The 72,089-nt window shown below is 44.9% G+C and overlaps 1 long non-coding RNA gene across 1 annotated transcript; it reads left to right on the forward strand.

Moving 5' to 3' along the window:
- The first annotated feature begins 17,723 nt into the window (after nucleotides 1-17,723).
- On the forward strand, nucleotides 17,724-51,281 carry LOC116639127. Its single transcript, XR_004300770.1, has 3 exons — nucleotides 17,724-18,203; nucleotides 44,958-45,285; nucleotides 46,326-51,281. It is a non-coding gene; the product is annotated as an uncharacterized LOC116639127 (long non-coding RNA).
- Nucleotides 51,282-72,089: the final 20,808 nt, after the last annotated feature.

Genomic DNA, 72,089 nt, shown 5'->3' on the forward strand with positions numbered 1-72,089 from the left:
GCTTGAATGCTGATGATCCAAATTAGCTTCACATTCCTATTTAAGCTAATGAAACAGACTGCCTGGACCTTCCTGGGTTTGGTGAAGAAAGCAAAACACATCCTGCGAAACTAAAATAAATGATATATTTGGCAGCAAAAATTGCTAAACATCAATCATAATTTACAAAGTAAATTTCAGAAATGTCAGCAGCTTTGGAACAATTTTTAAAATATGAATATTTTCCAACCAAAAAAAAAAATTTAAGTTGTGATTGCATAGCAAAGAGTGACTTTTTTTTTTAAAGAACAATTTTTGAAACCTTTATCACATTGTATGGATGAAATCTAATCAAAACACAGTAACTGCCAACGTCCATTAAGGAAAAAAGTTTTGAAATTAAGAATCAAGTTTTAGAGTATTCTTTGAGATGGATGCTCATCTCTTGGTCTAAATAATTTTTTTATCCTTTCAAAACAGAGGTCAAAATAGTCACTGATTGAACCTGAGTTTGATGTGAAATTCAAAACGAACTGCAGACACTTCAATACAATCCCATTATTTGTGAGTATTAATGATCTTGGTGAGTTTGGAATATCTTACATGACACCACCAATTACCGGCTTTGATATCAAAAAGAAAATCTGAGTACTTTGATCCATTTCTCTCTGTTCTTCCCAGCTGCAGATTTTCACAGCGATGTGGGGTCTTCAGACTGACGGCTTGTATTTATGGCTCCTTTGACGTATCATACTTCTAGAACTATTGACATATGTCAGCGCTCTCCAAAAGGGAACAAATTGCCTCCATTCAAGTGTCTTCTTGAATTCAGGCTCGAATGTACTTTTAAGTAGCAGATGCTTTGTGGGGTCACCTGCACAACGACCAGCAATAACATGATTTCTCGGCACCTCAAACACTTGCTTAGGGAAGACTTAGACTCTGATATGTCTTGGCAGCAGTGGGACACTCCAGAGAACATCACTGAGGTCATGGGAACATTGACTTTCTTGGGCCACAATTATTTTATCTGCTTCTCTTTGTCTTTGTCAAGAAAGTTAATTCCAGAATAATCTCGAATCACCAGATGGGCACTTAGGATTTATGTTAACTATTTGTCATTCCCAACTATTTAGGAATGTGGGATCCTTGCATCCTTCATAGAATTGGCTATGGACCCCAATTGTTTTAATTGGGAATAGAATTGGAACAATAATTTCTTTGAGATTGAAGTGACTGACATTAGATGAAGATTATAAGCACACAATCTGCTTGCCTTACTGAGTATATAGTGAAGGGAGGAAGGAAGAGTTACTCAAACTTACTAATGAAATGTGACGATTTACATAACTAAATGAAGTGGAATTTTAAAAATGGTAGCTATTTGGTTTGTGCTGGGGAGGTTTTTCGGGTGTGAACATACAGATCCACCCTTTCTCAGATTTAGAGAAGATGCAAAAGTGCTGTTTTACAAACTCAGTTACTGAAAACTGAATATCTAGATTAAAAATGAAATGTTTACATTCCACCCCTCCCTGAAGGAAATACAGGTTTCTAAACAGACAGGTGGAGTGCAGAGTAGGAGCTTCGTGTGAGAAAGGAACAGTTGTGGCTTCAAGCTCATTACCATCATTAGAGTTGCCAAGTGCCTAACCACCCTCGCCTTTGCAGTTGAGGTGACACACAAGAGCCTGGGGCTTTCTAGCTCCTGGGCAGGGGAGCAGAGGACCCCACACCCACCCCTTCCCGACTGCAGGATGGGCTCCTGGCCAACTCAGAGCAGATGTGTGGGCAAGGGAGAGATCCATGCCATTCACTTCCCTCAGCTCATCTTCTCCTTTGAACCAGCCCCTCTCTTGCCCTTTCCAGCATACACACGTGTGTGCGTGTGCACACACAAACACACACACGCATGCATACACCAGAAAACACTGTTGTCCACAGAGGGGCTTTATTTTTGGTTATAGAGCAACAGATTTGGACATGGCATCCCTTTTACTTAGACTGGCTTCAAGACTCGCTTCAAAGTCTCAGACTCTTCACTGGAGAACACTTACCTGTGGCAGGTGTCCCTCACTTGCACGGTGGTTACATGTCACCATGATGAAATTGTGTTCTATACCAACTGGATGAGCTCACTGTTCAAACCAATTGATTAATGGGTACTCTTGCAAAGGGGGAAGTCCCTGTTTCCAATGTGCATTTTTTCTTTATCATGTTTGCACATGTCGGAAAACATTCAGAGTCTACTGGATTCGGAGTCTGAAAATTCAGAACGCTAGAAAATTTTACATTCCATTAAACCTTAACTTTCTCTTCCCCAACTCATTTTTGGCACTCAGATTTCTATTTATTTATGTATTTATAATTGAAGTATAATTGACCGACAATATCCTATTAGTATCAGGTGCACATCATAGCAATTGAATACTTTTATACATTACAGAATGATCCCCATGTTGACTCTAGGTACCATCAGTCACTATGCAAAGTTATTACACTATTATTAACTATATTCTGTATGCTGTGCATTATATCCCCCTGACTTACTTATTTTACAACTGGAAGTTTGTACCTTTTAATCCCAGCAATAGTATTTTTAAACTTGAAAATGAGACTTTCCTTTTATTCTCTTCATAACTTCTCTTGCGGATTTCCACTCCACTGATGTGGTTAGTTTTGACACAACTCTCAAACGTCAAACCTTTGTTCTACCTCTGAATTTGCATTCCTGTTTCTCCTTCATCAAACAGCACTATCCTCCACTCCCTGATCTCCAGCAAAGCCTTCCAGGTCCTCCTGCCCTCTGGCAACCCCAACAGGCCTGCAGGGGAACTGCAGGGAGTGGTGATTTCTTTCTTTTTTTTTTTTTTATTATGTTATGTTAATCACCATACATTACATCATTAGTTTTTGATGTACTGTTCCATGATTCATTATTTGCTATTAACACCCAGTGCTCCATGCAGAATGTGCCCTCTTTAATACCCATCACCAGGCTAACCCATCCTCCCACCCTCCTCCCCTCTAGAACCCTCAGTTTGTTTCTCGGAGTCCATAGTCTCTCATGGTTCCTCTCCCCCTCTGATTCCCCCCCTTCGTCCTTCCCCAGGGAGTGGTGATTTCTGAAAACAGCTCTACCTTTGCCTTTCTGATTTCCACTCAAAATTCGGCTGCCCTGCCCTTCACTGCACTTCTACCACCAGAGGGCGCCCTCTGGGACACCCTCTACCTGGCTGGGGCCCCTGGGACTGGTGGGCTCTGTGGAAGGGGAGTTGTCCTCAGGATCCAGAAGAGGGACCTTCATGGAGATGCAGGGGAACACGCAGCGTGGGGATGCAGGGCCCACATGTAATGACCTGGTTATTTTGCCGACCAATGGATTTTGGGAAAACATATACTAAACTATTATCCCCTTGAGCATTTACAGAGAAATAGAAGGAAATGTAAGTCAGAAAAATAAAAGAAAATTTCTATTTGAAAGTTTATAGATAAAAGGACTGTTGGCTTGAAATTAGGTGTTTTAATTTATTGTGACGTAAATACTGGTTAAAACCTGCACTTAAAAATTTCCAACCTGAGGCTTAGCTGGGTTTGGGAGAGGGGAGTGATGGGGTCAGGTGTCACCTTTCCTCAGAAAAGACTCAGACACAGCCCAGAAAGCAGAACAAACAGGTCACGGGAGGGGTGGCAGGAGGATATATGGGAGAGGAGCTGAGTCCCGTCCAGAGCGGTCCAGGTGTGGTTGTAGCAGGTGAGGGCGATATTTTGCAGAACGTAATTGGAGGGCTTGAAAAAGCTCACGTCACCAGAAATGCCAGCAACATCCACATCTGGAGCCACGGTCCCCGATTCGTCCTCAATCCTGAACTCTGAGGCCACCGTGGTTCTCCATTGCTCCCGTGGCTCCCTGGACGTACCTGTCGCTGCACAGTTTCCCCGGCTTCCTGAGGCCCTTCCAAGTCTTCGTCCCATCTCACGGCCCGCTCCTCCTTTCTCAAAGCCGACAACGGGGCTGAGGGCCCCGCATGTTGCATCTCTCTGGCTTCTCTGCTTTTGAGAGTTTTGTGATCAGATTTCATCCACTCAACTAATCCAAGATAATCTCCCCATCTCAAGACCCATAATCTTAATCTCATCTGCAAAATTTCTTTTGCCAAGTAAGGTAACATATTCTCAGGTTCCTGGGAATAGCCTGTGGACATCTTTGGGGGGGCCATTATTCTCCCTACTATACTAAGAAATTAATAACATAAATAAGATTGTACGGCTGATATTTATCCCTCATACCAGAAGCAAGTGAATTTATGCTAATTGAAAATATTCTTACATATTAACATAACTTCTAAAGACTTTACCCAGAAGGGTCATTGAATTTTGGTTAAATTATTAAAATTAAGTTTTTAAAACATACTTTGGATAATCCACTCTTTTTCCTAATTTTGATTGACCTCTAATATTTGCTGGCAATAGATATTAGTTCACCCACGGTCAGGGCATTAGCCTGCGGTGTCCCTAGGCTCTGTTCAGCTATGATTCTCAATATTTTCCACTTATGGGTGCTGCCTTCATTCCCAATCTCATCTTTTTCTTCAAAGTGCTTATTTACTGTCTTCCTCACCACAAATGATAAGGGCAGAGATCATGCAAGTTTTATCACTAAGCACCCAAACCTAATGCACCGTGTCTAGAGAAAAGTAGATTCTTAATAAACATTTGGACATATGAATATATTATTTAATGGATGAATGGGTGGATGGATGGATGGATGGATGGACGAATGGATAGATCAGTGGCTCTATACAAGAGTTTCTTTTTTTTCTTTTCTTTCTTTCTTTTATTTTTTATTTTTTTATTATTATGTTATGTTAATCACCATACATTACATCATTAGTTTTTGATGTAGTCTTCCATGATTCACTATTTATGTCTATACAATAGTTTCTTGAACTGAGAGGAATTTTCAACCAGACAACTTTGCCTTTCACTCAGTACTTAGATTCTACAATTCTCTAAGTCTGATCATATTAGGGGAAAAATTCCTTCCCACTTTATAGTTCTGTATGACTGTTTAGCACATCCACATCTACTATCTCTTTAATTTATGCAATACCACTGAGACAATCAGAATAGATATCATTTTCATTTTCATTATTTGGAAATAAAGACTCAAAAGCTAGTTTGAAAGGAAAGATAGAACTCTGGGCTTTTAATTCCCAATTAAATACGTTTGTTCTATATTAAGTCTTATGCACAATCCACCAGGCCATCGAAACTCCATATACAATTGTCGATAGCATATGTGGGTCTAAATCCAAAATTCTGGTTTTAAAAACTGGAGATGAATTCTGAAGGCTAGATCCAAGCCCACACAGGCCTGCACGTGCAGTGGGAACATCAGGGTCCTTAGTGACCTAGTCCCAGGCCTTCTTCTTCTTGGGTGAGGTCTTTTTCCATAATCTAGGGACACTAATGCTACGTGTTTGGGATGGGAGGGAGATAATGTGTATAAACTACCTGGGTCAGGGAACTGTAGCTCACTTAACAGTTCCAAGTCTAAAATTGGTTTCTACCTAGTGAGCACCAGGCTCACGGTTCTCGGCAGGTGCGCCGGCATCCCTAGGGCTGCCATGGAGAGAAGTGCTGAACAGTTCATCACCACGAGGGGCACTGTGAGGACTGGGACGGGCAGACCTTGTCTACACCAGCAGGCAGCCTTACAGAGGCTACATTCATCACATCCTTTCCTTCCTTTGAAAACCCTCATGGTGTGTCTACATCTGTCAGCATTAGACTCCATTATACTACATTTGTTTTGTTTTCTCTTTCTCTATATCTTAAGAGGGTTAAAAAATAAATTCATCTAAAAGTCCTTTTTTTACTAGGAAACACAACCACTAAATTCTATTTGCAGCAAGATGCTTTTTATTGTATCTTTGAAGGGAAACAGTCCTCAAATCCTGTCTTTCCAATGGGATGCGGATGAGCCCCCCTTCACACTGGATCACAGAGGTGCCCCTTCTCCCATCACACCCCTTTTCTCCAGGGAATACCAACTTATTTTCTGACACCCGATTATATTCAGCTTTGTTTCTCATGAGACTGGTGTTTGTATTCCACATGTCTGCACCTTAATTATTTTACAAGACTGCAACCCCTTTCGGAGGTTTGTTCTGTGTCATCAGATTTAAGTGTCCGCGAGCTGCTTCCAGAGGAGCTGAGCAGCCTTGTCATTCTCCTTTCATGGAAAATGCACCACAGATCAGGAGCCAGCCCCATAGAGGAACAATAGTGACAAAAATCTCTGCCGTTGGACTCAAGGGTGTCGAAATGTGTTTATTTTCTTGTTATTACGTAGGTGTTTGCTTTCCAGAGCAAACCTGGCTGCTAGGGATTATTAACTAGGATAAAGTGTTCCCATTAAAACCTCCTGGTGAAACATATTGGCCAAATCTTCATTTTGAATCTTGTTTGTAAATAATCATTAAGGATTTGTTTCATTATATTTAAAGAAGGACTAGAGGAAGAAGGAAGATGAGGAGGAAGAAGAGGAGGAGGAGGAGGGGAAAAGAACATGCCTTAAATTTCTGCTTAGCCAGCAAGCTAAACTGGCTTATTTCAAGCTCCTCTCAGATCTTCTTCAAAGAAACATTATGATATTGACTGTCTGCCTGTAAGTCTCCAGAAACATGTTCCTAAGAAGGTCTTGCCTTTAATGGCTCATAAAACACTTAATTTGGATGAAAGCTGCTCCGTGGGCCACCCAAGCACATGCCAGAGAGCACGGGTGCTTCCACCCCAGGGTGGGCCTTCTCTGTGTCAGTGATGACTTGCCCCCAGCAAACACCAGCCATGTCTTATTTACGTGGAAAATGAGCACCTGGCATTTGGCTGAGATGATTGAGCACACTGTGGTTTTCAACATCATCTGGATATGTCACTGAGCACCACGGGTTCTTCATAGAGTAAGATGTATAAACACGTGCGGGGGTCAGACAAGCAGAACTGCTAAGCCCACAGCTCCGTGGGAGGCACATGAGAAGGACCTACCGCAAGGATCATCATCTTGCTGCGGTCAGAACGGGCCGCACCTTGTCTACTTCTTTGCCTTGGATCAGGTTCCCAGAACACACTCGCTTGTGTTTGCTTCTCTGGGCCTGACGGATGGAACCATTGACGATACAAGAGCAGGAGAGACTTTCTAAAGGGCGGCAACTCACAACAACAGCAGAGAAGCTTCCCCATGCGTATTTGAGATGATTACGTCCACAGCAACACTCACTTAACAGGCACCGGCCGGCCTCGGAGCCAGATGCCCCAGGGCCTTGGAGAGGAAGAGATGGCCCAGCCCAAGATAAGATGCTGGATTCCACGCGCTGAATGTGATAGTAAAACAAGCTCAATAGCAACCATCCTCGTTAATTAAAAGAAACAACTCTTATTCTACCACCACTAAGTAGAAAAAAAAAATTAATTGCTTAGACCAAAAAATAGTCCTTTGGCAGGATACCAATTATCTCTGTTGGTATGTTTAAGTCTTGCCTAGAGGCAGGTAAACAAACTAAATTGCCTTTTTAAACTCTTCAAGTTTTCATAATTTTTTAATAATTAATAGACAATTGGACAGTTTATTAAATTTGAGAAACAACCTATTTACTTTGAAGTTGTGTGAGAAACAATCTTCTCTTTTTACAAAGAAAATGTGGCTCTGACAGGGAAAACCTCAGAGTGGAAATTCGTCTCTAAAAACACAACATTCTTCCCCTCACCTCCGATGCCCCAGGATGCAAGTATATGGCCTACACGTACACTCACGCACCACTTTCGTATTGATGAACACTACTAACCAAATGGCAGATTCAGCCAAACCCTGTCCTTCCATCTTTGGGCTCCTTAAGATAGGGACCAGTTTGCATTACCCCCACCACATCTAAATTCTACCCATCTGCTTGACCCTCTATTCGTCTGTCTTTCTTTCTACACATCCACCCCTCTATCTAGCTAAGTATCCATCTAGTTGTAATTAAAAATAATGAATAGATGAACACAATGAACAGATATCCTCCATAATACAATAGAAAGGCTTTTTCCCAGCGTTTTTTTTTTTTTTTTTTTTTTTAATTTCAAGAAATTTGTTTACCCTTTAACATTCAGAGAATCATAGATTCATAGAGTCAGGAGGCCCTCTGTGATCACGGAGAAGGGAAAGAGCTTCTCAGAGAAAAGAAAGAGCTTGCCCAAACTCACACGGATACTTCATGGCTTTCTGGAACTGGGAACGTATTTTAACTTGACTGTCTTGCTTATATTATTTCCGTGGTGGGTCACTCACCAGAAGTTAAAATTAAACACTGCTTTTCTGTCGTAGGAGAAAAATTTCCTGTTTTCCACCTGGTTTGCATGGCATGAAGTCGCACGGGTTATCTGAGAAAAGTTTCACGTTGTTTCTCGTGAACACAGTCCCGACCCAGGTAGACAGAGGAAACAGAGAACCAACAGCACATCTGACCCCAGGAGACCACAGCGGGGTGGGGGTGGGGGCAGGCAGAGTCATTGCTGATGGACACTGCGGCTCATCTCGTCCACTTTACTGCTGCCCATTTCCTGCTCCATCCTCTGTTCCTGGCGACTAGAGAAACCCGAACTCTCTTCTGTTTCCTTAGCCAGAATGGTCTTTCTTTAACAATTGAAAGGTGTTTCTTGGATAATGAGGCCCCTCGCTCATCGTTATTTTATTCCTGCTTCTGTTTTTCTTTCATAGTATTCAAAGATCATGAGTGATATCCTCTCATTAATTGTGGCTAGCGGGAGCAAATACTCAGAGATGGATAATCATGATCGCTTTGGCACAGATCTCTGGCAGAATCTGGGAGCTTTTGTCTGTAATTCAAAAGTTCCTGTGCCTGTGGAGACCCTGCAGAGAGCAGGGCATATAGTAACACAAAGGATGCAGAACGGCTGTGGCTGACGCTTGTCCAGATGTCTTTCCAGGGTTCTGGATGGTATTCTCCTACAGAACATAGGAGAGAGGCATTTAACAGCCCCAGAGTGTTCCTGACATGGGCAGGGCTCCCCAGTTGGGAGAGATGGCTCAGTGAAGACGCTTCCAAATACTGATGGCTTCACTCCCACGTGGAGACTCTGTCACCGGCTCCTCAGCAATGATGACTGCTAGCGGGGGAGACGGGTGCATCAACCACACAGTCCGGGCAGCTCTCTGCACCACAGTTATTAAAATGCAAAAGGATGCTCTGATAAGTGACAGTTCTAGAAATAATTTTTACTCAACCAACAGGAACAATCTGCAAATAGATAGCTAAGATTAAACAACCTCATCCCCCACTGTGTGTGTCGTCAGGCAAACAATTAGCGATGACATCCCAGGGATTTGTCATGGCTGAGCTGACTGCGAGATGAGCCCAGCTAGCGGTCCTAAAACTCTCATCACGCATGAATGCAGTAAGACACCTATAACCATAAATAAGAACAAAGTGTCTCTGAGCTTCATACGAAATTACGTAATGTGTTCCCCAGAATTAAAACCCCAGATACTTTTTTCCTTCCAACTTCACCCAAACTCCGTAAAATTCATCTGAAATAGTTTCACCAGCTATTGTGAGGATGGGTGCAGATGCAAAGTCATCTTTAGGTGTTTATGCTCCAAGCCGGTTGTTGAATTAACGGAAGATGCAGAAGCAAAGATGCTCCAGAACCAAGATCTCCACATGATTTACTCCTTTCTCCCATTTCAGAGGCCACAATAAAGTCTGTGTGTAGTGCTGATAGTGATATTTGGATTAATAGATCACCTTTCTTCTAAGAAGCGCTTTCACATTGTGTGTGATTCTTTGTGTCTTGTCCGTAGAGAGAGCTTTTTTCCTTTTTCCCATCTAGAGGCATTTTGTCACCTGGTCTGTCACCATCATAAGAGTTCCTGGCAAGTGCTGTGGCAAGGTGTGCCGTTGTAATTGGCCTTTCCACATGGGCAGTTCATTCACTTAGCCCGTAAGCGATCCCAATTTCCCTTTCTTGTGGCCTTCCAGAGACACGGGGTCGGGCGGGGGGGGACCAAGGGCACGTATGACACACGCTGCCCGGAAGAGGCTCCAAGCCTGATTGAGAAGATACTGCAAGAAAAAGGCAGAGAAACAGTGAACCAATTATACAACAATCATGCAGAGAAATAAACAGAGCCGTGATGGATGGCCCCCGGCTTTCTCTCTCTGCTGGGACACTTACCTCCATTCCCATGGCAGCAGTGTCCCCATGGACCTACTGGCACCCCTTCGGCTTCCACCCAGGCCCTCCTATCATCACATTTGTCATTAGAGAAGAACACTTTACAATATCACTGTGCGATGTGATTTAAATCCCTGGAGGGAATTGAAACCTCAAAGGGCTCTCACCCAGATAAGTGGTCTCGGGTCACTGGTCTCATAAAACGATTTTTCTCTCTTCTCCATTTTGGAAAGAGTGGCCCACATCCTTGCCAATTTGTACATTGTGGGGAATTCCTCTGGCATTTAACAATACTTCTAACTCCTCCAGGGAGACTTCAGAAAAATTTTTCATTGCATTCTTGACTTCTGGAAAAAGTGGATACGTGCTATTTTAAATCCATTTCTAAATTGTCTCCCGGTCTCTTCCACCAGCTTTCTGTCCATCGGAATGCTTTCTAGGCGTGAAATGAGAGCAAATGAGCAAAAATGCCTTGAGTTCTACCACTCCTGACGATGCTAACAGGTTCTGAGCCCATTTTCCATCCCTCTTGTCTCCCCCAGTTGGAAAGACTTCAAAACCAGAGGATCCAAGTTCTAAAGCCTCCTTGAACACACCCTAAACCCTATGTTTCTGGCCTGGTTTCACTGGCTTAATTTAAAAAAAAAATCTGTCATTGTGGCTTCTGTAAGTTTTAAAGCTTGTCAATGTTTACATTTAGTCTTGAAACATGGAGAGCTGAAGCAACACATTGCTGCATACTTTATACCGCAGAGCCTGGGAGGTAAGCCTTTTCCATGGGGGGCCTGACGTGTAACAGTGACGAAATGTTCCTCTTTCATGGAGTGAATGATTTATTGCTAAGAGGAAAGCGATTCACAGTCTACAAGGACAGGGAGGGCTCTTTTATTTTGCCATGCAGATTCCACAACGACCCTTCTCATCGTGGTTAATTTGGGTACAGTTTTACGAGTTACGCAGCGTCTTCAGGTCTGTTCTCTCTGTCCAGCAGCTGTGAGACCTGGAACGGAACGTCTCCCAGCACCAGGTGGGAAGAGGAGACTCTGGCCCTCAGCTACGTGCCCAGTGCCGGGGCCCTGGGATCATCAAAAGAGCCCAAACCCAGCTCTCTCTAGGGCTCCAGCTCCTACAACCATGTCCATCCGAACTCCAAATAGTAACTGAGTGTCTTGAACTTTCACAAAGACTCCGAAGTGGGGAAAAGCTGAACAAAGGAACACTTACAAGAGGCTGCACCAATGCCTTAAGAATATTCATTATGCTGAAACAAAAACAGGTTTAAAAAACTCTTTAATATAATAATGTTTGATCCAAAGAGAATGCAGTCCCTCGTTCCTACCCACTTTCATGTATAATCTCTTCCACTGCCCTCAGCTTTTTTTTTTCCCCATGAATAATTTTGGTTTTGAAATTTGTGCTCATCTATGTTCTTTCCACCCTGAATTTTCATCATGCTTATTATTTCTCCTCTAATCCCAAACCCCAGATGATACGACACAATTTTGAAAACACTTGAGGTAGAGAGGTCCAGCTTCCACAGCAAGAAGGCAAGCACCCCGAGGGAGGAGCCTGTCCCACTGCCGAGAATAGAGAAAAGCCCATGGTAAACCGCTTCGAGAAGCTCATCAACTTCCCTGGGATTTCTGAAATAACAGGTCCTTCACTGTCAGTTCACATCTGTTCCATAAACTCTCTCTGGAACATTCTGCCCTTAAAGCTTTCTCTGGACACACCTGCACACACTGGTGTGGCTTTTCTCCTCTGCACTTGAAAACTGATATTTTAAAACTCCAGCATCTTGTAATGACAGGAAATTAGAAGCCTATAACCAACAGTTTTTGTGAAACTATTTTCTTTACTGACTTGAGCAGAATTAAGTAGAGCTGAAATTATGTAGGAGCTTGTCTAAGTGCCACGTTAAAAACGATGGGGTATGATTCTTGGAGCACAATCCATGGTCCAGGGACTGGCAGGCAAAATGCCCCAGGCTGAGGACATTAGGATGATGTGGTCTTCTGTGACAGGGTGACAGGCCCTCCTCAGGCACACATTAAGGAAATGAGTGGGAGATCGCTGCAAACCAGACCAAAGGGAGAACACACGGATGCATTCCAATTAAAGCCGTGAGTGCGCACAGAAACCCGAGGCCTCTTTTTCCATCTTGGTCCTCCCCAAGGTTCTCTGACACTTTCCACCCCTGCTTTGGGGTCTGGTGCAGAAGGGGACCAATTACCGCCCCATGAATGTTATCACATCAAAGGTCTCAAAGGCTGACGAACCCAAGGGAACAACCTAAATGTCAATGTGCCCAGACATGATGCTATCCTCCTGCATCTACGCTGACCTGTCTGCCAATCAGAAATGTCTGCTGGCTTAAGAGAAGGCATTCAAGCATGTGACTGGTGTCTCTAGGCACTACCACACCTGGGCCACTTTTTCCGCAAAATCCTTATTAGCTGGCAGGAGGCGCTCATCGTGGGCACCTAGAGGATGGCTGCAGTGTTAGTCACTCCTCCTTGTGACTAACACAAGTCAGTCCTCCTTGTTCAGTGCAAGTGGAAGGGCTGCCTGGTGGATTCTTACAGCATGGCGGGGGCTGGGGGAAGGGGGGCTGTTTTGCAGGTTGTCAATATTTAGAAGGCCCACAATGCATGGCTACTTGCCTATGTAGCAACCTCAGTAGTCTTGATGATTGGCATCCTTCCTTTCCTAAATGCTAACATCCTTTGAGATGCAGAATCGCCCGCTATCTTTTGAATATCAGCCGATTATTTTTAAAGCTATGTATCTCTTGGTATCTCTTGATTTGTTTTAGAGTTCATCTTGATGAATAGTTCCTTAGGGAAGGAAAGCAGAGAAATAGAACAATATTTGCAGTGTTAAAATCTGTAAAATGCCTCGTCGTGCTCAGGAGAGATCTGCAGGTCTAAATTGTGCAAATGAGTTTAATTCCTGTTTAAAGGGCTTCCATTTAAATCTTCCCCTTATCCCTAAAGCAAGCTAAAATTACCAAAGACATTTGGGGAATTTGAAATGTAAAACCCTTCTTAAAGAGCATTCCTGTTTGCAATAATAGAATTACAGAGAAACACAGAGAAAGGGAGAGGAAAGAGCGAGAATCAAGACATGAATCCTGTACGTTTGAATGCGTATATACAATTGTCCTGGTTTTTGTGTCTTCACCTCAAATGAGATGCCTTGGATTTCGAGACATCCCTCTGAGGAAATTCGTTTAGATCCAAGAGGACAAGCTAGACAAGCATCTAGAGAGCGCCGCCAGAATCTCACTTTTAATGATGTAACTGCAAATGAGTGTAGGTTTGTAATTAGGAAAGAAAACAGATGGTGAAGACTTACTTGAAAGTGTTCATTAAAATAACCCACACTGCCAAGTCACCACTCTGCACTCCGAGGCTGCAGCTCGGCTGAAACGTGCTGCATTAGGATGAGATGGAGGAAAAGATCACTGCAGTAGGGAATAGAGCATAATTGTTTCCCCATCGTCTTCCAACTTGCCGATGGGTGCTGTTCGGGGCCTAAAAATGGTTATTGACCCTCTGAAACACTTCACATCCCAGATCACATGATCTTTGAGCACTGCGTCCAGACGTGCTGCTTCCTGGCTCCCTGCCGACCCCCCACTCTCCCCTCTGCTGCCCCCCGCACCAGAGTGTGGGCAAGACTCAATGATGGGCTCCTAACCAAAACAGAAGGCTGCCTGAGCCCTGGCTTCCACGGTGGGTGCGCTGCCGGTTGCCGTCTGGAGAAGCCCGGGGACAAAGAGCCGAGGCCACCAAGGGCCATGGGAGAGAGCGTGGAAGTGGGTCTGCCCCCAGCCACACTTTGGCTGCAGACTTTGGAAGCCTTGAGCCAGAGGGACCCAATGAAGGCCCCTCCAGACCCCCGGCCCGCAGCAACAGTGGGGTAATAAAAGCTGTGTGAGGCGCTGTGCTATTTCTTTAGCAGAGAGAGAGAACCGACTCTATCCAAAGGTGCAAGAGCTCCGATTCCCAAGGCTTCCTTACTTCCAGTTATTCCGTAGGCAAGTGACCCACTTACTCCTTTTTCTTTTCTTCTCATCTTATGTAATTACTGTGGAGCAGTGGGTTCCTGGAATCTCAACATATGATGAAAAGACCTTGTCAAAATATTCAATAGTAATATATTTGGTTGAACTTTTACACATAATTAAAATGTCAAATTGATCTTCCAGAAAAGTAAAACAGACTGGTTATCTTTAGACTAGATTGCCAGGAATCATGTGTTCCCATATCTCCATGGCGGTGGGTATCTAGACGTGCACGGAGATGTTGAACGTCGCAGCTGTGAAGACGGGCCTGAGCGTGTGTGTGGGTAGATGCATGCACACACAGATAAACACGGAGCTATTCCTAGAGAGAATGTACCGGATCTCTTTGCTGGACTTGCTTCATAGAATTTGTATGAGTCACAGGTGGGTTTCATAATCCCCTGTTCTGGAGACATTCAGTACCCATTTTTAGAGTAAAAGAAAAATGAAACTCACACAGGTTCCTCCCCATCTTCCTGGAGGCTGCTTCTGAGGCCATTTTGCTCTCTTGTCCTTGTTTTCCAGCTCTAAATTATGGGATCCTTCAGGGCTCTTTCCCTAGAACTGTTCTCTGCCGTGTGTATATTTTGTTCCTCAGGTGACCTTATCTAGTTCCACTACCTAAATACTGCACAAGCCGAGGACTCTGGGATGCCCATCTTCTGTCCCGAGCTCCAGACTCAGACATCCTGATGTCACCACCTGGATCCCTAAATGGAAGATTACATTTAAAATGTTTGGAACAGGGACACCTGGGTGGCTCAGTTGGTTAAGCGTCTGACTCTTGATTTTGGCTCAGGTCATGATCTCAGGGTCGTGGGATCGAGCCCCACATCGGGCTCTGTGCTCAGTGCAGAGTCAGCTTGTCATTCTTCCTCTGCTCCTACCCCTGCTTGCTCTCTCTGTCTGTCTCTCTCTCTCTCTATTTCTATTTATTTCTACAATAAATAAATAAAATCTTTAAAAATAAAATAAAATAATATAAAATTTCCAGAACAAAACTCTTGATTTTTCCTGCCAGAGTCTCTTCATTTCCCACCTTAGCAAATGACATGCTCATTCCTCAAGTTGTTCAGGCAAATTACTGCAGGATATCGTTAACTGCGGAGGTCCTACATCCAATCCAAGAGCACATTTGCTGGCTCTATCTTGAAAGCATATACCAAATATGCTCCTATTTATCACCTCCACTGCTACCAAACAAGGCAGCCCACTAATACCTTACATCTGTCCCGCTACAATGGCCTCCAACCAGCCTTGTCTATTTGCGGCATAGTAACCAGAGCGATACTTAAAACCAAAACTTAGATCATGTTCTCTCTTTGCTTAAAACCCTCCACTATTTTCCTAGTGCATCTAGAATAAAAAGCAAACACCCTTTGATAGCTTTATCAGTCTCACCTTGACCAGTAAAGGCTGATTCAAACAATAGGACAGGATAATTGAGGAGATGTAGTGAGGACACGAGCGAGTAGGCAGGGTTGAGGGAAATAACTCGGTGCAGTGAGCCGTCCTTTCGTTAATCAGGAAAGGGTGAGAGGGAGAAGAGGCAGACGGATCTTCATCCCAGGCAAAATTTATTCATCCTCTTTTCAACTGTAAGCCAGGAAGCAAGGATAAGGTTATGATTAGAACCTAGTGCACATGTGCATTTCTTAAGGGTCAATCTTTTCAGGGTCCCTTTTATAATAAAGCACAAAAGGCTTTGCATTAGGAAGTTCAAGAATTTACCAATTCTGAACCCTAATGATAAACCTTGCTACTACCCTGGTCTAATCGCAGTCTGGGTCTCTGGGGAGAGGAGTGGTCTCTTATGCACCCACCTCAGAATCTTTATTCAGCTCGACATCTACAACTTCTTAAGTTTGGGGTTTTACATGATCCATATATTCTCTGTGAGGTGGGAAGGGCGTGCAGGGTGGATGGAGTAGCTGATAGTCCAAGGGCTGAGTCTTAGAACATTGTTTCTAAAATCTTCAGTTAACTGTTGATCTGCCAGGACAACTGCTATATTTTTGCCACACAGACCTGCTCATGTTACTCCCAGGTAACCTGGCTTCAATTTCTTGTAGACTGGGAAATTAAATGACAGCCAGAAATTTAACCAGAACACTGCTGAGTTTGGACACTGAATTTAAAACACTGGCAACACTCAGCATTTTCCAGCTGGGTTATTAAGCTCAAATAATACCGGTAACAGTCGGTGAAGGAAGAAGGATGGATCACATTCAAGTGGCAGACGACTTGAGGTAACTGTGTCCAGAGAGAAATGCAGACAAGTAGCTGGTAGGGAAGACGCGGAGCCCGGGGTGATGCTGATTCTCCGCTGGCTTCCCAGTCTGCTCTCCAGTGGGCTCTCCTGCACCTGTTCTGTCCTGCGCTTTCGCCCCAGGGGCCTCACCTGTGCAGACAACCAATTCTCGGGCTCCCAGACTAGGACCCCAGTCGGCTTCAGCCGAGGGGAAGCAGAGCCATGGTGAGAAGAGAGCTGGTCTGTTTGTTCGCTGCTCCTCCAACATTCAGAGCTGCATCTCAGGCAGACATCTGTCCTCTGTGACTACAGCTCGCGCTGGCTGGTACTTCCCCCGGGGCTTCAGATCTTTCTGGAGGCACCATTGCTTATTTGCTCCCTTAACCCTCTCCCTGCTTTCTAGAGTCCCTTCATTATCGATTCTTCATTTAAACCACTGGTATACATTCTGTGTCCTCACTAATACGCGCTGTTAGTTCACACGTGTACTTACTTTTGTCGAATTAAATATTCTGAAGAAGGAAATTTCCCAAGAAACATAATAATGAATTTGAACTTATGCTGTATTAAAAAGGATGAGATTTGAATTCTGTTCTCCGGATGCTTCATTTTCCCTATCCCTGCAGTATTTGAGTGCTAGAAATGAATTATAATCTGAATTACCTTTGTCAAAAATATATCTTTTCATTCCTTTTCAAAACGAGGCTTTTTGTTTGCTGACTGTTTTGGATTGAAGTATAGGATTTGGAAGTACTTTTTGCCCCTCTATTATCTGGGGATAAACAGGTAAATTGTATTTTATTTTATTTTTTCTTTTTTTTTTAATTTATTTTATTTTATTTTATTTATTTATTTGACAGAGAGAGACACAGCGAGAGAGGGAACACAAGCAGGGGGAGAGGGAGAGGGAGAAGCAGGCTTCCCGCTGAGGAGGGAGCCTGATGTGGGGCTCGATCCCAGGACCCTGGGACCATGACCTGAGCCGAAGGCAGACGCTTAATGACTGAGCCACCCAGGCGCCCCAGGTAAACGTATTTTAAATAATGGTTTTTCCTGTACTCATGCTTTGGCAACTGACAGTTTTAATATTCCATCAATGCCTGGCTTGCTGGGGTCTGTTTACAACAGAATAATCTGTGTGCATGGGGGAGCTCTTTGTGAACCTGTGTGTGTATGTGTGTACATGAGGGAGAGAGCGAGCCAGGGAGACACATGTCCCTACTCCTACATCGGCCGATCCTGTGCTTTTGCATGTTCATTTTCTGTCACTTCAAACTCAGCAGACCTAAAGAGACAGGCCTTGTGCTTGCAGTGGAAACAGAGTCAATGTTTCTGGAGGTCTGATTACTAAGAGGTGGAGCAATGTGTGAATGAAGAGGGACCCGGCATGGAGCTAGCTAGGGAGAAAGAACTGTATTCCAGACAAAACACAGTGAGAAGGAAATAGGGAAGCAGACCTGCTCTCCCGGGAGGCAGTGGGGAGACGAGAACAGGGGGGAGGGATGAGGAGAGAGACTTCTGTCGATAGCATCACGGACTTGAGAATATGTGCGAGGGTGCAATCCAAGCTCTTACTTCAATGTGGGGGCAGACATATTTGAGACTCGGGGGGCATTGAAAGCACCTTATCAGAGGCTCCTATGTTCACCCTGAACTCAGAGGGAGGTAAGACTTTCAACTCAGATTGAAGGGGGGCAGGGGATGGTTGAAATGTTTCCTAAATCTCTTTTAATTTATAAACTCTCTCTTCATCTCTTGTGTGTGTGTTTACTCTTAATTTATTAGTTAAAGGAATCAGGACATTTGTACTATAGAGTTTCCCAGACTCTGGATTTTGTTGATTGAAACCTGTGGTATCATTTAGCATGGTCCTCTGTATTTCCTACCACGCGATAAATGGAGCTAGAGGTTTGATCGAAATTCAGGTTTAATTTTTTCCCCCATAAGACTACTTCAAAGGTGGCTCTCCATTCTTCAATCGGAAGGCACGCAATGTCTGAATGTCTTTCATTTTGCTAGGTGAGCAGCCATTGATGATCAATAATTTGATCTATTCATTTTTTAGGGATGACAAGTAGTATAATTATAATTCTATCTGTCTGTCTTCGTGTATTAGCTAGAGTGTTTCTATACAGTGAATATTCTCTTCCACTATTTGGAAGTCCAATGATATACTTTACATGGAAAGTCAGGATGGATCTTGGAGTTTCCCTGTGTTTATCAGTTTTCAAAAGAATGAGTTAGTTCCTTAGCATCCCTTAACTGTGATCAGTTAATATTATTCTTTTTTAGAACCTTTAGGAACACAAGGATGTAAGCATCTTTTTTTTTTTTAAAGATTTTTTTCTTTATTTGATAGAGAGAGACACAGCGAGAGAGGGAACACAAGCAGGGGGAGAGGGAGAGGGAGAAACAGGCTTCCTGCGGAGCAGCAAGCCCGACGCGGGGCTGGATCCCAGGACCCTGGGATCATGACCTGAGCCGAAGGCAGACGCTTAACGACTGAGCCACCCAGGCGCCCCATAAGCATCTTTTATATGCTTCGATCTATCGCAGTTATTACCCTGCTGACACTCCAAATGTCCCCTCTTTGGCTAATGAGAGCCTCAAAGTTCAAATTTGCCACTGAGTTCTTTGAGTGTGGTGCTGGTGGTCTTCTCCAGCTCCCTTACTCAATGGTGTGACATGATGATTCAGTATCATTTCATGTGTCCCACACCGAGGACCTGAAACTGCTATTTCTCCATGGAGCCTTGGCTTGTTTTGTGGGAAATGGTATTTTAAGACCACGATGCAGTCATATTTTTAAACAGCAGACATATAGTTATTTCTTGATTCTTTTCCATTTGAGCTATGATTTATTGATATACTACCAAAGATGAGCTTTTAACTTTCCCTTACACACTCTTATCCTGCTCCCAACAAAGCACTTAGTATTTGAAATACTAAATTTACTTGTAAAGGATTGATTATTTGTGAAATTATACATTTATTGTCTCCCTTCTCTCAAAGTTTTGGAGATACCCCAAGAAATAAAAGACTTTAAGTCCAAAAAAAAAAAAAATACTAAGATGAGGTCAAAATTCCACATGTGGCTGTCCAGTTTTCCCAACACCATTTGTTGAAGAGACTCTTTTTTCCATTGGATATTCTTTCCTGCTTTGTTGAAGATTAGTCGACCATAGAGTTGAGGGTCCATTTCTGGGTTCTCTCTTCTGTTCCATTGATCTATGTGTCTGTTTTTGTGCCAGTAACATACTCTCTTGATAATTACAGCTTTGTAATAGAGCTTGAAGTCCAGAATTGCAATGCCACCAGTTTTGGTTTTCTTTTTCAACATTCCTTTGGCTCTTTTGGGTCTTTCCTTGCTCCATACAAATTTTAGGATTATTTGTTCCCATTCTGTGAAAAAAGTTGATGGTATTTTGATAGGGATTGCACTGAATGTGTAGACTGCTCTGGGTAGCATAGACATTTTAACAATATCTGTTCTTCCAATCCATGAGCAGGGAACGTTTTTCCATTTCTTTGTGTCTTCCTCAATTTCTTTCGTGAGTATTCTATAGTTTCCTGAGTACAGATCATTTACCTCTTTGGTTAGGTTTATCCCCAGGTATCTTATGATTTGGGGTGCAATTTTAAATGGGATCGACTCCTTAATTTCTCTTTCTTCTGCGTCATTGTTGGTGTATAGAAATGAAACTGATTCCTGTGCACTGATTTTATATCCTGAGATGAGATCAAAATTCACTGAGACTTTGTTTTGTGATTGCATCCTGTTTCTTAAACAACTGCTTGTTTTCTCTTGAGTTCATAACTACCTTCCATTTTTTTCTATTTCTTGATTTTCTGAGTTTCTGTAATTGATCCTTAAGCTGTCTTCCCTGTGTAGAACGTCTTCTCATCACACTCAAACACATCGAGTCATCTGTCAATTTCCCTTCTCATTTTCTTTTTTCTTTCTTAGACAGCTCTTCTCTGGAAACATCAATCCAGGCTGCTTTCTACCCCAGTGTAATATGGTCATCCTGCGATTTGCCTTCACATGGCCTTTGCTTTTCTTTTTTGGAAAATTCTGCTATCCATATTCAACATTTTATACTTAAAAAAAAATTAGTCCCTATTTTTGATGGAGCTTCCTCTCAACTGTATTCTAAGAAAAATCCTTCAAGGTAATTTCTTTCCAAGTGTGAATACTTCATCATTCAGCTGAATGTAACATCTTAATTTGGAAATAATTTGAAGAAATTTGAAGATATTTTTTCATTATGTTGTGAGACCAGTGTTGCAGTTGATGATATTCTGATTATCCATCCTTTATTTGATTTTTTTCCTTTTTGCATACTTTGATGTCTTTATCATCAATGTCTTGAAACTTCCTAAGGGTGTGCATTCCTTTTCATATTGGGAACTCCGTGGGACCATTCTATATGGCGACTTCCTGGAAACGGCCTTTCTCTGGTCATTCCTTCCCTTGCAGTTCCCTTCTTCCTTTATGCGGCTCCTATCAACAGGATGTCATATATTCTGAAACAATCTTGTGATTTTCTGTCCCTTTCTCTTTGGTTATTCATTTCTTTGCCTTTGTATTCTATTTTTTGGGCAATTTCCTCAACTTTTATTTTTCTTCAAGGAGCCAACTGAATTTCTTTTTTATGTCTACCATAACGTTTTTAATATCCAAGAGATTGTTTTTGATCTCCAAATACCCCCTTTTTACGGGATCCCATGCTTGATTCATGTTTGCAACCTCTTATCCCTCGAACCCACTAAGTAAAATGGGCTTTATTATAAGGTTCTTTTCCCTTCCTTTCGGCATTGTCTGTTTCCTCCAAGTTCTTTTTTTCCTGTTTGCTCATTCTGAGCTCTGTGTTTCACGATAGGCCCTTCCACACCTGTCCCAATCAGTGGCTGCCTGCCCGTGTTTCAGAGTGAGACATTATGCAAGGGCCTGGGACTCTGCGTGTTACTGCTTATAGAGTGGTGGCCTCCACTCCAGGGCAACCTAGCTGACGAGCCCTTGACTGGAGGGCAGTAGCCAACTGCCCTAGAAAGAAATCTTCCCATCTGCTGCCTGGGAACAGGAGGAGGGCCACTGACGTGCCAACAGGCGAACGCAGGAGGGCGTGGTTTCCCCACTCAGGGGATGGCATTCACCTGATTCTGTGTTTTCGGTAGGGCTCCCTGCCAAGTAAAGCCTGGCGCCCTTTAGTTCAGAGGGGAATTCTCCAGTCTTCTGCTGAGGTAGAGGAGGAGAGACCCGAAGAGACTAACTGGCTCTAATGCAAATTTTCCACCATCCCCATCTGGGTCTTCAGAAGTTCCAGTGCCTGCCTCCAGTTCCTCAGTTCTTCCGGATTTCTATGGCACAAACCAGCTTGCTTCTTAGTGTACTCTCTCTCTGACCTGGGGTTTCTGATTTCTTGCTTGTTCTTCTTTAGGGCAAGGACCTGAGCTCCTTTTTCTACATTCATGCTGAGCAATATTGTCTCTTTTTATGGCCTCAAGTACATCTGAATGTCTATAATTTTTGTTAATCTGGGTCTACCGAGAGGCAGATGCCAACATGGTTTTAGACATGCAAGAGAACATTAGACAATTTAACCCACATACTAACTAGCACTTATCATATTCCATGACGATACGTGTGATTCCTGGTGAAAAAGTCCTCACTGGCCTGTAAGTGTCCTGAGAGGGACAAGGTGGGCTGCCCATCCCCGGCCCAGAGCACATCGACTGCATGGAGCAGGCTCTCGATTTATGTCCATGGGCTGAATGAATAAAACGCAACTGGCTAGAAGCTGAAAATACGAGTTAGATCCTAGGAAAACTGGGCATGTAGTTTTTTGCATTGTGAATTCAGGGAGGAGTCTTCTAAAATGGCCCAAGAAGGCAAGGGGCCGCAGCAGGAAAGGTATCACCCTTGGTTTCCTGCACGGGCTGGCCTTACTCCCTGTTCTGCGGTTGCCAACATCAACAGTGACTCTTACCCTTAGGAGAGGGGAGATTTGTCAGAATTAGCAGAAATGAAACACCGCACTGGGAAAATGCACTCGCTGTGGCCACAGGACTCGAGGCGGCCGTCCGGTGCCTGCTCGCTTTGCTAGGTAGCTGCTCCAGAGTCTCCTGTCTTCACTGAGCCAACCCAGAAGCAGAAACACCATCCCAAAGTGGGAGGTTATGTGGGGTTAGGGAGGGTACGATGGATGGTCTGGCCGATGTCCGCCTCAGGCACAAACCAAGAGTTTCCATAACTGTTTAACAAGAATCATTATGTAGCTTCTGCTGAGCTAAGTGGGGAGGGCGTTCAAAGTGACCGCTGTCTTGTCTCTGTTAGGGATCAGATGTGTGTGCGCCTCCAAAATTCACGTTAAAGCCTCAACTCCCAACACGATAGTGTTCGAAGGTAGGGCCTCTGGGAGGTAATGAGGTTTACACGAGGCCATGAAGGCGGGACCCCCACAACAGGCCCCAGAAAGCTCCCTCACCCCTGGTGCCCCGTGAGAGCACAGCCAAGGAAAGGTTCATCTGTGAACCACGCAGGGGGCTCTCATCAGACCCCAGATCCGCTGGTTCCCTGACCATGGCATTCCCAGCCTCCGGAACAGTGAGAAATAAATCTCTGTCTTTTATAAGCCAACCAGGCTATAGTGTTTGTTTTTTAGTATTTTTGTGATAGCTGCTCGGATGGAGTGAAACAAGGGAAATTGGCCTAATGAGAGAAACCGAGGAGAGTTTTATGACAGTCGAGCTGAGCACAGTTGGTCGGTCTGCAGTGAAGGCGGGGTTCTGTGGAGGGTGGCAAGGGTGATGCCCCTGTGGTAAGAAAAGCAACAGAATGGAGTGACACAGTGCAGGGGACCTGTGTGCAATTCGATGGCACCACGATGGGCAGGTGCCGGCAGGTGGCAGAGGCCGCGCCCAGAGCTCTGGTCGTTTGGGGCTCTGCTTCATAAGAGGGCCTTTGTCAAACCAGGGCTATTCTAGAAGAGTGTCCAGGATGGTGAAGCTCCCCGTACAGGTGGTTAATTTAAACATTTATCAGAGGCTGATTGACCTTTGAAAGGAGACTGTCCATGTGCAGAAAGGTCACCTAACGCAGGAAGGTTTGTTTATGATGGAATGGCACATTTAAAATGAGACTCCTGGTTCAAATCCAAATCTAAGAGCTGCATATATATTTTTCATATGATGATATATAATGTCCAACAATGAAAATCAGTTGTCCTGTAATGTGGCAGGTGAGCTTGGGAATTTGCAACCTCTTTGGCCTCTAAGAACACAGCTATACACACACTGATGAAAGATATGGTGAAGTATCTACTACCCCCTCCAAAATTTGCTTTGCAGTTGGCAGAATCTACAGGATTTTGTTCTTCAATTGTAACTGAGCAGTTCGTTCCCTGGCAGCCTTGGCGGGCCCCTTCCCCTCCGAGGTGGCGTATTATCTCTGAAAAAGCCCCAGAGTGTCTACCCCGGGTCAGCTGAAAATTGAGCTTGGAGAGGCAGTTCCTTTATGTGCAAATGTATGAGAGGCAGGTGCACCATCTGAGCCTTCCACTTTGATCCAGTCCTTTCCTTGCCAATCCTCCCAAGTCCAAAGGGACACCAAAGACACAGCCTAGACAAGCATGAAGCCTGACAGTGACTTAATTGGAGCAGGTACAATCTACCAGCCCATGACCTCACAAAGAACTAATTTAGAATGAACAGCCTGGATGCATCTCGTGCCCTCCGAAGAGACCCTCTCTGTTCCCTAAGTGGGAGAGGAAGTGATGGATCACAATTTTTCCTCTGATTGTAGGATTCAAAGGCCAATTAATGTAACTTTTGTGTAATGCTGCACCTTTTTCTCAGTGGGGCAGTTGTTTTACAAAATACAAAATAAAATATTTTAAGCTGGAATTTAAAAAAATGAAGACTGCTGTAGGTCTGTCAGAGACTAAATGTTCTGTGAAAGAATGCTCTCCCCTGTCTGATGTACTATTCTAATGAAAAAATTAGGCATTTCCTGTGCTTGGCCTCTTCCTTCTCTCCAATCCCAACTGAAAATATGGCTCTCTTAACAGAACCTATGTACTTGAAGATCATCCTGAGGTAGATGAGCGTGACTGAAGAAATTATACTTTAAGCTTGATCATTCAATGTGTTACTGTCAAAGAAGCAAATCTCTAATGGTGGACTTTTTTGAAAATACATCTCCTGGATGGGGAAGGTGTTTGGGGGAGGAGTTTGATTTGGGACCCTTCCATTTACCTCATCTAGTTGCATCTCCCTGAGAGTGTCACTGAAGAGAGAAGAAATCTCTCCACTATCCCCTAACCACCTGGCTTTGAGTAACCAGAGACATTCAGATTTTCTTCAAGAGCACTGTAAGCATGAGTTCTTAAGAAGCTTGACATTTTCCACCGTGCCAGTGGTCAGGGGCGTGAATGCAGACTCAGAAGACGTGGACTCGACTTCTGTTTATGTTCTACCCACACCATCACATGTCCTGGATCATGCACTTGCTCCTGAGCTATAAAGCTGCATCGTTCTCAGGAGACACTGGACCCCAGGAGCTCGGGGCATTGACTGTGTGGCCTCAGCAGCCAATCCCAGGCTGGCCACAGGGCCTCTGCATCGGAGGGGTCCTACAAACATCAACAACACACTGCATAACCTGTCTCCACTCTTTCCTGTTCTGCTTGCACTTTGGGGGTGAAAGTCACTGCTAAGAACACCTTTGAGAGGTGAAGGACAGAGCACGATTTCCATTTTTGAGAGACTCCTACTTAAACGAGAAGCACGTTGGAGAGATGGTTGAGGAAGACCGTCCTAATGACGGAGTTTTAGGAAGTGCAAGTTCAAGTGCAGTCTTTTCATCCTAATGACAGAGTTTTAGGAAGTGCAAGTTCAAGTGCAGTCCTTTCCGACAGAGGGCAGGGCATGGGAGGTAGACGTCTGAGGGGCAGAAGCGTGGCGGGAGAGAGAGAAGGGAGTTCTCGGTGAGGACAGCACGGCCACCCTGTAACAGTCCATCAGTTCTGGAGCCCGTAATTCTGCAAGACCTTGTGTAGCCTCCTCCGAGGGAAAGCAGCCATGCACAATGTTCCAACCAGACGGGTTTCCTCAGACCATCCTCTGAGATGCGTGCCTGGCTTCATCCGGCTCTGGACCTGCCTCCACTCTTTGGGATGTAAATGCAGCACTCTGTTCTGCTAAATGCACCGCCCAGCCTGTTCTCCTGTTCCGGGTGGGTCTCAGAGGAAAGGAGGGTTTGTATGGAATCATGATGCCACTGCTCTGAAGGCACAAATCTCTTGAGAACATTAGGGCGCCTTTGCTTTAGGGATAAGCTAAAACTACTAGGAGATACACTTCTTGCATGTACTGGTTTGAATATTATATAGAGCACTCTGCAAGTTTTCTTTTTTCCTTTGTGCTGTTATGGATCATTTTTAATCAGGTATTAGCAGAGATGGAAAATCCAGTGTGAACACTAAGGAGTAGTATAGAAAATCCAATTTTCCACTTGGCAATAACAATGATATCATGTGAGCATTCAGAAATAGAGCTGTAAAGGGTGCAAACAGGAGTAAAGATGAACTTGGCTTTCTGTTTTAATTCCAGCCTTTGTTTATTCCTTGAGGTCCCCTCAGGCTGTTTATGGGTCCAAGGCCACACAGCACACTGTCCACCCGAAGGACCTTCCTTTAGATAAATGGAACCCCCACTTACGGGGAGTAGAGGCGAGGGTGTGCTATGCACTGAAGGTCCTTTTCCCCCCAGATTCATATGTTGAAGCCTAATCCCCCATGGGATGGAGGCAGGGCCTTTGGAAATGATTGGGTCACGAGGGCGGAGTCCTCAGAAATGGGACCAGTGCCCTGAGGAGAGAGACCCCAGAGAGCTCTCTCCCTGCTTCTTCTGAGGACAGAGCAAGGGGACAGCCGTGAGCCAGGGAAGGAGTCCTCGCCAGACACTCCAGCCTCCGGAACTGTGGGAAGTAAATGGCGCTCGTCCAAGACGGGGGCGTTTGAGAGGGTGCCCCACGTGAAGGCCTGCGTTTGAGAGGGTGCCCCACGTGAAGGAAGGCCTGCGTGCAGTTCAGCACAGTGACTGTGAGAGAGACACAAGCGTAAATCAGATGTCTATTTTCTGCACAGGAAAAAATGAGGAGACAGTGCCCGTTTTAGCAGGCCTAATGCTCTCAAAACTCTCCTCCGTAAAGCTGTGTTTGCACGTTCTTCTGCTACACGTAGTCTATAAAAATAAAATCTTGCTCTGCCAAGCAAATGGCTCACAAGCCACATCCTCCATCATCACGAAGGCAGAAAACAAGATTCTTCAAACAAGGCTGATGCCTCGGCATCCGGCCGTAACTGGCCTTAAGCGGGGTGGCTGGAGTGCATTTCTCAGCTCTATTTGCAATACCTATGTTGCCACCTGGGGAAGCTTCTAGCTGCTAAGCCGTCATAAACATCTCAACATTCAGTGTCATGTTTCATTTTAGTTTCCTCTGCAAGAAGCCCCAGCTGTCCTGCCTCAGGGAGAGTAGTCAGCAAAGACTAGCACATTCAGACAGGATGGAAAGACCTCCCTTCCCGAAGTCCCAGGCCTTTGGGAAGAGACCTGACCTTTCCCTAACCGCATGTGGGAGCAAAACACCGGGCTGCAGTTCTTTGTTGCTTTTTTAAAAATGAACGAACTCTTCTCTGAGGACTCCACTCCTGAGGCATCAAGGAAATGTGCATCTTTGTTGCTTTGCTCTGCCTGGGGGGATGAGAAAGGCTTCTGCCATCACTATGTTTCCTTCTTCTTCGTCTTCCCCCATCCCAGCCTCAGCCAGGGCCCAGAAGATGATGACCCCTGTGAAGTGCCACAGCCCCTGGTTCCTCAGCTTTCTAGAACCGGTGCAAAGAGCACCCATGGGGAGCAAAAGATGGACGGCCATAACAAGTCAAGTAAATGAATGAGGTTGCAAACACACAGAGACCTGTGTTCAGAGATTGTTCCAGCATTTGTTTTTTTTAAGCATTCAAATATATAGAAGCAAACACGAATGCAAAATTTTTGTTTCTTTTCCTTTCATTTAGGACCTCAGGCTGTTCCACAAGTCTTTTCAAATCCAGAGAAGCCTGTAGGAGACATGCTGCATTCCCAGATACCCGGATTACGTCTGGATTTAAACCCAGGCCCTAGGGCCATTCTGCTCCCAGATGAGCAGATGTGGGCCTTGTCTCTCTGAAACACTAGGACCAGGCAGAAACGACTGGAACAAACCAAAGTCTTATTGCAGACCTCAAGCCAGCCAAACTCAAGAGGGGATGACTTCACAGATGCTGTAGGTACCATGGAAGCCAGCTGGTGTCCTAGGAACCCACTGGGATGTACCTGGCACCTGCAAAATGGTCCAGGGTCCCAGCAAAGCATGCTTCATTTCATTTTGTTCTGGAATGGAGCTGAACTTACAAATCAAGGGTGTGCCCTGAGGAGCCCTCTTTTTTATCCTTCCCATGGCTTTGCAATTATTCTGGTGGCAGCTGACCTTCCACCATTAAGTATGCAGAACCTGGTTTGTTGAGCTTTCTATTTCTTAAACAAACGAACAAATCTTAAAGTGTAACTATTCTGGAAAGGTGTAACCCCATAAACCTTGGTTAGCTGGTCATTTCTGAGAGTTGCGTGATGGGATTTAAGTCCTCAAATAAATGGATTACTGTCGACGCTTAGTTTGGAGGAAAGAGAAGACATTAAAGTGCAGCAGGAAATGAGGTGAAGGATTGAAAGGTGGTGTGATTCCCCGAGATTTTATCTATTTTTAAATGACAGCTTGACTGAGCTATAACTCACACACCATATACAGCTCACCCGTTCAAAGCATGCAGTTCACTGCAATGAGGCGCCCCTCCCACCCAGGAGAACGGCCATTACAAAAGACAAGAGATGACAGGTGTTGGCGAGGACCCAGAGAAAAGGGACCCTCGTGCACTGTGGGTGAGAATGCAAACTGGCGCAGTCGCTGTGGAAAACAGTGTGGAGGTCCCTCAAAAAATTAAAAATGGAACTACTGTATCATTCAGCAATCCTACTTCTGGGTACTTATCTGAAGAAAACACTAATTCGGCATGGTATCTGCACCCCCGTGGTCATAGAAGCATTATTCATGATAGCCAACACGTGGAAATGACCTAAGTTTTCATCAATGTATGAATGGAAAAACAGAAAAAAATTTATGTATATCTACATACATGATGGATATACAATAGACCATGGAATATCACAGAGTTCCAGTTATACGTATATAGGTATAAAAATATGAAGATACAAACTTCCAATTATAAAATAAGTAAGTTAAGAGGATGTAATATACATCATAGGCAACTATAATTAATAATACTGTAATGCATATTTAAAAGATGCTAAGAGAGTAGTGCTTATAAGTTCTCATCACTGGATGTAGAGTGTATTATGCGAAGTGAAATAACCCAGTCAGAGAAAGACAAATACCATTTCGCTCACATGTGGAATTTAAGAAATAAAACAAATAAACAAAGAAAAAAAGAGACAAACCAAAAAAACAGACTCCTAACTCTAGAGAACAAAGGGATGGTCACCAGAGGGGAGGTGGGCAGGGGATGGGGGAGATAGGTGATGGGGATGAAGAAACACACCTGCCCTGATGAGCACTGGGTGATGTATAGAATTGTTGAATCACTGTATTGTACACCTGAAACCAATATAATACTGTATTACCTATACTGGAGTTAAAAAAAAAAGTTCTCATCACAAGACAAAAAATTTGTAACTATTTATGGTGACATATGTTAAAGAGACTTACCATGGTGATCATATCACAAATCATCGTGAAACTAATATAATGTCAAATATACCTCAATAAAAATTTAGAAATAAAGTGTATAATTCAAGAGTATTTAGTATATTCTGACTCATGTGACCAGTGCCACAATTTTAGAACATTTCTATCCCCCCAAAAAGAAGCACCATATTCATTGCCAGTGACTTCCCACTTACTCCCAACCTGCCCTAAGCCCACTATTGATAACCACTCATCTACTTTTTATCACAATAGATTCCAGAAATTTTGCAGAAACAGAATCACAAAATATGTGGCCTTTTATAACCAGCTTCTTTCATTCAGCGTGTTTTGAAGGATCATTCCTGTTAGTTCATTGCTGGGTAATATTCTATTGTCTGGACATACCATATTTTATTTGTCAGTTCAACACTTGATGGACATTCAGTGTGTTTGCACTTTTTGGTTATTATTAATAATGCTGCTGAACATTGGTGTACAAGATTCTGGGTGGACACACAATTTGGTTTTTATTAGGTCTGTACCAATCAATGGCATTTTGGGAAACCACCAGGCTGATTCCAAATGAGCCGCACCACTGAACCTTCCCAACAGCAGTGTGTGAGAGTTCCCCTTTCTCCCCATCCTCACGGGCATGTTATCATGTCTTTTTGATTCTAGCCATTCTTGTGCGTGTAAAGTGATATCTCAGTATGGCTTTTGTTTGCATTTCTATGATGGCAATGATGTTGAGCATCTTTTCATGTGCTTATTGGTCATTTGTGTATCTTTTTGGAGAAATTTCTATTTGTGTACCTTGGTCATTTTTACAGCTGGCTATTTGTCTTTTTATTTTTGAGTTGTGTTTTTATGTGTTATGGATACAGGTCCCTTATCAGAATATGAACTGCAAAAATTTTCTTCCATCCGGCCGGTTCTTTTTATTTTATTGATAGTATCTTCTCAGGCACAAAATTTTAAATTTTGGTGAAGTTCAATTTATCTCAAAGTTCTTCTGTTGCTTCTGCTTTTGCTGTGATATCTTACTAGCCCAAAGTTGTGCTTCTTCTGAGGGTTTTGTAGCTCTAGTTCTTACATTAAGGGCTTTGATTCATTTTGAGTTAATTTTTGTATGTATGCGGTATATATACGAGGGATCCAAATTCATTCTTTTGTGTGTGGATTGTCCAGTTGTCTCAGAGCCATTTGCTGGAGATTATTCTTTCCCCCATTAAGTTGTCTTGGTGGCCTAGTTAAAAAGTCAATTGACCAAAAATGTTAAGGTTTATTTCTGGCCTCAATTCTATTTCATTGATCTTTAAGTTGGTCATTATGCCAGTATCACATTGTCTTCATTATTTTTGCTTTGTAGTAAGTTTTGAAATTGGGAGATGTTCTTCTTCAAGATTGGTTTAGATATTCTGGGTTCCTTGAATTTCCATATGAACTTTAGGATCAGCTTACCAGTTTCTGGAAAAAAAAAAAAAGCCAGCTGAGATCTTAATAGGGGTTGTGTTGAATCTATGGGTCAATTTGGGAAGTACCGCCATCTTCTTAATATTAAATCGGATCCATGAACATGAACTATCTATCCATTTATTTAGGTCTACTTCATTTCTTTCAACAGTGTTTTATAGTTTTCAGAGTATAAGTTTTGGACTACTTTTGCTAAATTTTTCCAAATATTTTATTCTTTCTAAAGCTAGTGTAAATGGAATTATTTTTCCTAATTTTATTTTCAGATCTTTTATTGACAGTTTATATAAATAAAATTGATTCTTATATATGAAATATGTAACCTGCAACCTTGCTGAATGTTTTTATTCCAATACTTTTTAGTGGATTCTTTCAGATGTTGGGCGTACAAGATTATATAATCTTCAAATAAAGATAGTTTTATTTTTTTCCTGTTTCATCTGCATGCATTATGTGCAATTTTCTTATGTAACTGCCCTGGATAGAGCCCCCAGTACAGCACTGGACAGAAGTAGTGAGATTAGAGATGAGTGTCATGTCCTGGGTTTAGGGGAAAGCATTTGGTGCTTCGTTGTTAAATGTGACGTTATATGAGGTTTTCATAGATGCCCTTTATCAGGTGAAGACTTCCCTTCAATGCTTTGTTTTTGAATGTTTTTATCATGAAGAGTTGTTGAATTTTATCAACTGATTTTTCTGCCTCTATTGAGTCATGTGGGTTTTGTCTTTATTCTATTAATTGACAATATTAATTGACTTTCAGGTTTTAAAGCGACCTCATATTTTTAGGTGAAATCCCATTGATCAGCATATGTGGTCTTTCTAGAATTGCTGGATAGAGTTTGTCAGTGTTTTGTTCAGGAATTTTTCATCTACATTCATAAGAGATATGGGTCTATATTTCTTTCATTGTACCGTCTTTATCTGATTTTGGTATCGGTAATACCAGCCTCAGTGAATGAATCTGAAATTGTTCTATATTCTATTTTTTGGAAGAGTTTGTAAAGAATTGATGTTAATTCTTCTTTTAATGTTTAAGCAAAAAAAAAGTTGGTCTTTTATCAGCTGAATATTTTAATTCAAAGCTGGTTTTTAAACAATACTCTTAAGTCAAAACACTACCAAAGACCACCAGTGGGTTTAATGAAAAAGGAACCTTTCTCCTGAATCAAATTGCACCTTGATAATAGAAATGTAAACAGAGCCTTGATAAGCAAATTTGATAATGGTTGCTAGTCACCCAAATTGTAGATGTGAAGGAATATTTCGTAGGACTCAGGGTTTGTAGTGGTACATTGAAACGTAACCACAGCACGGGTGGTCTGATGAAAAGAAATGCAGTAGAAAGGTAGATATTAAGCGCCCTCCTTCCCAAGCAACCAAGAGAGGCCCAGGAGAGCAGTCAGGGGAGGGGGCCAAACTTGCACCTATTTCTCATGACAAAATAGTGCCTGCAGCCCTGGACCTCATGGCCGGCCCCATCCCATACCAGCAGCCTGCAGGGCAGGCTCCTTGGCCTCTCCCCTCCTAGCTGGATGCCCCACAGCTGCAAATATCCATAATTATGGAAGATACCTCGTTTTATGCTCTGTGGTTGAAATAATGACAGTCTCTCTTTTTATTACTATTCTAATGGCTTCATGTTCTGAATCACTGTGATATTATTAGTAATGGCAAAGGGGTCTTATTTAGCATAGGCAGAATTTCCCCCATACATCACTTTAAGAGCGGATGAGCAAGCTGACAGGTTAACGAAGCTGCCCAGATACGTGGCTGAGCCATTACAGGATGCAGCAATAAACGGGAGCGTGTGGGGATGAGACAGGGGCGCTTTGCTCGGTCACTCATTCCGGGTGATATTTATCTGAAACGTGAGCTGTGTATCTCAGAACAGACGGCGCATTTCTTAATTGCATGGCTTTTATCCCAACAGCACTCCTTAAATATGCAGCATTTTACTTAGTACCCGGGGCTTCCAAAAATGTTTACAACCCTATCTCTAAAATGGGATAAAGAGAATCACCTTGAAATATAAAGGACACAGAACACAGCAAAGAGACAACACAGGTCCTGTATTAGTGTAAGCCACGGAGGCACAACTCTGTCTTACACAGGGTCTGAGCTGTGGCCTGACCCCACCCTCCCGGCACGAGGTGTGTGTAAGGGCTTGGGGATGAAGTTTTATTTTTCCTGAGGGTGTCCGGTGTTTCTCCTACACCAGGGGCTACGACTTGAGAGCCAGTTACTTTCAATCCAGTGTTCCATGCCTTCATGTGTTTGCATACCCTCATAAGTGAATGGTGTGATGGCTTCACCCTGATTCCACCAGGTGACTGAGACGTGGGCAGATGGCTGGCGGCATGAAGGACCATTGGGCAGGAACACACGGGCGCCCTGGTCCCAGGGAGAGCATCAGTGCTCCGCACTGGGCTTGAGAGACATGTGGGGCCAGGCCCCCGCCAGGGCTCACTCCCGCCTGAGGCCAGGACCCCAGGGCCTGTTCCTTTCCACCGTGGTAGCAAAACTGGCCCTAGATGGCGCATCCTGAAGTGTGATCTAGGCTCTTCTGGAAAGGCAGCAGCTTATGCTGATCTGGGGTGCCTTCATCAGGAGAGCACCCCCCTCTCTCCCTGCCCCTTCTGGCCTCCTCCTTCCTATCTTCCCCCCGGTTTGGGGGCCTTTACCCTCTCCTGTCAGCGTTGGTCCCATCAGCATCTCAGATTCAGCCCCCTGTGGTGTTCTCCCAGATTCCACTCTCACTAAACCCTTACGGCTGCTCACAGCATTAAACAGCAGAACGGGCGAATATCGTATTGTCTGCGTTCACTTGTGACGGGACCCTGGTCAGTGCTCATTCACATCTGGCATTGGCTGCGACACACTTGATACCAGGACACTAGGAACGACACTGAAAGATGGGGCCAACCTACGGGAGCCAGCCGGTCAGTCAGCGGGAACATGAAGAAAAAGCTTAGGATGCATTTTGACGATTCCAGAAATACGCGTCCTCAGGGAGGGACATGTAACACATGTGACTTATGCGGAGCTTGTAAACTCGTGTTCGGATTATCGGCGTCCCTCACTTGTCAGGCTCAGATGTGAGCGCCGCAAACCGGTGAAGTAGTGCAGACAGGAAGTGGGACCTCGATCCTTAAAGTACTTAAAGGCAATGACTAAAATTCCCTGCTCTTTCTTCTTCTGCCTTCTTCCCTTGACTTGCCCTAGAGTGTGAATATTCTAGAAAAGAAAAAGTAACAGGACTCGGCACGGTCCCAAAGTCAGCGATGGGCTGGCTGGTGAGGTCCTGCTTGGGAAGCCGCCGCCGTCTTTACAGTCAGACAAAACCATGGGACAACTGAGAAGCTCTGGCTTTAGTCCATCTTCCGAAGGTTCTGGAAGTCAGAAGCGGTAGAGGAGAAGATACAAAGGACGCTAACACAACTGAATCTGGCAACAAGAGGGAAGAAAGGGGCGGGGGAAAGCTTTGCAGAGCCCGACGTGACTTCACAAAGGAAGGAGGGCTAAGGCCTCTGTGTCTCAGTCCGTTCCAGCTGCTTTAACAAAGGTGCCATAGACTGCGTGGCTTGTAAGTGGCAGAAACCGGCTTCCCGTAGTTCTGGAGCCTGGGAAGTCCAGGACCAAGGCTGCTATCTGCTGAGAGCCCTCCTCTTGCTTCACAGAGGACACCTTCTCTGTGTCCTCAGAGGGCGGGAGGGGCGAGGGAACTCTCTGGGGTCTCATTTATAAGAGCGCAGATCCCGTCACCGGGGCTGCCCCTCCTGACCTACTCTCCTCCCAAAGGCTCCACCTCCTGACACCATCACCTTAGGGGCTAGGATTTCACACGCACATTCCGGGAAGGACACAGACATTCAGACTAGAGAACACTGGTAAAGGCCCTTTCTCCAGACATCCGTTTTGGGAAGAACCTTCACCAAAGGCTCACAAGCTGCTGGTGTCTTTCTGCTTGGCTCCCCCTTCTTCTTGGGGACTTTGGGTAAAATGCAGCGCTTCTGAGCAGAGAGACGGGTTAGGATGTCCCTTCCTCAGCACTGTCTTTACTGGGATTAGTGGGGAAAGTCTGTCCGTGCTCTGGGGGCTGGAGGGACAGGGGCCAACAGGACCAGCACCTCAGGAAGCTTGCACTGAGTCCCGCTTGAACTACCTCCCTGGCCGGGAGGACCCACGAATGCTCATGTTCTCAACACCCCATATTTGCAGTCCTGAAGAATCTGAGAAAGCCGAGACGGAGACAGGAACTCTAATGCAGAGATGAGGAAAGGAAATCCCTCACGCCCTCCTGCTTCTCACAATATCTGTGCCCTAGGGTCTATGCCTGAGACACTGAGAAGGGGTAGGTTCTCCTGTTCTCAGTGGGCGGCTCCCTGTTCCGCACGAGATTCCACTTAGGAACAAGAATCATTGAGTAGGGACCCTTCTCCATCCCATAGGCCTCCTCCTTTAGCTGTGTCCCCTGGTCCACGGGGAGGGGCGGCACCAACCTGCTGTCCCCCGTGTGTCTGCAGAAGGGGCTTAGACGCTCAGCTCAGTTTCTTCATCTGTACTAAGGAAAATAACTTGTAATTTGTAATCCACAGTGGAACAGATGGATCATTTAGAAATTCTGCTATGTTATTTTAAGGCTTAAATAAGCGTGTCCATCAAGGTGCTGCCCCTTTGGTAAATACTGCTACACTGTTTTACTTCCCTAGCTTTTTCTCCTGACCTGCCGATGTGCCCAGAGGCTCTGAGCTCCCCTCCTCTGCATTAAGAGAAACATCTGGAGATGCTTTATGAAGACACAAGGTCAATGTCTATCTCCAAAAACGGGCCGAATTCCAACCCATAGAACTATTATTTCCCTCAATCAAATCAATCTTTGGAAGGTAATCATTCATGGGATTTCTCAGCCTCTATAGTTATGTGAGTCAATTTCTTATTTTAAATATATAGATATAGACATAATAATATGTAGTATATGGTGTGTAGTTACATAGAATATGTATTATATACATGTAAAGTAATACATTGTGTATGTAATGTATCAATATCTGAATATCCTGTTAGTTCTGTTTCTCAGGAGAACCCTGACTCATACACTCCCCCAAAATAGATCCCATAATATGACTTCAGTGTCTGTTGAAGAGACATTGGAAATCTTTTAATACCTGTGTAAAATTATACTGCTTAGAACAGGAAGAGAGGAATCTGTGGCTCTTGGAGTCGTAGTTCAGAGCATAAGTTCAGGAACCAGATTGCCTGGATTCAAATCCGGGCTCCACCAAGTGCAAACAAGTTGGCATTATGATGGTTATTTAACCTCTCTGTGGCCCAACCCCCTCCTCATTTACGCAGCCATAATACTTATTGTAAACTTGACGTAAGTGTTTGCTAATATTATGACTATTATTACTATTATAATTACTACAGACATATATTAGAAGGAGTCTTAAAATCAGTAATGAAACTAGGATACTGAGTCAAGAGCATGTTGGGATGGAGCACCTCTCTCCTGGTAACAAGGAACTTCCTGTATTCTCCTTCCCAGACACATGCCCACCCACCCACATGGGTGTTCTCATAGCTGCCTCAAGGGGCTCCTCCTTGACCCCATCTTCTGGCCTTTGTCTTCCTCTTTCTCTTCCTCTCCTTGTCCTTCTCCTTGTTCTCCTCCTCCTCCTTTTAAATCTGGGAGCTTATAACTGACATGAGATGGGTCCCCCTTCTGTGGCTGAATTTAGAAGGGGTAAATTAGGAGGCTTTCGGAGATGATGTCACCTGGCCACATGAAGAGCTGTGTTAAAGAGGACACGATGTCAGGGAGAAGCAGAAGGGCCTCCTGGAGAGCTCAGAGCTCCTGAGACACATCTCACCACTGTCATCTGCTCTCTGGGAGTCCACGTATCCCTAAATTCACCCAGGGAGGAAATTCCCAGTTTAAGTAAGGTGTTTGTAACTTCTCTCTCTGAATCTCATTATTTAAGTTTTGGGGGGAAGTTTTGGATGATTCCTTAGCACATAAAACATAAAAGGTGACTGGCCTAGACATGAAGTAGACTTTCCTCTCATAGTTCCTTCCAAAATAGGAAACCAGTTTTGTGCATAGTCCTGGTTCAAGGAGGAGCACAGTGGCTAGCTTTGGCTTTGGACCCAACCCAAAGGCAGTGAAGATGCCAGTCGACCTACTACTGAGGCCTAAGGCCTAAGGCCTGGTTTTAAAATTTAGTGGGAAGAAATTCTTGTCTCATAAATTTGAGTTAATTTCTTTTGTGCTTGTGGCTTAATTAATAAGAGGGCCAGAGCTGAATAGATGGCAAGAGGTAAATGAAGAAGCCTTCAGGGAACAAAATGGGTTTTATGGGGGGAGCCCCAGTTGTCAGCCTGGAGTGTGCCGTCTCGAGCCGCTAGGGGATAGTCTACTTCCCTGCCTTCTCCCACCCCTGGAGCTGCTTTCCTTGCATTGCCTGGTTCCTGGCCCTCCTTTATCTTCATTTTTGGGGCCATTGGCACAATTTAACTCTCTTTCCCTCTACTTCCATTACCTGACCTTCCTCTCTTCTGTCCATAGTTAATGCTCCCTTCAACCCTCTTCTATATCGGCAGCAAAGGAAAAATTCTTCCTCTACCCTTCCAGCTCTTCCAGCTGGATGAAGAATTACATTTATATGAGCTAGGTTCAGAGGAGAAAAAACCCAAAGTTTTATTACATGCCTACAGAGGCCCGGTAACGAAATTGATACCTAAAGAAATGTCCAAGGCAGGCAGTTTTTATACTTTTTCGACAGACAACAACTTGGCGAGGAATTAACAGGATAAAGAAAACAGGTGTTTGGGAGCTTTAATTAGTAAGGAATTCAAAGCAGAATTTGGGCAGAGGTAGCAGATTAGAAAAAAAGTAACAAGGTTTGTTTCTACAGCATTCTTGGCTTAGAATTTCTTATCTCTGGTAATAAGCATGTCTTTTACTTCTTCCCACAGGGAAGGTACCTTTCACGTGGAAGATTTACTTCCTGCTTTCAGGGGGACAGAGGAGGGTCTGAGTGTCCTTGTACCGGCTGTTTCTTAATATTTAAAATAACCAATAAGCTGAAGTGTCACATTTTGGGGTGGCCTGCCATGGGCCCCTACATATGCCTATGATTACATTTAGGGCCCAACAGAATAATGCAGAATAATTTCCCCATCTATATCCCTAATTGAAGTACATCTACAAAGGAGCTTTTTCCATGTAAGGTCACCTTCACAGGTTGCAGGTGTTAGACCTGGATATCTTTAGGGGACATGTTCCTCCCTGCCACACTGGGACTTGAATTCTGATTCCCATGTGGCCTGAACTCCAGTCCCTGTTGTGAGATCCCTGGGACATCCCTCAATCCCTGGACATGATCCAGGCACTGGAATGGGCTGCAGTAGATCTTGGTTTATTTTTCTGCTTTATTTACGCTCCTGTGGCTGCAAAAAAAACAAATATAAGATTTAAAAACATGATAAATATAATCATATCCTTGGACAGTTTACATATTTCTGTTAGGAAACTTTAGACCTAATAAAAATTTTATGGATTTGCAGGCTATAAAATAAATATACCTAGAATCAATTACGTTCTTCCATACCATCAGTAACCTGGAATGAATCATTTATAAGGAATTTCTATTTACAATAGAAAGGAAAATATAAAATATTTAGAAACAAATTTAAGAAAGGACACATGACCTTTATACAAGAAGTGACCAAAGTTTATTGGGGAATATATAAGCCTTGGATACAATGATGCAAATCCCACTTTCTAGGTGGGGAAAGATAAATATGATATGTCAGTTTTTAGCAGATTAAAAGATGGATTCCACTTAGTTTGGGTATGATTTTCCATGGAACATTAGGGAAGGGTTTCCAAATTCATCAAGAAGACACAATCGACGAGTATTTGGACAGAAAGAAGACTAAGAAGGAGGGAAACGTAAGCTGGGTGGCTGAGAATGAGGCTGTGGAACCACAGGGACCAGGACTGAAAGCAAGTGCATCATGTCGGACCTGCGTCTTGAGGAAGCCATGCCGCCCTGGAGAAGTGAGTTTCCTTATTTGTGAAATGGAGGCACATCAACATCCATAAGTGAATTCTGAAAGGCAGTCTCAGAGCCTTTAAATAGAACTGATACAATGTGTTCTGGAAATCTGTTTCTGATGACGCAGGCCATATTCCCTGTGATGCTGGAGACGGTGCTTGAGTGTGATGACTCTACATAAAATTGTTCTGGGACAACAGAGAAAGGGAAAAATGAACACTTTAAATGAATGTATTGGTTTATTTCATGTACAATTAAACATGTATGCAAAGTATATTAAATAAGTAAAAATCCATTTCAACCATGTAATGGAAAAATTAATGCATTCGATTTGAACAGAAGCAATTTTAAAATATTCTCCTTGGAAAAATGGAAGATTGGCAGGATTTCAGCTTTCTTATTGTTCCAGCACTTTCTATAAGGTGTCTTGCATCAGGGAGTGGTGCAGCCAGGTTGTGAGGGAAGCAAGCGGAGCCTCCACACTGACCTTAGCAAGAACTAAGACTGCAGAAAGCTAAGAAGAGGACAGCGGGGCACACCTTATTCGTCAGAATTTGAAGTGCAACGGCTAAGCAGACAGACAATAAGCAAATGTAGCAGCAAGAGGCACAGGATGACTAAGAGCTGTCACAGGAATAAATGATCAGGTCTGCCAGAAAAGGTCTCACCTGGCAAATTTCCCCAAAATAGAAAGCAAATTGCCCGGATGCCCTTGAATCCTTTCCCTCGTCTCTGAGCTCCCGAAGAGTAATGCCGGCTCGTACAGACAGCTGCACCTGTCTGGGCACTTGGTCCCACCCTGACTTACCCTGGCAGGACCCTGGTCAGGCAGCCCCCTCACTCCAAGACACTCTCTGCAGAGTCCCTCCCCCTGGAGGGGTCAGCAGGAGCCAGGCCCCACCTGAAATCCCCACCGGTCCCCCTCTCCCTGAGGAGCACTTTCTGAAGAAACCCAGCACAGGAATTCTTATCTCTGGGAACCCAGCCTAAAGCATAACTAAATTTTTAAAAAATAAATGAAGACAGCAAAAAATGACAAATGGAAGTCCGGTGACACATTGAGACACATTTACAATGGATGTACGGTACAAAGGGTAACAGAAAGGGATTACTACAAACATGTAAGAAAAAGAGAAGGAACACAATGGGATAAAACAAGAAAGAATATGAACTGAAAACTCAAATAAAGGGAAATGCAAATGATCAAAAATATCTGGCCATGTGATTCTCATCGGGGACAAGTGAATAAAACAAGATTGATTTGTTTCCATCAGATTGGAAAATCTAGAAAATTTAATAATAATGAGGGTCCGTGGATGTGAAGGGAAATTACTGATCTCAAACACTGAAGTCTTTATAGCCACTTTGAAGGGCAATTGGAAGTATTTCCTAAAATGTAAAATCCCTCTGACCTGTGGCCCAGGAGTTTAACATCCTCATTTATTTATTCGTTCATTCAAAAAGTATTTGCGAAGTGCCAAGCATGTCCCCAGAACCGTCCTGGGCACTGGGATGTTGCCTCCAGGAACCTGGGCTCACACCGCCTGCTTTTTTGCCTCCTACACCAGGGGAAATGCGCCCCATAAATGCAGGAGCTCCTCGGTCTCAGTGAGCAGAGCAGAGGATCCAGGGTCCCTTGCAGGGTCTGGGTTTGCGCTGCGTGAGGAAGCAAGCGAGGGCTGGATGCTCTTGTGAAACAAAGACAATTGGGTGATTTGGATCTTAATTATCTTTACCTCCGAGCCGGGAGCATTACAGCCGAGCTGAGCTGACACTGGTAAGAGCAGCCTTCACTCAGGGCAGGTAGAAAGGTCAAACAGAACGACGGGAAACTTTGGTCCTTCTTGGGGCTGCAGGGTTGACTTAACTGTCTCCTTCCACAGGGTTATGGCGTAGCCATGCTGAGCATTATTCACGGCCCGGCCAGAAATATCCCGGTCTGGCCACGAGCAGCACCATCTTTTATTTTCTCCATGCAAACCACCTGACCCTCTGCCGCTGTCGGGGCTTGCATTCTACTGGGAAGGATAGGCAGTAATTCAGGTGAAAAATAAAGGGGGATAAGAGGTTAGGGAGAGATGTCAAGACAGGGTTGCTTTGAGACAGGGTTTTGATTCCTGAAAAATTAGGAATGTCCCAAATCCCCATCAATAGACAAATGGCCAAAGAAACTATAACACCCATGGTAGCTCACAAATAATACCATACATTTTTATACATATATGTGTCCATGAATACACAGAAAAAAGACATGGAAACGTATCAACCCAATAACTAATAATATCGGGAGAGAGAAAAGGACGTGGCCCTTTAAAGGGGACTGCAGTGCCAGCTAGAACATTGTAATCATTTTGCAAGAAAAGAAAATGTATCCATGGACTGCTTTTGTTACTCTTTGTAAAAGGCATAATTACATATGACCCTGAAGATATACCTTTATGCTCTACGTATCAGAAAATATTTTCAAATTTTCAAACATAAAACCAAATATCCATAACCATATGTGGAAATATGTATATAAAATATTTCCAGAAAATTCCACATAATATAGAAACCCATGCTATTCATCCAAACTCATTAGACTCTATTAAATAATCAAGCCAATAAATGTTTATTTATTGAGTTTCTGTAATAAGTCAAACTTGCTTGAGCATTAAATCTCTGTGAGGATTGGCTGCCAGGGAGGCACTCCCCCCCCCCCCGCCCTTGGCAGAGGCAGCAGACAGACAGCCTCCCCTGGCCTCCTTCATGCCCCCTCCTCCTCCAGGCTGGGGTCACGCAGTGACCACATGGAGGAGGGCTGGAGGGGGACACCCCACCTGGACCCAACACAGATCCCTTCTGAAGGTTGGCCTTTGCTCTGGGACCCCGTACTGGTTGCCAGCCCTCTGAGGCTCCTCCTGCCGGGTCCTCCCCTGCCCCCCTCGCCTCCCACAAGTGCCCTGTCCTCATTGCTCACTGTGGTTGGAGACTCCTCTGCCCCTCCTGCTCCCTTTCCCCTCTATTGTTCAACGGCATTCCTTGCATAGGCTCTGACTTCCAGCTCCATCCTCACCTCTGCTTCCCAGAGGACCGAGACTGACACAGAGGTAGAAGTTGTATCTATTCTGCTCCATCCTACAGCCCCAGCGCCTCACAAGTAAACACCAGGACAGAGAGCAAAGCCACAGACATGAAATACACCCAAACCAGGGAACAATCGAAGTGCAGAAGAAAGCTGTGTTGTAATATGTTATGCTTTTCAAATTAGCCAAATAAATAATGCTGATGAGTTGATTGCGAGGCTGGTATAATCACATCCTGCTAGTATTTATAATTAGTGTATCATTTTTCAAAGCTAGCTTGGCAACATGAATAAAGAACTTTAACCGTGATCCAGCAGCCCCCTGTCTCAGGACTGGTTCTAAAGCAATCTTTAAAGCAATTTTAAAAATAAAACAGGGGCGCCTGGGTGGCTCAGTCAGCTAAGCGTCTGCCTTTGGCTCAGGTCATGATCGCGGGGTCCTGGGATCGAGTCCCACCTCAGGGTCCCTTCTCCACGGGGAGTCTGCTTCTCCCTCTCCCCTGCTTGTGCTCTCTCTCTCTTGCTCTCTCTTTCAAATAAATAAAATCTTTAAAAAAATAAAATAAAAATAAGACAAAACAAGGAAACAACTAATAGATACCAAGTTAGCCATTGTGTCACTAATCGTCAAGTAAATAAAGTGCGTTTCCAACCATAGGAAACTGGTCACTTGAAGGAGGTCTATCATTTAGAAAGTAAGAGGCTGAAATAGAATTAAAATGAACTGTAAGTGGCTGTAGGAGCCACAGGGGCATGAAGAGAGCTGGATTTTCAGAATCTCGATCTTCTGCAACAGTGCTTTTCTGCTCCCGAGCACTTCCTTATCAGTGGTGAGGGAGAGGTGATGACCTTCATCCCTCCTCTGAAGTGGATACAACTGGAATCCCTGGCACGGGACTCTCCATTTCTCCCCGTGGGATAAGTAGAATTTATATCATGCTGGCATTCATTTTATCCCCTAATGCTCAATGCCCCGGAGTACACACTCGGTTTTGTTGATTTTCAGGGAGAATGATTCTGAAGCAGCTTATCGACTTTCCAGAGCTCAAACAGAAAAGAACGACTTAAACATACAAATCCATTGTAAGATGCATCTGGTTTTCAAAATGTTGAGAAGAATGCCACTGTGCATCTTTGAGCTGGGGACGCAGAGTGTGGGGGGCTAAGCCAGAATCCAAGGACCCGGTCCACTACTACCCAGCTGCTGTGTACCACATTCCCCTTGTTCTCTGTCAGGACACAAGGTGGTTTCCAGCTTGGGACCCCTGGTGCAAGAAATATCCAGGAAGAGCACAACCAGCTGATTCTCACATGCTCACACACACATCACACGTGTGGACCAGCAACAAGAGCCTCACAAAATCAACCTACATTTATCACTTGGACTGGCTTCTGATCTCTCCTACCCTGTAATCTAATGCCTTAAACATGCTCCATTTCTGCAAACACAGGTGAGTCACCACCACAGAATGAAGCCTCTGCCCCAGGAGAGTAGCTGCGAGTTTCAGGGTGGGGAGTGCTGATGGAGAAGGGGCAGACCTGAAATAAAACAGAAACTTTTACTTAATAGTCTCAGAATTGCAATTCGGGGAGCACAAGTTCAGGCAGCAACTCAAATTACGTCCTTCCGGGGAGCAAAAGCCAGGGGGTGTTAAAGACACAGGGGAACGCTCGTGTATGTTGTTTACAAAGAACTTTGGTCCATGCCGGGGGCCGAGGAGGAATCCTGGCTGAACATACTTGGCGGCTAAGGCTCTCAGTGAGCAAACGCCCGCTTCTATGGCAAGTGGCAGGTGTTCTGCAGAGTCCTTGGAATATTTGTGGTTCGGTCCATGGGTACATGTCCTCCACCTCGTGAGGACAGGCAGAAGGCCCACCTCCTTCATGGCTTCCTGGCTCCATTTGAAAGCCCAAGCGGTGGGCAGTAGGAGATAAAAAGGACGTTTGACAGAAGTGGCCCTATTCGATCTCACTTTTCACGAGCATGGGTGGAGACCGCAAGATGCCCTGCCGTAGAGGGGGCACCGTATCTAAAGAGTATTCTTGCTGCCAGGATGAGGGGATGCCTGGGTGCAAGACACTTGTTCACACTTGTTCACACTCACAGTGTGTGCCTCCTGTCCAAGATGCCGGGGACCTCCTGAAAGGGGCCAGGTCTCAGATGAGACAGCTGATGACTTCAACTTTCTGAGTTGAAGTCAAAGGTTATATTTACATACTTACTCCTCCCCACTCTCTTGAATCTTGAAGGCTTTCCATGGACTACCAGAAGTTTCCATACAATACGGGGATGGATTGACTGATCAGTTCCTGGTCACTCAAGGCCCTCTGGACACATCTGCAGGGGGGGTCTCGTCAGAGTGAGGGTGACAAGTGGGCAGCTATCTGCCCCGTTGGGCTTGCTTCCCAGCCTCCCATTTTTGGCAGGGGCTTGGTGGGGCCCGGGTGGTTCTGCACTGTTGTGAAACACTGGGAAACCTGGGAATGCTGGAAACGGCCCACGGCAGTACCAGAGCCCAAGGGCCGTGAGAGAACCCTTCACAGTGACTGGAGGAAAGTGGAGAGACTCCAAGCTGCTCCGTTCACCTCTCTCCACGTCCAAGGCTGACACATTTGGATGGAGAACTTTATAAAAAAGAAAGCAAGAGAGCAGTGATCTTACAGGTTACATTACACAAGACATCTCTCATGCTTTTCTATTTTACACTCAGAACAATCGTGGGACGCATGCACCTGCCTGAATTCACAGGGAAATAAGACCCAGAAAGGCCATGGAACTTCCAAATGTCACACAAGCCAAACGGTATTGGGAAGAGGATGGTCTGCAAATGTGTCCCTCAGGAGCATTGGGTCGGGTTTGCAGCAGGAAGGACTGGAGTGTTAATTCCAGCAGCGGTGTGAATCGAGAAGCTGCCCTGGGTTTGTAGCAGTGCTGGTGAACAGTGGTTTCTCATTTGGGATGGTGCATGCAGGGAATTCCCGAGTCATTATCTTCTAATGCACTGTATTCATTCCAGCAAGTACACCGGCCCGGGGCACCTGGGGAATGGATTCATGTCAGGTGACGTGATAAAGCCTGGTTTGACTGTCTTGCTTCTGTGATGAAAGGACACATGGCCCTCATGTATCCACAGTGCACCTGCTGCATGTGACTTTCATTAGGAGACCGGACACGCTGTGGATGAGGTGCTGCTGGACCTGCCCATGTAGCCAGCAGGTTACTGGAAGCGGTGCGGGGCATGGACCCCTGTGCATCAGCCGGGCCCCAGATTACAGCCCATCCATCCCTCAGGAAACGCTCTTCTCCGTTTCCCATCTTCAGTGGAACCATCTCGGGATACATGGGTGCGTATCACAGTAAAGCCTTAAACACCGCACGGATGTTGTAGGGTTTGCATCCTTTGAAATATTTGTGAAGTGAAGGGGTTTGAGTAAGGAATGAAGTAATGCTGACCTGATGCCCGATGAGGGAGATGGGGAATATTTTGCTTACTATTTTTACATAGAAATAAAATGTGGGGGAGATCGCACAATATCTGGGTATCCAAGGCGCCATCATCAAGGGGCGAAAATTAAAGAAAGAATAATATATTGGAAATAAGTTTAATACATCTAAGACCAGTGTGAACTGACGTCAATGGAAGCCCGAGGATGGGAGAGCAGAGTATGCGATAAAGGGGATGCAAGACCGCTCCATTTTCTTGTGTTATTTATAAGAGTGTCGCACATACAAACACACACTCATGGACTTCACAAAAAAATTGATGTGCTATCTCACTGATTTCCAGAGGCATGATTCAACATTTTTTACAAAACTGTATTTGAGAATTCAACACTTGATAAAAGGATTTTTATGGCAAAATTCTGTATTCATGTGATAGTAGTTTGCTTTTCTCACACTTTATCCCTTTCTGTCACTCACTGAACACACCAGACTTCTGATAAATTAAACTCCTATAATATGTACTTTTCTATAACATTATGTTTATTTTTCAGAGCTGCTGGGTCAATGACCCATCTCCACAGTTTAAAAAAAATAGATATGGTCTTCACAAAAAATATTAGATGATCCTAATCCACGTTGAATGCTTAGCATCTGCACTTCTAGATGTGCCGATGTCCTACAGACACGCATGTTGAAGGTGTATAAATGCCCAGGAAGACATGGGAAGAGGCACAGAAGAGACCCTCTCTTCCAGTTGTGTCTCTAGGTTTTCTAAGGAGTATAAATTCCATAAGAGCCCCTTTAGAGATTTATCTATTATTATCAATATCCATCTTAAAGAAATGTCAAACCATATCATTTTACCTGTTTCATTTATCAAAGCCTACCACTTACATTCTGCTTTTCTTTCTGTTCTTGTCAAATAACTTTCATTTTCCAGAAACATGTTAAAAGGACCGACGTAATATGCCAACGCAAAACACCGAGATGAGGCTTGAATTAGAATGTCAGCAATGATGTCGAAATATTACTCCAAGGACAGCTTGTGAAATAGGGAGACAGTGCAAACCGCCTGCCAGTCTGGCCAGCACCCACGTCTCGCCTCTGTCACAAGAACACAGGGGGGCTCACAGGGGCTCCATCTACCACTGTAGGGAGGAGGGTTAGCAAGCGCCCGCTGTTCTCGCCCACCGAGGTCAGCTGGGAGAAGACCACCAGCCTTCTCCTGACTAGTGAGTCAGCTGTGCCCGGTACTTGAGAACCCTCAGAGAAAGCCTGCCTCACAACACTAATAATTACAGTAATGGTGGTTCGGGCTGGTGGCCCCTGCTGGCAGGAGCTCTGAAGCCCTCGCCCTGCAAGGAAGCTCCACCTGCAAATGCTCCCCACAGCTGACCAGAAGTGAAGACGTGAACCACAGCTTTGCATCTCTGATTGTTCAAAATCACCTTCAACTTGCCATCCTTCATTAGGCTTTGCAGATTTAAATGTCCCCTATTCACCTAGTTTCTACTCTGGGAGCTAAGGGGTTTTGGTGTTGTTGCTTGCTTGTTTGTTTTGTAATAACTGTTGTAATAAGATAAGGATCTTTTCTAACCTATTGGGACATTGGAAGAATTATTTAGGACAATCGAATGGCAGAGCAGTCTATGCATAAGTAGGTGGCTGGTTAATATTTGCGATGTACTGAAGTCCTGCTTGGCTTCATTTACTTTATTTGAAATAAACTGCATTTCCATCGTCATCATGATGTGTGAAAACACAGCAGAGAGAAATGATTCTTTATCCTGATTCCTACAAAGGAGGTTTTGTAATAAATCTGAATTTCAAATGATTCCTCAAACACCTCTGATGGGGTTGGGTAGGGTCACTTATAAACTTGTAGAATTCACTTCAGGATGCACAGAGCACTTCGTTCTGAAGGAGAGAGAGGTATGAGCCCGGCTGACAGGTCCTCGGTCATTAACCTTGTGTTGGGGACTCTGAGATGCCAGCGTGGGATGAATTGCATGCCCAAAAAATATGTTGACGTCCTCATCCCAAATACCTATGGATGTGGGTTTATTTGAAAAGACGTTCTTTGCAGATGGGATCAAGGTAAGATGAAGCCATACCACATTAGGACGGCGCTAATCCAGTAGTGGTGTCCTTGGAAGAGGAGAGGAGACATGGACCCAGACACCGACAGGGAAAACGCCATGTGATGACGTGGCGGAGAGTGGCGTGAAGTGTCTGCAAGCCAAGGAATGCCAGGTTGCCCAGCAAACACTGGAAGCTAAGAGAAGGGGATGGAAGGGGCCTCCTCTAGAGCCTTGAGAGAACATGGCCCTGCCAACACCTGATTTTGAACTCATCGAAGCCCCAGAGCCCTCAAGCGGTCTTAAGAAATCTTAAGTTTCTCCCAGGAAAATCATGAGTATCAATCAGAGAACACAGCGTCCCTGACATGCAAGGAATCCCTGCCATTATCCAAGAACTGAGATTCCTAAGTTCACAGGTCAGGAAACACAACAGAGATCTGACAAGATCTTTTAAATTTATTTGTAACTATATTAAGAAAAAAGATCCATTTGCTTGTAGGCCAGTCCCCCTAGGGTGGAAGCCTCAGGCACATACGTGGAGCAATTAGGAGGTCAGTTGTCCCCCAGTAGCTATAGAAAGCCAGCCCTCCCTGGGCCTTTCCTCCTTGGTTTGCCAAGGGTCAGTGTGACTGTCACGTTCCTGGTGACTTTTGGAGACTGGCAGCTCTGAGCGGAAGTAGAAACTGAAGACATATCGTCAATGTCCTCTGGGAGGGGGATACCATCACCTTCCTGGGAGGGTTTGGCCTCTTGGGGGCGTCGTGGGGACATTCTGCAGGGTCCATTCCCAGGCTCCACCCTTGTCTGTCCTCTTCACAGACCTCCCTCCACTAGAAGAGTTTTGAGCAGGGAACGGTTGTGAGGATGCTTGTTGGAAACTAAAAAAGCCAGTTAAGCCAGAATGGGTGCACGTCCTGGGCACTGCGTCCTCTTCCACCAGCTGGCAGGTGAAAGCCAGGCTGCTGGGATGGGGAAGAACGTGCTCCTGAGCCTCAGCCAGTGACAGAAGATGTGGAAGGGCAGAGGAGCGACTGAGTGGATGAAGAGGTCAAGGGCTCTGTCTCTGCTGGAAGGCTCGTCTCTCCTCACCCCTCCATCCCGTTCACTCGCCCAGAGCTCTTCACAAGCCATGCAGGGGCAGGGAGACATGCGGCCTCGCCCGTGTCCGCACAGCATCTCATACCTCCCTTTGCTGGTGAACGACCTAACAGTGCTTCAGTCAGGTGTCTCCGCAGAGGCAGAACTAGGATGTATGCGTAGGTGTATTTTAAAGAATTCGCTCACGTGATTATGGAGGGGGGCATGGGGAGCCAGCAGGCTGGAGACAGGAGAGCTGAAATTCTGCTCCAGTCAGAAGGCTGTCGGCTGTTTAAGCAGGAAAAGCCCGTGTCACAGACGAAGTCCAGAGGCCACCTGCTGGAGGATTCGCTCTTGCTCAGAGGAGGCCAATCTTTTCCTTCTCTTCATGCCTTCAGCTGATCAGATGAGGCCCACCCACATGAGGCAGAGGGACCTGCTTTACTCAAAATCCACAAGTCACGGTTCATCTCATCCAAAAACACCCTCACAGAATAATGTTTGACAACAATGTTGCCATCCAGAATAACGTTTGATCAAGCATCTGAGCACCATGGCCTAGCCATGCTAACACATAAAATTAACCATCACACATAATTCATATATATTGTATATACACATGTCATATAATAGTTCCTATATAAACATCATCATATATCATGTGACATATATTGTGTATATGTATATATATAATTTTTTGCAATTGTTTTGGCTGTGAGTTTCTAGAAATTAGAAGATGAGACTTATTGCATCTTTATATTTTCCCTACATAGAGCTGTGGCCCAGTACCCAGTTGATGGTAAGTGTTTAATCAGTGTTAGGTGAGAGCAGGAGAGACTTTATAGCACACATGTGTGGTATCTTTGGACTGTCCAGTATTTACCACTTTGCCAGCCTAACCCACTCACTAAACAGCTGGTGACGAGCACCTCGGTTGGGCAATTTCACTTCACCCAAGAAACGACCATGTTGTTCTGCCCTTCTTGAAGGACAAGGATGCTCCCTGCTATTCACGGAGAACATTTCACTTTTCAAAGTGAAGTTTTCGCATCTCGTGCTCTGGTGGGATGTACCATTTTCCCACACAGATAAACAGGAGAAGTGAATTCATTATGAAGCTAAGCATGGAATGACAGATCAGTGGTAAAATGAGTATTTTTCTGGGATTACAATTTATTAACAGGGGAATGTACACCATCTTCTCTATGTGGAGGCCCCTGGTATTATGTGATGGTAGGTTCACATCCTGTTCATGTTGTTAAATCACTATTGGGCATTCCACTGGAGCGCAGGCTGAAAGTGGGCTGTACGTGCCATCCAGACTTTTCCCTGTGGCGGCAGGCATCCCCTCTGAGGAAAACAAGGAGAGAACCGTGTGTTTAGAGTTAATTACTCTAATACTAGAAGCCTGAGCAGACACACGGGGCAGTTGACATGTCCAATGTCTGTGGTTCCTTCTTCATCCATCTTTCAGCCAGAAAATGACAGTTTTCTTTTATCGAAGGTAGGAATTATATCTGTAGTCAGACTTCTCTCCCTTCCCACCAGACACATTCGCATGGAGTACTAGATTTCACCCTTAAATTTGTGGGCAATGGCCTCAGTGTACCCACCACCTACCAGAACCTACCAGAAAGCATCTGCACTCTCTGCTTGACCAAGCACAGAGCCCTGTAGACTGTCCTCTTACTTTCTCTCTTCTCTGTTAACCAGAGCCCACTTTGGAGAGATGATGGTGCTCAATGGAGCCTCCTTCCTCTGCTGATTTCTGGGCTGCTTTGCTCTTGTGCCATGTGGAGTGCTTCTAGAGTATGTGCAGAGTTCTCCTTCCTCATTTGTCTGTCCAGTCCAGCGCCCAGGGGAGGGCATGGGGTAAGAGGTCTGCAGGTGTGCCAGTGGGTGGAATTCAGGAGAAAAGTGAACCAGGCCCACCATAAGGTGCTTTTTGTTACAATCCATGCCCTGGTTTAGTGAGGGTATTTTAAGATGTTTTATGGTGAGGATCTTACAGTAATGCAATTTTAAGACAAAGAAGGAGAAGGATGTAGGGACCAAGGGCAGGCCACCCCAAAATGTGTCACTTTGGCATATTGATTATTTTAAGTAAGTCACTTAAGAAACAGCAAGGACACTCAGGTCCTCCTCTGTCCCCTTGAGAGCAGGAAGTAAATCTCCCATGTGAAAGGTACCCAACCCGGACAGATAGGAACTTCTAAGCCAAGAAAGCTGTAGAAACAAAACTTGTTATTTTTTTTTCTAATCTGCTACCTGTGCCCAAATTCTTCCTTGAATTCCTTACTAATTAAAGGTCCCAAACATCTGTCTTCTTTATCTTTTTAGTGCCTCACAATGTTATCTCTTTGTATAAAAAGTATAAAAACTATCTGCCTTGGCCACTTCTTTAGGTCTCAACCTCATTATTGGGCCCTGTGGACACATAATGAAACTTCGGGTTTTTTCTCCTGTGAACTTATGGAAATGTAATTCTTCATCCAGCTGGAAGATCTTGAAGGGTAGAGGAAGAATTTTTCCTTCCCTACAAGAAGGGGGAGAATAAGAAAGAGATGAAGGGGAAGGGGGAGAGAAAGAAAGAGATAAAATCTTTCTCCTGATTGAGTCAAGCTCCTTCAATCCTAAAGCCATCTTCTTCAAAGTGGAGTTAATGAGACATTCAGGAGCACAGACCTATTAAAAGCCCAACACTATTTTTCAGTATATTTTAAAGATGATGTCTTCTTTTTTTTAAGATTTTATTCATTTATTTGACAGAGGGAGACACAGCGAGAGAGGGAACACAAGCAGGGGGAGTGGGAGAGGGAGAAGCAGGCTTCCCGCGGAGCAGGGAGCCCAATGCGGGGCTCGATCCCAGGACCCTGGGACCATGACCCGAGCCGAAGGCAGACGCTTAACGACTGAGCCACCCAGGCGCCCTTAAAGATGATGTCTTAAAATTAGTCATCACTTTATATTTTACAAATCGCTTCTAAGGTCCTAATACCATCTGATGTTCATATCAATCTTGCAAGGTACAGAGGGAGGCATTTTTACTGTATCTGGAGACTTGGAAGTTATAAGAGGTTATTTCCAGGTGACATGTGCAGTGTGCTGCCTGGTGGGGACAAGTGTCTAATGTGTGGGCCTGGCTTGCATGTTTTCCATCACACCTACTGCCCGTGGGTCTTCCAATAGCCCAACCTCCTTAACATTCTGCTTTCACTGAAATATGATTGGTGAGGATAGTTTTATAAATCATGCTCACATGTGAAGTGTACCTATCATGGCGGGGGATTGTCCATGTCCTGCCCTCACCCAACTCGTAGGGCTGTGGGAGAGACAGAAAAACAACAACTACATTTAAAATGTCATTCAAACTAGAATAAAGACCAAAGAGGAGGAGCAAGTGGTCTGAGGGTGGAAATGTGTTTGGTGGTCAGGAGAGGTGGTGGGAAGCTCTTCTGAGAAGTGACATAGACCGGGTGTTAGTGCAGTTGGCTCTGAGCCCTCAGGGCCCGTGTCCCCCAGCCCCTCCCCAGGACTGTCCTTCCCAGCGTGCAGCACGGAAGGTGAAAGCTGCTGCAGGAGGCTGCCCCATGGCCCTGCACCAGCCGCGGCCAGCACCGGCCTGCTTAGGCAGCTTCCTCCCGCGACTAGCTGTAAACTGGCTTGAGTGTGACTCTGGGGCTGGCGACAAGGTGTGTATGAGTGACGTGTCAAAGACAGTAGTGAGGGGTCGTGACACGGCCTGAGGATGGAAATGTAGTCCCTGACGAAAGAGTTGGATCTGCCCTTCAGTGGGCAGAGAGGCACCACCAGCTCATAATTTAGAGGGAGACACGCACAGGTGTTTGGTCGAGTCGGATCTGCCTGGCAGCTGACGTGGGTGGGACAGAGCTGACAAGTGGAGAGCAGGACCCACGTAACGAGGTGCCCACCAGAGGCCAAGCCACGGAAGAGTTAGGGACAGCAGAGGGGAAATGTAGTGAATATTGGGAAGGTAAATTGGGGGGACGCGTTTATTGGCCGGATACAGGAGAAGGTGAAAAGATGGGCCACGGATGTGCCACAGATGGGAAATTGGGGTGACTAGTGGGGACAGCCTGTCAGAGAGCTCAGCAAGAGAGGGAAGATGGGCTCGGCTGCAGACATTTCGGGTTTGAGAAGCCTGTGCCTTCCCCGCGTGGTGCGAGCTCCAGCAACCAACGGGACCGTTGACTCCGAAGCCCAGAAGAGAGGTGCGAGCCACAGACCCAGACTTAGAGTCGGTGGCACTAACTCTGAGTTCAGTTATAAGCTGTGGGAAGCAGGAGGGATGACCCCGAGTGAGCTTGTGAAGTGAGCACAGAGGGAAGGGAATGCCACTATTTAAATTTGCAAGGAGAAGAGGCGCTCACAGGGAAACCAAGATCAAAGGGCTTGCAGACACAAAGAAGAGCAGAGTGTCATGTCCCAGGAGTGACAGGAGCAGAGAATCCCAAGCAGGATGGAGCGTTGAGCAGCGTCCACGTTAGCAAAGAACCAGCAAGCACAGGCGGAAAGGTCACCATCAGGGTTGAGAGCTACAAGTCCTTGGTGACTCTGCTGGAGGCCACTTGAGTGCCACGATGGAGTTAAGAGCTGGCCATGGACTGAGAAGTAAACAGAGGTGCTGGGAATAGAAAGAGAGGTCTGACAATGGAGGGATGGGAAGCAGGAGGAAAGACAGAAATGTACTTTCCTTTAACTCGTGACTGCATTCCCGTAACATTTAATGGTGTCTTCCGCTCTGTGACCCTGCAGATCGGGTGGGGTGGGCCGAGTCCCGGACGTTGTGTGCATGAGCTGTGAAGTCTGAGGGTCAGCAGGGAGACAGAGACAGCAGACTGTCTTCTTCATCACTGCCCGAGGTCAGAGCCTCTGGGACAAGGAGCCATCAACCGGGTTGCCCTGAAGGCACCCCTCCTCTACCCTACAAATCAGTGTTGGTTCGTTTTTGGCTTTGGTTCTGGGGAGTGTGAATGCCTTCATTCATGTTCAACACCCTGCCAACACCTTGAACTCAGTTCTTCTGGGCATCTTATGTTTATTCAGGGCTCTGCCTGGAATAAAAGTCCTCCCCTTCATTTCTCTGGTTGAAAGGGCAAATCAGACTTGATTTTCAGTAAGACACTCAGATATAAAAAGTCAAAGGGGAACAGTCAGTTGTTGTACCAATGCAGAATGCAAAAAATCAGAATTCTTGAGATTTTCCTATAAAATATATTATGTTTTGTACCACTTCATATTCATGCCACTGGAATCCAATTTTAAATCTGTAGTATTAGGATTTATGTGGGCTTTAACTACATAAATTTAGAATAAGTGGGATCTAGATTTTCTTTCATTAGAACATGATTAATTGTAGTCCAGGCAAAATGGGGGATCAGTGGGTGTCCTGAACCACCTCCTTTAGGAGGGTTTCATAAAGAAGGATGTCAGAGTCTGATTCAGTCCTTCTCTAGAGCCCCGGCGACAGTGCATTACCTCTTGACTCCCATGCCCCATCTCCAAGCCCGATCCTCGCCTCCCATCTGTGACACAGGATGCAACAGGCATCTGAAACCTGGGTCTCTTGCAGGAGGCGTCGGACAAATTGTCGCATGCATCCCCCGAAAGCAATGGCCTGTGACACCTAGGAGAGCAGATTAATGCAGAAAGCAATTAATCGATCTTGTGGTGGAATCAGAATGCGATGCAATTTTCAAATGCTAATTTTAAGTGCAACAGAAGCCATCTATAAATTTCCCTTTATGAATTTTACATTCATAATTTATGTCCTGCCAGGAATCTGGTACCTGTCTATGTAGTTAGTGTATAACGTAGAGGCTTCGAGAACGGAATTAAAAGGCAGAATGCACATACTTGACTTTTCCACCTCCAAAGCCCCTGGGATTTTTGGATTCAGTTTACAGTTCCTGAGACCAGGAATTCCAGGCCCTGCGGTTAGCAATGGAAGCCCAGTAATGGCCCTGTCTAGAATAGTTTTCAAGGGCATGTTTAGTGTAGCGTGTTCTGTTCTGTTCTGTTCTGTTCTGAGTTCTCTAGGACGGCTTCAGAGAGAGCGAGTTGCTGAAGGGGGAGCTCTTCAGTTTTAGGTCCTGAGCCAGGAACTGAAACGAGTAAGGGCAGTCCCTTGGGGATCCTACCTGCTGGTGGAGAGAGATGAGCACTGTATATAGAAATAGATCCTACCTGAGTGGTGTGTGACTTATTCTTTATTAAGGTAAAACAAACAACACAAAGAGCAACCGCCAGTATTTGATCCTTGTTCCTCAAAGTGAGGTCTGCAGACCAGCAGCATTAGCGTCTCCTGGGAGCTTTGTGAAAGATGCACTCGGGCCAGAACCCAGACTAACTGCATCAGAATCTGCTTTTGATAGGATTTGCATGCATGTTAGAGTTTGAGGAGCACTTGGTCACAGCATGTCTAAGACTGAGGCCAGGGTCCCTTGTGACAGAAGCCTGCGTCCCTGGGTGACACTCCCCTCCAGCCCACTCTTATGCCTGGTCTCTGTGCCCTTCACTAGCCCGCCTCAGTTTCTCCTTGCAGATTTCTTACACTATCTCCCCTCCAAGCACTGGACTTATCCCCAGTTTCTTCCTTTTCCTTTTGCTATTCTCACTGACTTCTGTGTCCCAGTGCAAATTCTTCATGCCTGTGCCTTTAGCACCCACAAGGGAAAGTCACAGGTACGCTTGAGAGCTGATTGGGGCCAGAACTGTGTGAAGAAGCATTACATAAATGTTGGCTGCCATTAAATATAATTGAGCACTTCCTTGTGTCAGCCCCTGTTCTAGAAGCTTTAGCTGGGTCAACTCATAAAACAACCTTCATAACAACCCCCTTATTTTCATCACTTTACAAATTAGGAACCTGAAGAAGAGAGAGGTTAAAGACACACTCAGGTCCTGCAGGGAGCACAGGGAGGAGGGAGGTGTCAAAGCCCCATTCCAGGACTCTGCGGCTTGCGTCACAACCACCCCACTGGCTCGCCTCCCCACGATGAATGCCAATGTGGCCCCAGCACAGACGGCCAGGAGCCCCAGGCTCACCACACAGCTTTCTGATGCACAGCTCAGGCACGTGGACCCATTCTAACCTGCTTGTTTCCCTCCCCAGGCCATCCCTGGCCATCCAACCTGTCTCTCAGACGCCATGCTTGACCTCCCACCCCTCCATCCCCGACTCCTTTGTCAAACATTTACTGTTTATTGCTCTCACTGTTGAGGGGCTTACGGGAGCTCCCCAGTGTGTGCCCTCCCCTCCATTTATACTCCCATGGCCTTAGGTCAGCCCCACATTTTGTTACCAACAACTTCCACAGCCTACTCATCCGTTCTACCCGGTTATAGTCTTATTTTCAAGTTCAGACATAGCCACAAAGTTAACACCGAGCCACCTCAAATGTGAATTAACGTAGTCCCTCCCTTGTCTAACAGAGTATCATTTAATGCAAGACAGGTCCAAGTTCAACAGTAATAGCCGTTATGGGACACTCGTGTGAACTTAACATACATGCTCACCATGAACACAGGCGAACTCCTCATATATGCGTACGTCCCAGATCTCTATTGCCATACATACAGAGATATAAGCACATGCATGTATCCCATGTAAACACATGCATACATCTCCTATATCTCTATAAACACACAGGCCATATTCCCGTAGGGACACAGACACGTATCCCCACGTATACACGTATGCATATCCCATAAAGACATATGCATATATCTCTACATATGTAGCCCTAAACCCCCAGATATACAAACACACAAGTCTATATGATCTATACCTGCATCCACATCCTGCACCTATATGATAGCTACCCTTACATCTATATCATCTATATATAGGCACATATTACCCTAGATACATCGTATGTACGTGGTCCTGCCAGCTGACTTGCCCACCAAAGTGCGAAAGTTCCAGAGGGTGATGCTGGGGTGCGCTGAGGGTCCCACAACTTTGTGCTCCATGATTGCCTGGCATTTTATTTCCATCACAAGTGGAACAGTGTTTCTGTCTCCTGAAGCTCTTCTGTATCCAGGAGCCCTCCTGACCTTTGTTCAGAGGAAAAATGACACATAGATTTTGGCGAAAATGACCCTGCTAAGTATGACCCCTCTGCATGTGAGAATTTAGTAATGAATACCAGGGATGATGAAGATGCAGCAGCTAGATGTGGCATTGATGTCAAATTCAAATATTTGCCGTATGTGTCCCTTGCTGGGTCCAGTGCCCACATCCATTCAAAGCACCACACTGCCCAACCCCACGCCTTCCACCCGCATGCCCACACCGGTCTGGGCTGCGCTTTCCGGGCCAGAGACACCGAGGGGCCCCGGATGTCCACAGCTGGGGTGTGCTGCCTTGAACCCCCATTAACTTCTAAGATGCTTATTTTTTGCATTTGTGTTGTTCAGATTACCAAATCATATAAGAAAAGAAGAAAATGTAATGGTTTTTATGTGTGTCAAGGGCTCTTGGCTTAGCTTGTCTGTTTATGTAATTTTGGACAAAAACAACCCAGCCTTCAATTATAATGATCTGTGTCATGAAAGAGGGCAAATTTGGGAGCCCTCATTCTCAAATAATGCTGTTTTGTTCCAGGGAAGAAATGAATGCAGGACTCTGGTGTATTTTCAAATAAACCAGTACTGAAAATACTGTTTTTGCTACAAGTTATATTTTAGGGGTATACGAACCAAGATGAAGTACTTGAAAATTTGGCACGATGATTATCTGAATAGCAAGGTGTTGGAGAGGGGGTGGTGGGGACATTGAGTGCATGAGAGAGGAAATAAGCAGTTTTTCTAAACAAACTCTGCAAGGCCATCAAGATGGGCAGTGGAGAGATGATGGCTCAGACACAGTAAAGAAGGAACAAAGTGGATGAAGCCATGAAACAGCAGAGCCCAGATTTTTATCCTCAACGTAAAACAGTCACTTGTACTTTTTTTGACTACACCATCCTAATTTTCTCCACAAAATAATTAGCTGCAGATATATTGTGATAACAAAACACTCATGTAATGTTTTATTTTATTTTTCCTCTATGCATTCTTTATTCAACACAGAAGCTTCAGGGATACCTTGTAGTCAAATAGATTATCCTAGCAAGTAAGCTGCTTCCAAGGAATAAATTGGATCCTTTTAGATGCTGGTGTCCTGTCAAGTAACCAACTAGCACAGTTGTTTATTGCATTCTCTATAAATACTCACTGGGTGAAGAAGATGCTGAGCTTTACATATCTAGGAGCACAGTGCTGTCTTATACTTCTGCGCTCTGTCCCCTGTGATGTCCTTCTGTTGGACAGAACCCAGTCATGGGCCACATCTAACAGTACACAAGGCTGGAAATTGTAGATGTGATGCATGCCACCAATGAAAGAGATGGATTTTGGTGAACAACAAGCAGCCACCACCACAGTCATCCATCTGAAGGTGTGCTGGGGATTTGGGAAGAAACAGAGCTCAATAAAAAACCATCGCAAGTCCTAGAAAGATGCCTCCGACTTCCAGGTCCTTTTGTGGGGTCTCAGGGGTATCATATCTGAAACATTCTAAGTGCCGGGTAATTATTACAAGTCTAACTATTTCATTTACCTTCAGCCAGATGACTGAGTCTGGAACTCAGAGACAAGGTCCAGACGGGACCTAGAAACATGGGAGTGATGATTGACAGTTAGGTGATATTTAAAGTCATGAGATAGATGAACTCATTTAAGCAAGAATTGCAGAGACAAGATCAGAAGGTGGAGGGCTAACCCCAGAGGCATTTCAATACTTAGAAGCCTGGTAGGGGAGGAAAAGTCAGCAAAAAGGTTGTAAAAGATTGCCACTGAGGACGGATGCAAAGTAGGGGTGTGTGTCTAAGAAAGAGACACTTTTCACTCATGCCCAGTGCTGCAGGCGTACAACAGTATGAGTGGAATTTGTGACTTGGAGATCATTGTTGACCTTGGGGAGACTGGGAGGGAAGCCTATTTGAAGTGGGATGGAATGACCAGGAGTTGAGAAAGCTCTTCTTATTCCTCTTCAATAGAACTTGCTCTGAAGTGTCTGCTTCTGCCCATTTTTTAACTTGATTATTTGTTTTTTGGGGCAGAAGACATGAACGGACATTTCTCCAAAGAAGACATACAAATGGCTAACAGACACATGGAAAAATGTTCATCATCATTAGCCATCAGGGAAATACAGATCGAAACCACATTGAGATACCACCTTACACCAGTTAGAATGGCAAAAATTGACAAGGCAAGAAACAACAAATGTTGGAGAGGTTGTGGAGAAAAGGGAACCTCTTACACTGTTGGTGGGAATGTAAGTTGGTACAGCCACTTTGGAAAACAGTGTGGAGGTTCCTCAAAAAATTAAAAATAGAGCTACCCTATAACCCAGCATTTGCACTACTGAGTATTTACCCCAAAGACACAGATGTAGTGAAAAGAAAGGCCATATGCACCCCAATGTTCATAGCAGCAATGTCCACAATAGCCAAACTGTGGAAAGAGCCGAGATGCCCTTCAACAGATAAATGGATAAAGAAGATGTGATCCATATATACAATGGAATATTACTCAGCCATCAGAAAGGATGAATACCCAACTTTTACATCAACATGGATGGGACTGGAGGAGATTATGCTAAATGAAATAAGTCAAGCAGAGAAAGTCAATCATCATATGATTTCACCTATTTGTGGAACATAAGGACTAGCATGGAGGAAATTAGGAGAATGAAGGGAAAAATGAAGGCAGGGAATCGGAGGGAGAGATGAACCATGAGAGACTATGGACTCTGAGAAACAAACAGGGTTTTAGAGGGGAGGGTGGTGAGGGGGGTGGGTTAGCCCGGTGATGGGTATTAAGGAGGGCACGTACTGCATGGAACACAGGGTGTTATACGCAAACAATGAATCGTGGATCACTACATCAAAAACTAATGATGCACTATATGGTGACTAACATAACATAATAAAATAAAGTTAAAAAAAACAGTCTGCTTCATGGCACATTGGTGGTTCACCAGCTTGTTCCCTCAAAACAGCAGTTGTACACTGGAAATTTCTTAAAAAGCTTTGTCAGCCATGTGAGAGGTGGTCTTCATTTTAAATTCTGGAAGCCCATGATTGGCAGCTTTTCTTTATTCTCATCATACATTACCATTTACACTAACCAAAACACTCATCTTGGCAGAGAAGTAAATTGCCACTTTGGAACATGAAAAACAGGCAGACATATAAAATGTGAATAATCGTCATTGTGAGTGTGGTAAGTACCGTGTGATTGGGTGAATAAGGCAATTTGCATCCTGTTATGCCTCCCTCCTTTTTGCTTTCTAATTATCAAAGCACTTTTTAGATTATTAACGCTGCCAAGTACAAATTAGAGGAAAACTCTCTCCCAATTGCATGGACTCTACGAAATCCCCATCCCCAGGCTCCAAATCAGAGTTTTCTAGGTGAAAATAGTCTTTTTTTTTTTTACTTTGCCCCTCAACTTTATTCCAAATTCATCCTAACCTCAATCTATTCATAAATCCCACTAAATGCATGTGTTTGAAACAAATAAACAAATTTAATTTACCCTGAATTCCTTGATTGTGGAGTAAGTAAACATACCTCTTTCTTCACACTCTGAGGATGGGAAAATGGCATAAAGGTGATAGTGTAGAATGATTCCAAAGATGGTAAGTTACTGTGATGATACGGGACCTATATAGCATGAGATAGTTGGGTCATTTAAGGGTTCTTCCTCAGTCTCATTAATGAACTGAGGATACTTTAGAGTCTCCTAAAAGACATTGGAGAGCTTCTTAGGGTTTGAAGACATCAGAAGACAAGATCAGGGAAAGGAGGAAAACACAGGAGTAACCCCAACACTCAGGACAAGGTTTTGTCTCAAGACATTTTCTGACTAGTAAAAGTGGACTAGTGATTTGAACCCAAGGAACAGAAATGGTGGAAAAGAGTAGAGGGTCCCCAAAGTAGGCATAGCTTTAAGATCTTCAGTAGGGATCTCCAAAGTGGCATGGGCAAGGAGTAAGGGCAAAGCGGAGTAGACCAAAGTTTTCAAAGATTCCAGAGAGCAAACCAATATCAAGAAAGAAACACTTGGCTTATCTCAAGGTTGAACAACAACAAAACATTATAGTAATATTTTTGTCCACTTAATATAAATTTACAAATATATTGGTATAAATTTTTTTTAAAACACACAATTTTAAGAAATAACATAAGAAACAGAAATAAGAATAGTCCTCTATCATTTAATCCATAATTAAAACTTTCTCTAAAAGAACTCTAGGCACAGCTGACTTCATCAGTATATTCTAAAAGCATTTGAAGTGTAATAACACCAACTTTGCAGAAAATCTTCCAGAGAAGAGGAAAAGGGGAAACAATATCCAATCAATGTAGAAAGCTAGCCTAAACTTGATAATAAAAGCTAAAAAGGACATTTCAAGAAAGGAAAATTACAGATCAATTGTCTCATAAACATAGGTGAAAAACCCTAACATAACATATTAGCTAGCTAACTGGTTTGGTAGATATAAATAAGTAGAGAGATATACCAGATCAATGCATTAGAAAATTCAATATCAGAAAAACAGCAATTTCCCCAAATTGATCTATAAATGTAATGCTCTCCCAATCAAAATCTTACAGACAAGACATTTTGTAAACTGACCCATTGTCTGTGACTGGGAAGTTGGGGAGCGTGGAGGACATGCCCAGGAACAGCTAGTGCTTTGGCAGGTTCTCTGGATGGCCCCTAGCAGTGACTGGACATCAGTTTATGTTAATGGAAAAGAAATGTACTTGACAGTGAATGTAATGACTTTATTCCCCCTCGCCAACCTTTGGATCACTGGGACCCCTTCTAAAGTTACCATATGAAGGGGGGTCTGGTTGTCCTGGGGGCAAGGGGATTGGCCCAGCTGGGGCTGCACTATCTAGCATCCAGTCCTGCTCCTACCCCAGCCCTGCGGTGACTCCCCAGCCTCAGATAAGGACGGGCCATCGCTGGCTCCCCATCACAGAGCAGCATGTGGGAGGGGCCCTCCCATTCCTGGAGCTAGACAGAGTGAGCTTTCTGTCGTCTGCTTCATTCTCTATGGTTGTGTAGCGGGCCAGACTCAGGCCCAACATGTGGGGTCAAGGACTCCCCCTCAGATTGAATCCCTACTAAATCCAGCTATACTAAGTAAATCCAAAATAGACTTTATAACATTTTGGCATATTTTTACAAAACAGTTGAAATCTTCTTATTTCCTAATACTTAAGGGAAAAAAAAACTTGAAAAATGTGGAAATACATAGAAACTCCTCTCAATAAATAGTTACTGAGCAAGAACGCTGCACAAACTATTGAAGTTTCCATGTGGAATGAGACATCTCACTCTGAAGTAAGCATCCATAGTGAGGTGTGTTTGGTCCAGATACACAGTAAATATTTATGTGAACGTCACATGTACATGTATGTATATATATGAATAGGTGCAATATTTATATATTGCCCCATTATTTCAGTTATGCCATTTTTATAGTTCTGGATCAGAATTTGTCCCCTGAACGTACAATCTTCATTTAACTCGATCCACCAAGAGCCTCTGGAAACATTCAAAACAAGACTGTTTTTCATTATTTTGTTTGTTTTGAATGTGTAACATCAAACCATACTTTAGATGTTTAGAAGCCAAAACGCAACATTAACTTTCTTTTATAAATGCATGATTTTTTAAAAAGAAAACACATACTGGGTGCCACGGAAATCTATAAAATCAACATTCTCACTAACCAATTTTTATGCACTTACTGACCTTAGAAATAGGCTAAGATGTCATCCTGTTCGTATTTCTCTGCATTTAGCTTCCTCTGCCGCTCTGTGTTACTTCCGAGTGGTGATGCATCAGGCCTATCACTGCATTTTGTAAGGGCTCCGGAACTACACAGGCCATGAGGCACGTGGGAATTACTGATGGATAAGAATAGATAGTGTTTTGTGACTTTTTTTTCCCCTGAGTGAGGGTGCTGAGTTAGTCAGTGGTCTCCAGAGAAAGAGCACAAATAAGATGTGTGTGTATGTGTGTATAATATAATATGCTATATATAAATAATATATAATGTTACATGTAATATGTTTTAATATGTTATATATAAATATTATATATTTAAATATATCATATATAAATAATATATAATATATTTTTTATATTTTTAATATATAACATATATAAATAATGTAATTAATAAGTAGTTAGTTAGTTAAGAATTGGCTGATGGGATTATAGAGACTGGCAGGTCCAAAATCTGCAGAGTGGGCCAGCAGGCTGGAGACCCGGGAAAAGCTGATACCACAGTTCCAGCTCTTGTCCAAAGGCAGTTATAGAACCAGGAAGAGCCAGGGTTGTAGATGAAGTCCAGAGGCCATCTGCTGGGGAATTCACTTTTCCTCAGGGGAGGCCTATCTTTTCCTCTATTCAGGCCTTCAACTGATCAGATGAGGCCCACCCACAATATGGAGGGCAACCAGTTTTACTCAAAGTTCAGTGACTTAAATGTTATTCTCATCCACAACACCCTCACAGACACTTCCAGAATAATGTTTGACAGATATTTGGGCATCCCATATCCCAGAGAAGTTGACACATAAAATTAACTGTCACAAGTACATAAATTCATTTCCAATCATCTTTAATATAAAAATCCTATGCATTATAATTCTGCTGCCTATTAGCCATGTTTTCCTGCCTACTAAAATGAAGAATGAAAGAGGAAAGATATAAGACAAAGCAAAGCTCTCCTCTCATTAGATACATTACAAAAAAAAAAAAAAAAAGTGGATTTAGGGAGGTGGGCCTAGTCCTTAGCATTTAATCAAAATCCAGTGGTTAAATTAAAGTATATCTTCATGGAAAACTCTGTACAAAGTTATTTTTCCTTAGTAAGGAATTCTACAATCATAAAACAGATGGTGCTTTGTCTGCCTTCAGGGAAGGGTTGTTTGTGAAAGTTTGAAAGTCATGTAAGAGACAAAATGGATCTATCAATTGACCCTAGTCCTGAATCACCACGAACTTGTAAACCGTTTTGACAAACACCACCACGTTTTCCAATATAATGCTTTAAGGAAAATATTAATATACACATTATATATTTACACATTGATATACGGCTAACTAGAAATCAAAGAATGGCAGCCCCAGGGTCTGACTGAGCTGTACTCTCATTCATCTGAGCATCTCAGTTGAAGAACGGAGTTTCCACACAACTGAAAGAAATGGTGAGAAACAATCGGTGGGATCAAGAATGATGAGAAAGTGGACTTTGGATTACTTGGCTCAGCAGGATAGATTATCATGCAGGCGTTCGTTGGACACACATCAGTACACGCCTTGAATCAGACCTGAAGACAACAGTGGGTCTCTGATCTCACAACTGAAGCTGCCCCCTGCTTGTCCCTGGACCAAAGCTCTTCTAAGAGGCAATAGGGTAGAGTTCTTCAACTGGAGTGAAAACACAGAGGTTTAATAACGCGTACAGGGTCACACCACAAAGCCAAAAATAAAATACAATTCTTGAGTTTCACAGTCAGCGTGGTCCCCTCCACGTGATGTGGGCGTGGGCGCACCAAGATGCTGCCATATTTACCACCTTCCACCCAGCAAGAAACAAGTATTTATTGCCATCGTCCTGTGGCAAGGGACCCGCTTCCTTCCTGCGTGCCAGAAATTCGACGGATGGCGTTTTGCCCCGTGGCTTTTGCCACCATCAGATATGTCAGCCTTCCTCTGGCGCTGCCTGAGCCGCACAAACTCAGTCCTCCCTGGGCCCTTGCTGATCCTTAGCTGATGGCAGCCTCCGCGCTCTACTTAGAGATCGTAGCGATGCGACAGGAAGCGGGTTATTCATAACCCACTTTCCTCTGATGCTGTGCAAGTGGCTTTGGATTCTGAGGTCTATATGGAGTGACACTGATGGATAGCTAAGAGAGCTGACAATTGTTTTAGCACAAAGCAAAACTCTAGGCTCCTTCATGTTTTCTGAAAAGTCATTTTAAGGGAGTGAGAGGTGAGGGGTAATAGAATGAATTTTCACATTAGGTGCAAATCCGGAAATGGCTTTCTACTGCCAAGATCCAGAAGTGATGTGTGATACAAAAGGCATGAAGTCAGATTTTCCACGGTTTAAAGGTGGAAATATTCTCTGAGTGTCTCAGTTTCATAAAAGGGAATTGTACTTTTTATCAGATAGGCTACATTTTGCGATGTTTATTTTTTTGATGTTTGATTATTCGGTCTAGCACTTTTCTGTTTAGAATTGCAATTTGACACGTGGTTATGAAATGTAGCTTTCCTTTCAGGGAGAGGAAGACACCCACATTAGCTTCATTCTCAAAGGATCCAAGCAGCCTTCATATTTATCTTATCAATCAATTGTTGCAGCCCCTGAGGATCAAAACACTGACAAAAACAGGTTACTGCATGGGGAAGAATCTCAATCCTAGAAGGAAGAGCCTTGGAGCATGGAATGATCCCCAAGCAAGGAAAATAGGGTGACCAAAGAGAAGAAGGTCATGGAGACAAAACCCTTATGCCATGATCCTTTCTGGTCCTGTGTGCTGTGCACCCCAGACCTGTTCACTAAGTGGACCAAGGCTGTTTGATAGGAAGGGGATCCAACCAAGTATACTGGTTCATCTGTGAACAAGAAATCCAGGTCAGCAAAAGGACTGATGGGACATGCAGGTCAGAGGTGATCCCACCTGGGACTCGGGGGGAGGAAGCATGAGGCCTATTCTGGGTGCTTGGCATCGTGGGTGCCTCAAGGGGCTCCAACAATTTTCCCAAAATACCCACTACAGGCAAGAGAGAAAACTAGGGCACACCTGAGACCTCAAAACTGTGGATTTGCCTTTTGGCCTTGGCCTTGGCCTGACTCTGGGCTTTGTCTGCAGTGCTGGACGAGACAGGATAGGGTGAAGGATTCACATGGGGAGCTGGCAGGACTGGGAACATTTTTTGTTGAACTTGCCCTGGAACATAGTCAATGATTCTACTTATAGACAACAATTCTTAAGGAGCTATCTGTCCCAAAGCCCATGCCTTATTCACCACCTTCAAGTTATCCTGGCCTGCTGAGGACTCCTGAGGTGTCCCCTCTGCTCAGCACCTGCCCAGGTCAAGAGGAATGAGGGGCAGGCTGAGCCTGTGCACCGTGCCTCCCCCCTGCACCGTGAAGCCCTAAGTGCCCCCGCAGGAGCATCCAGAACATAGGGTCTCAGAAGGACTGGGGTACCTGCATCCCAGCATCTAGCTGTGCTTTCCCAAGTCAGAGGGGGCAGGGCGGGCAGTGGCCCCAGTGTCTGACTGGGATGCCGGGATGCTCTCTGGGAAGTAGGATGAGAGAGACAAAGAAGAAATCCGCTCATATTACCACCAACTGCTTGGCACACATTCCCTCCATAATCTTCGCAACTCTGAAAGGTGTGCTCTATCTTTACCCCCACTCTACAGCCGGGAAACGAGATGAGGTAGCTTTCCTGAGGTCACACAGCTCGTCTCCAGAGCTCAGCATCCCGACCACGGCTGGACATGTCCCTCATGCTGGGGTTACCCCAGCAGCTGTGACGGGAAAACCGCTTGATGAGTGGGGGGCGGGGGCACGCTTGCTCTATCATGTTGGCTCTCAGGATGTCTGAATTTCTGATAGTGATTTTTTTATTACTCCTTTTGTTTTTATTTTTTATTAATGATTTTACTATTGTTTGACTTATTATTCATTTGGTCACATCTCTGTTTGGTGATCAGATTATTCATTTAAGCATTCGCTTATATTGGATTTTACTCTTCACTTCCTTGCGGCAATAGTAGTTTTCCTTGCAGGTCAGATCCTGATTTATTGTTCCCACAGACACCTTTAGGCCCTGCTTCTGAGACCACCATTGATCTGTCCAATTTCACCAGCTTCCTTCTCCTTCCCCCTACCATCTGGGCTGCAGAGAACAAGGTATCTCACTAGAGCTAGGACCCACACCCCAGCCCTCCCGCAAATGCTGCCAGTTTAGGGTCCTGGGAGTCACCTGGCTCACGGGCTGCGTGGGTGCATGCAGATCACCATGAGTGTCTAAGACGAGAGAAGTCGGCATGTTTATGGTGTATCTAGCTGCACTCTGAAATCGAGGGAGAGGTGTCTGCGGAACAGAGGTGATGGACTGGTGGCCTCAAGGATGTGGTACGGAGATGCATCAGGGGAAAGCTAAAGTTTCGCAGTCTGTCTCACGGGGAATCTCCAGGAGCTCTTTCCACACAGACTGGAACCAGAAGGAAGCATCCCAGAAAGGCGCTTGGACCTTTTCAGGGATTTTCATCAGAGCTTGACGCTCCAGCCGTGAATGTGGGTCCGGGGCTCTCCGTGGGGACCCCGGGCAAGGCAGCGGGGCAGCAGCTTGAGGCCTGTGAAATCCAGTGTCACATTTCAGGCATGTATTTTCCTAACAACAAACAAACACGAAGAAAAAAGTAATTAAAAAAAAAAAAAAGACTAGTTTTGCTGGAAATTGCTTTTCAACAACTGTGGAGAGAGGCTCCTACCGGGTGTGGTGTTATCTCATTTGATTCCAGAACCAAGGATGTCTGTTCCCGCACCACCAGCAGGAGATGACAAAGAGAAGGTGGCAGCCGGTCCCGGATCTGCAGGCTGCTCGTGGGGGTGAGGGCCCCCCCATGCCCAGGAGTCACTTTCCGGGCCCCAGGGCAGGAGGGGAGTGAAGGCGCAGGGAGCCCAGGCGGGAGGTAACGTCACGGATCTCAGGTGTCCCACTCAGGCCAACGGGATAATTGTCAGGCATGAAAAGGGCCTCCAGCTTCAAAGTGATTAGGATGTAAATCTTCCATGAGATTTCTTTTCATTTTCTGTCGCTGGATTTAAAAAGCAAACTAACCTCACCATTAACAGGGCCCTGTGCCTGCAGTGCTCTCAAGCTTTCCCCCCCGACCTCCCTCTTCCTTCTCCTGGATCGCTCTGTGCTTCCCCTTTGTCCACCTGCGTCCTGCGTCTTTACCTCCTGCCTCCGGCGGGCGGGTCCTTCTGCAGTGGGGGGTCCGTGTTTGGTCTGAGTCCACCTCTCCTGGCGTGCCGCTTGCTGGCAGGTGCAGCGGATATTCTGGTTAGATCCGAGCGTCTGCGCCCAAACACTGTGCCCGCGCCAAGGACCCCCGCCGCCGCTGGCTCCTTTCATCACTAGTTGTCCCCTGGGCCCTGGCTCTCTGCACTACAGGTTGAAGCTGCTTTGTCACCCCTGTGCTTTCCTGTGATATTAGTTTCTTCTAGAACAGACGTCTGGACGGCTTTTCATGAGCAGCCCAGAGCGCTGCCTCGGAAAGCCTGTGGTGGTTTTGGGGACCGGTTCCTGCATCATCCGCCTTCAGTGCCTCAGGGACCAGCGAGCTTAGCCTGCTGGACGCACTGCACTGCGAGCTGCTGGAGGGCAAGGGGATCCTTCTGGGTCCAGATCCCCAGCAAGGAGTCTAGAGTGTCAGAAGCATTCAAGGAACGTTTGCAAAGTGGCTGAATTAATAAATCAGTTTCTAGACGAGGGCACCTCTGCCCACATGCCCTCAGCCACAGTGGTTTTGTTGGTGGTGATGCGGCTCTTGGAAGGGCTGGAAGTTTGGCTTTAATGCCTTCTCCATCAGTTTGGTGATTACGTGCTCCCCCCAAGTGCCTTCCCAGGCACCACCGGGTGAGGGCGCCGTGCCCTCCTCCTACAGTCTATGTAGACAGAGTGGTGGGCAACAGTGGTCCGTCACTGTGTCTCGGACATGAATCTTGCTGTTAGCAATTGCATGAGTTTGGACAAATTGTGTAATCACTAAGCCCCAGCTGCAAACTGTAAAAGGTACAACTATAAAAGAGAGACCATAATAGAACCAGTAAGATAAGGCATAGTAAAGCAGTTAAAGTACCACCAGAATGCGGTGCTCACCAGCGGGGCTTGCCCATTATTAGCTGATTTTATTATTGTTGCTAGAGTTGTTACCATTACTGTTATTCCTCCCACCCCACTGCCGTAGAGCCCATCTTATTCTTGCTGATGTAGCAGTGGGGTCCCTGGGCTACTTTGGAAGGGTCTGCCCACCCTTGTCCAGCCTTAACTTCGCAAGAGCTGAATGCAAGCAGAAGCAACTCAGACCTGCAAAGGAAAGCTCTGCACTCTGAAGGTTCTGGACTGTTCACTCAACATCAGTCTTCCTACTGTGTTCTCTTTACCTTTCAGCATCATCTCAATGTTTGGGGACACTGCGACCCACTTTAAGGTGACATCTACTCAGATCTTTCCCAAGCAAGGTGTGATGGGCCCCACGGTGGCCTCCAGGAATTTCATGTCCTCCCATGTCCTTTGTAAAGGGATAACCTCTCTCATCCCTGTTCTCCCTCCGGCTAACTCATGCTTACCTCCTGAACTCGACATAGTCACCACTTCCCTCAGGTTGCTACCTGACACCCAGGCTGCCCAGGAGCCCCCTGCCAGGCTCAACATCTCCACTCATTCCCCTGCAGCAAACATTAGTCGAAATCTATCTACTTCCCAACTATTGAAAATGATACTTTTCCTACAGTGAACACCTGCTGTGTGTGAGGGCATATGCCCACTTTATCTCGTTTGATTCCAGAACCAAACAATTGATTATACTATCACTACCCCCCCAAATATTCACTCTTTGCGGATTGAGAACCCTAAGAAGGCAAGTAACACCCTTTCTATTATGCAGCTGAGAGGCACAGGGCGAGGTCTGAACCCAGAGCAAGATGATTCTCAGGATTTCGACAGCCTCTCACTGTGTGCTATTGACTGCAAGCTGCTGAAGGTGAGAGACTACGTTTTATTTGAATTTTGATTGCACGTACCTAGTGCGGTGCCCAGCACAGAGCCTGGCACAAGGCAGGTTGCTAATTGCATTATTTAACAGCTACGCACAGATGCTCACTATTCTGGGGAATCAATAGGTGAAATCAGCAATCTAAGGCTACCCATTTCTGTGGATGGCCTCGTGCCTGTACACACAGAATGGGCCAACACAGGATGAGAGTTGAATTAAACTGAAATGGGCCCTGAAAAGAAGGAGTAAGAGAGCTAGAAATTATTCGAGAAAAGTAAAAACCTACAGATGAGTTTTAGAGTTTCCTTGCATTAAGGGAATTTGCAAAGGGAATAAAGGGCTATAGACCAGCAGACCAATTTAAACCTCCTAGTGGGTCATGAAACTCTAGCCTCTTCCCAGAGGAGATCATTTTAGAGAAGAGGGCTAACTCTTTCCTGCAGACTCTCTTTGATGCAGCAACTGATAGGACCCCAAGACCTCAGTAGCCTAACTCAAGACAAGTTGATTCTCACTCGTGTGAAGTGCAATCAAATGTTTCTGTGAGCAGGCACCAGCTTCCTTCCGTCTGGAGCTCTGCCCTCCTTGGGGCCCTAGGGATGGAGATTTATGGGTCAGTCCTGGAAGTGGCACCTATCACTTTCCAGCACTCTGTGGCCAGGACTTTGTCACCTGATCACACCTAAATGCAGAGGAGGCTGGAAACACAGTCTAGCTGGTGCCCTGGAGGAATGGAGAGGGGCTTGGGGAAACACGAGGCAATCTCTCTGCCTATTTCAAGACTGTAGACACATTTAATCAGTGCAGAAAATGCATTTTTGCTGCAATGTACAATGTGCCCTTTCATGGCATGTCTGCATCCTGCAGGGTAAGTTTGGGCTGTGGCATGAAGAGGGACAACCTGCTGGGTCCTGACAGCGAAGGCTCACATCCACAGCCAGCCAGCGGCAAAGACCTGATTCTAAAAACAGCCCGCTACTCATCCGGCTGGGACCAATAGAGGAGTGGGTGTCAGAGGGTAAACTGATCTTCCGGAAGGGCACCTCCAGCTTGGAGGACAGCCAAGGGACCACAGGATAGCTGGGGGTGTGCAGATGTTTCTACAGAGGGGTCAGGTAACGTTTGGCCATGGAGGAGACTCTCTTGTATTCTTTCTGTTTTTGCTATGTTTTGTTTCGTTTTTAATGCTGCAGTTCTCCAAGAGTGGGAATACAAATTCTGCACTCGGAAAGCATGGCAGACACCGAGCCAGGAGAGCTGCGGAAGAGGAACACAGAGATCTAGGAAGAAATGCATTTTGTTAAATGAATTTTCACTACAGGACCGAGGCGGGAAGACTGTGTGGTTCTTCCTGAGAAAGATGTGGTCCTGGAGGTCTGGTGATTTGTCTATAGCCGCAACAGCTAAGGAAGGAGCAGGGAGAGACAAGGTGGCCAGCCCTCCCCCAGGCCTGGTGCGTGGTAGCCTGCGGCCCGCGATCACCAGGGTCCAAAGGCACACCTCTCCGGGCTGCTCTTGACTGTGTACATCTTGGCAATTCAGAGCTCCTTCCAAAGGGAGGGACAGTCACTCTGCACACAGACAGTGATGTGCAAGGGATTAGCATGTCTCCAATCACGGCTGCTAGGAATCCATGGATACCCAGCAGGTCTCTTCCCCCTGGGGGGTGGGATCACCCCGGGCTGTCTGTCCCCCAGCTTTTCCTAGAACACCTCCGTGGGGTTAAGCAGGTCTGATCATGCACAGTTTGCTGAGTGTCTTCCTTTACCTCCCCCACTTCCCCAACCACTCGCAGGGACTCCTGCTTTGCCCAAATCAACTATTCTTCCTGAATATTTGACTCAAGCCCCACCTCCAGGGAACTAAAAATAGAGCAACTGCCATCATTTTCTGGACATTTCTATATTACACCATTTATTCTTACCACATAGCTCTTTTTTGAATATAGTGCTTGTTTTCAGGTAAGCTAGCAACCCCTTCGTTCTCTGTAATTTCTGTAACGGGCACAGAATAAATACTTGTGAAGATGATAAAGAATTGAATGGAAAAGATCCAATGCAATTACAAGCAGAAGAACAGGAAAAGAAATTTGGGCTATTTTTCAATGAGATGATAACGAGTTAGGAAAGAAAAGAAATGAAGGGTTGCTTTTCCGAACAGAAAAGTGGCAGCTGGGAAACTGCACTAATAAATTCTGCTAGAGAACCAGACCTGCAGGAGGAAAGGAAAATCAGGGAGGAGAAAGCAGGAGGGAGCCCTGCTGTGCGGCCACAGGGTGGGCGTGTGAGGAATTGTGAGCAGACCTGTATTTCTGCTGGTGCGGGCAGAAAGGCCGCATCGTCAAGGGAGGAAGCAGCTCCGGGAGGGGAGGGGAGCGGCAAGGGAGGGGAGCGGCATCCGGAACTGGCCACACCACTGTGAGTTAGTGGACCGTCAGGGGCGAGATCGGAAACCACAAAAGTCCACTGTATGTGGAACTGGGTATGTCCCTTGGTGAACAGAAACCACAGCAAGAGAGAAGACTGGAAGCCCAGATCCTTTCAGACACCCAGCTTGGAATGAAATCATGCCTGTCATGTGCTATCATGAGGTTCTTGCAAGATTAGAAATATTAACCTGTTAGCAGGTGCAAACACCAT

This window comes from Phoca vitulina, unplaced genomic scaffold, assembly GCF_004348235.1.
Source record: "Phoca vitulina isolate PV1807 unplaced genomic scaffold, GSC_HSeal_1.0 scaffold17, whole genome shotgun sequence".
Lineage (NCBI taxonomy): Eukaryota > Metazoa > Chordata > Mammalia > Carnivora > Phocidae > Phoca > Phoca vitulina.